Below are 57,819 nucleotides of genomic sequence, written 5' to 3'. Positions count from 1 at the left end.
GGGATATGGAGGCTGCCATTTTTCCCCCTTTAAAATAATGCACATTGCCTGGCTGTGCTGACGATCCTCTGCCTCTAATACTTTTAGCCATAGCCCCTGAACAAGCATGCAGCAGATCAGGTGCAGGTGTTTCTGACATTATTGTCAGAACTGACATTTTACCTACATTCTTTTTTCTGGTATTTTTCAGATACTACTGCAGCCAAATAGATCAGAAGGGCTGCCAGGTAACTGGTATTATTTAAAAGGAAATAAATTTGTCAGCCTCCATATTCTTCTCACTCCAGTTGTCCTTTAACAATAGCCCCCGCAACCCCCGTCATTGTGGTTGAGGGCCCGGGAGCAAGCCCGCCCCGCATGTGCAGTGCCGCTGATTCCGCGGCTCCAGGTTACTCCATACGCACAGGGAGGTTGGATTGGCTGTTACGCGGCCCCGCATCAGGAAGAGGAGGTGCCCGCCCCGTAAGGATTAGCAACAATGCTTTGTCGCCAATCTTCTGGGGAGCCGTGCTCAGCGACTGGGACAACACAGCAGAGAGGGAAGCCTCAATAGGATCCTGAGAATTCCCTCGCTTTAGGTAAGTATCTGATGTTGTGTAACCGAGCTTCAGCTCGGGAAGTCTTGAAGTGCTTGCAGCCAGCCAATACGGCTTCCGTGCCTGTCACATGACATGGAACTGAAGCCGCATGGTGATTGGCTGGCTGCACAGCACTTGCAAACTGAAGAGGCAGTGAAGAGAGACTGCCGTCGGGTCGGGAACAGGTAAAATATAACTCTGCATTATGGTCAGGACCGGGCACCCATAGCTCTCGCCCACCCACGACGATGGTGAGTGCCCTCAATGTAGTTACGCCACTGGCTTGTATCTGTGTTTACAAAACCGTTTTTGGCTTCCGGTTGATGTTTGTGTGTATACGTAACGTGTATCCAATCTGTTATTTGGTTATAAAAAAAAAAATACATTTCACAGATTTTTTTTAACCACTCTGAGACCACCTAACGGAGGATAGTGGCCGCAGAGAGGCTCTCCCGTTCCTCAGTCACGCCAGGTGGTGTGACCTCGCGAGAGCCGAGATTTGCAGGGAACGAGTGCTCGTGCTCCTGCGCGTTCCCTGCAGTAAACAGAGCAGGGTGGCCGGCAATCAGCCTGTCAGCGCAATCGGAGCTGGCAGGCTGAAATAAACATAAAAAACAAATAAATAAGTTTACAGCACTGCGATCTCGCGCAGCGCTCACTGTACAGGGGACAGCCGTGTTCCTCCCAACAGCTCACAATCTAATCACATACATAGGCTGATGCCTATGTATATATTGTGTAGTATCTGTATCGCAGTCTAGGGCTAATTTAGGGGTGAGGATAGAAGACATAGGAATCTTTTTTTTTTTTTTTTTTTTAATAAAAAAAAAATCAAAAAAAAAAAAAAAATCGCAGCAGCAATCAGAGACCACCAAAAGAAAGCAGAAAAAGAGGTAAAATTCATTTGGGTGCCAAGTTGTATGGCTGAATGTATGCTGAATCGTAAAAAATGGCCTGGTCACTAGGGGGGTATAAACCTGTGGTCTTCAAGAGGTTAAGGAGGGGTGGGGGGGACTTTTTGATGCCAAGTAAGACTGAAAGCGGTAAAAAAGGCATACAAACAAATGTAACAGACATCAGTTATGTGAAATGTTTAATTTTTTTTGCAACAAACAAACCACACCCATAAGTAATGGACCTACACATTTCCTACCTGTCCATACAATAATTCATACATTGACGTCCCTCTGCTCCACCAGAGAGACTCTTGTGCAAAAAACTACGAGATGCTGGAAGACTCACTCTTGTTCTTTAGCTCATCGGACTACAGTTCCCACAATGCACCTTTGGGAGTATCGTCAAAGCTGTCAGCTCCTTATAAAGTTTATTTGTATTCCGGACTGTGAGGTTACAGTCCTAGGGTTCCGGCTTGTTGAGGTCTGTAGTGTTTTGGAGCAGGAACCTCTCACAGGCCTGGTAGGTGCTGGCAAAGTCGGAGGACAGTCCAGAGATGTTGGTTGTGATTTGGGAGACGAGTCCCGGTGTAAACTGGTTGTAGTAAGAGACCTGTGGAGGAGGCACACAGACAGTCCTGCTTATTCTGCTGTCTTTGGGGGTTAAGAAAGATTAAAGTAAATTATTGTGTAGTATGGATACAGAGGCGCTCAGAGGTGCATGTCATAGTACCAGACCTGCTTTTGTATATGTTCCATCTTATTGCCTGAGGAAGCGGGTCACTCCCGCGAAACGCGTTGTATTTTACTGGAGTATGTAAATAAATTGTTTTGCTGAAAATTCATGGGCATTTTCTTGCGTCTGCCTGGAGGAGGTAAGTCCACCACTACCTCCTCACTTTTAAAAGTTTTTAGATCTTTTTATCCTTCTGGCGCCTCTGTATCCATACTGCGTTATACATATTCTCCCTTGGGGGAGGGGTGTTACCCCTTTTTTCCTTGATCTACAGAGAACAACTTCTTGATCCTGAGTGAGGACAGGTCTACTCTCCCCACCTGCTTCTACCATGGTTGCCTATGCGGTAACCCTGACTTGTAAGTATATTGCACGTACTCTTTGCACACACCTTTCTTTACCAGTGCATACTATACTATATTGGGCTCTCGGTGTTCCTCTTTTTGCTTCTTCTAAAGTAAATTATTTTTATTACAAGTAAATTCCTTAGCGCTGTCAAGCCATTTCCCACACTCTGTGCAACCTGCAGACAACCAGTGTTCAGAATAGGGACAAGTGACCGTCCCCATAAAAACAGATGTACTGGAGTCAGGCTTGGTTTCAAACACAGGGGGATACAGTTTATTTAAATTGCATTAAATTGCATCAGCAATAATCAACAATCAAATTGCTCAATGCTTAAATTTCACCAATCGTAGTACAGATAGTGCCCGTTCTCCTTCCCAACCAGGTTTCGGTGTTATGGCGTCATCAGGGGATATTTTATGCAAGAGGGTCCAATATACATGGACCCTCAATGTGAGTTGAACTTGTTGCCATTCTTTCTGAGCACTGAGTGCCAGTTCTGAGTGTGGGAAATGGTTTGACTCAAATGCTTGACACACACACACACACACCACACACACACGTTTTTAAAGTCGGCCAAAAGGAACCTGAAAGCGCTCTTTGTTTAAGAAAGCTCTCCAAGTACAATTTTGCTTTCTTAAACAAAGACTTTTCAAATTATTACTTCCACATGTCCAGTAAGCAACACCCATAATGCGCCACTTCAGGACTGTGGGTGGGGTCATGCAAATCATCTTTTTTGGACATTTAACTCGTGTACATCCAGGATGCATAGCTCCTCCCACTGTCCTGAATTGTTGCATTATGGGGCTTGCCTTTCAGACACGCCTTATAATCTTGCAAATGACTTATTGTAAGACGCTACACTGTACTTCCACCTGTCTTCATGCATTCCTGTCAAGAATGATCACAGGCACTAGCAATCATACATAAACATATGACATTAAAGAGGCTCTGTAGTGACATATAGTAGATTGCAGTAAATTATTCCGATACCTACTTTTTACAGCAATTTTCCTGGTTTCAGCCTCAGAAACACTTCCTATATGTATAGATTTGCTGTATGTATGTAGCCCCACCCTCCCAGTGAGGCTTAGACCAGGCTGTTTAGCTATGCAGAATTCTCCTCCTAGAGCACTCTGGGAGACGAGGTATATTTTCTACTGGCTTCAGAACTCTCAGTAAACAAACATTCAGCAGATACACCTGACAGAACTAAAGATGTCCCCACTTGTTGATAAATTTCAGAGTGTAACTCAGAGGAAAGATTTTAAAATGGGCAAATACTGACTAAATAATTTGTAAATTTATATTGTAAAAAAAAAATAAGCAGTTCCCTGTATACACACCTTTGTCATGTCTCCTTCTGACCATATACAGAATCCAGAGCACAGGGTCTCGCCCCGGGTGTACTCTGAGGTGGGGGGGTGCGTCGGCAAGGAAACGGATCGGAAAGCCACAACGTATGGATCCCTAAAAAACAAAACATTCCATTTTATAAGTCTCTACAGAAAGGTGGGAGAAATTGACTTTTTGTAAAATGTATCTGTCATGCGCGTGTTACAGAAAGCAGCTTTAACCTTCCTACAGCAGATATGTCCCAGGCCCCCTAGTGGTCGGCTGTCCCAAAACTAGAGCATGACTCTTCTTTCTGCTGTGGCAGAAACGGTCTTGTTCAGGCAAAACCATTAGTAGATTGGTGGGGGGAAATTTAGGAGTAAACCTAACCATCACATGATTCTGTAGTTCTTACATAACCATCACTTGGTTTGGTAGGTTCTGCAGTTCTTATGTAAGCATCGGTGGTTTAGCACTTTCTTTAGTACTTATGCAACCATTACATGGTTTGGTAGCTTCTGCAGTTCTTATGTAAGCATCGGTGGTTTGGTACTTTCTTTAGTACTTATGCAACCATTACGTGGTTTGGTAAGTTCTGCAGTTCTTATGAAACCATCACATGGTTTGGCAGGTTCTGCAGTTTTTCTTCAGCCAGTAGGTGGTTTTGGCAGATTCTGCAGTTCTTGGTCATAAGAACTGTGGCGGTGGTGGTGGGGATCTCACTACAGGAGTTCCCGCATGTGGTTCAATCCACGACTAAAGATGATCAATGGTCTGAACATTTTTCCAACACAATGAAACTGTTGTTCAAATTTGTATGCTGACTGAAAGTAGCCCAAGCCAAATTGCAGAAACTGCATTTGATTAGTCCAGTTCCATGGAGCGAGTTACTCCGACCTACCGAACAGCCAATACGAATGGTTAGAGTTGGACAACAATCATTGTTTGGCTTCTGACTATCAGTGAAAGCTCTTCCATAATTTTCATGATAATGTCCAAGATAAGTGCTTCAACTTCACAAGTATCTGCAGAAATACACCCTGCATGCTACACATCATCCTATAAATAACTTTAATGTATGGTCAAGTACTCAGTTTCCTCACCCTTTATCACAAGGTGGCCGTCGTGAGGCCAGGATGATGAAGTCTTGAAGCTTTCCATCTGCTCCACGCACCGTGGTGACTACGTGATAAATGGCATCATCTTCATTCACTTGTTGTAGAAGCTCGGACTTCCTGTAGTAAAAACAGGACAGTTATACAGAGGATGTGGGCAATCAAACACCCACCTTTCCTATCCTCCCACATGCACTCACTTGTTGTAGAAGTCTCACAGACACCCATATTTCCCACCTTTACAACCTCAGATCCGTAGGGTCTAATAACATGACCACCTCCAGAGTTGGACTCAAACTCTTTGGAGCCAGTGCACTTTGTCATGCTGCCCCTACTCTTTGGAACGCCTTGCCACATCCAATCAAGACAGCTCCAACCCTAAGGACGTTTAAATCAAAACTAAAAAGCCACCCGTTTAGTCTGGCATTTATGATCGCATACATTTTTCCCCTGTAACTCATCACAAACCGCAACTATGTACTGATCTGAGACAAGCTTATGCACTTTGGGTCCTTCGAGAAGAAAGTGTTATACAAATGTTATGGCGAGGAAAGGAACAGCGCTACTTAAAAACACATTGCATCCTTATGACTACCTGCTTGAGAGTGCAAGCCCCACTAGTGGGATAAAATACACACCCAGCATTCAAATAAAATAGTCGGCCTGGTGATGCGCTGATCCACCTTTGCGCAACTTTGAATTTTTACTTGGTAGCGCACCCAGGCTATGCATATGCATAATTTAGGATTAGTTAGTGTTAGGGCCCCTCCCATTGGGGATGACTTCTTCGCAGTGGGAAGGATGACTACTTAATAAGTTGCATGCAAGCTGTTACGAAAACAAACATCCTCCAATGGTAACTTTGGTCAGCTGCTCCCATGTAATAGCATTGCTTATTGATGTTTATGCAGAGCTTCTGTTTGGTTTCAAGGTGCATTTGTAGTTCCTGGGGGGGCTCAGCGCACCTTTGATTGGTGGCCATTCGGAGGCAGCCTGGTGATGAGCTGATCCACCTTTGCGCAGTTATACAAATGTTATGTTGTTGTTCTAGGGGTACCCTTTACAACCAACCTCCCCCATCTCCCACAATATACTCACATGTAGTAAGGGTCCCACTTTGTTCGGCAGCTCAGGTCAGACAGTAGGTTGAAGGACTGCCTGGTATCAACCTTCACCTTTATCTCGACCCTGAAGGACAGAAACGAGTTGTCTTCCAGTGTGTACAGCCGGACCTGGTGGAAGCGAGACAACGGATTTTTAGTTTTATTAATTCTTAATTTTCATTTCCTACTCTGCAAACCTTTTAAATGAAGTGTTGTAGATCTGAACAGATATGTCTTAGTTACAAAAGAATAGATTTGCTTGCATAGTCACCTACATCGCGCAGAGGTACCACAGTATTCACAGGTGTGGAAGTACTCTCATAATTCACACATTTGATTTAGAAACAAAGTGGTCCAATTAAAAAAATGCATCTACTGATATAGAGGATTGTGAGGTCGGAATTCTGGGCAAAAATGGCGGATGGAAGACACAGACCCTCACATCAAAGCGGTTGGTCTCGGCGCTCAATACTATAGTGTGTGGAGTGTATAAGGGTATATATTGCCGGAGCCCCAAATGACTTCTCCCTATGAGTTGCTACGACTCGGAGGGGGAATAGTATGTAACGCCGCTGGGTATTTACGCATCAGCAGGGCGAGCTGTCATTCGACTCACCCTGTGCCCAGCTCACAGTCGGCGTACTAATCCGCATGCGCTCACGTACCTTGTCGATTTCCGTGGCCAGGACCCAGTCTGATTTGGACATCAGTGTTTTCAGGGCAGACACGTTGTTGTAACTCAGGTAAACCTGATAAAAGAATTGATTATACCGTTTTTACAATTTCTATAAATATGACAATAATATCCCTGGAAAAGGAAACAAGGTAATATACAGACAGGCAACTGGTATGGTTTAAAAGAATAATAAAAACGGCAGCCTTCATTTACTTCTCCTTTAAGGTTCCCTTTAAAGGGAACCAAGCACCACTTTTTTCTCCTGGTTTCTAATAGCTACAAGAGCTGCCATATTCCCCCCTTCACCATCTAGATGCCTATTATCTATCGAGGGGGAAGGTGTGAAGATAGGATCTGTGACTTCTCTTAACTCTATGGAGCACGGTGTCCAATATCTCCACTCTCCCCTGCTGCTGAAAGCTTTTGCTTGCTCTCTGCTAATGTGTGCAATAAAATAATTACAGCAGTCCTTACCTGCCTCAAATTATCTGCAGGCCTGGGAAGTAGGAGAAAGTAGGATAATTAGGGCTCTTTCACATTAGGGCAAATTTTCTGCGTTTCAACGCAAAGGGTAAAGTTTGCGTTACCCAAGGTGAAATGAAAGTCCATAGACTTTCATTTTAGCTTTCACATATAATGCAGCCTTTTTGTGCGTTGCGTTACACTGCACCCAGGCGCAGTTTTTCGGCCGACGCTAGCTTTATGCGTTACTATGTTAGTCAATGTAAAACGCACACTATGCGCGTTTTTAATCCGTTAACGCAGGAAATCAGTCCTAGAATACAACCGAGGAACAATGTAGAAAGTTGAAAGCTAAAATAAAAAAAAATTACCTGCGTTTTACTATGTGCTGTAACGCATTGAAAACGGATTAAAAACGCACACTCACTGCAGTGCAACGCATATCAAAACACATTAAAACGCATACAACAAAACGTATGCTTTGAGCGTTCTCCAACGCAAGCTCTGATGTGAAAGAGCCCTAAAGGCATCTGCTAAACTTTTAAATGTAAAAAGAAGAGGTAAAAATGTAAGGTTTTTTTTAAATAAATGAACCACATTGTTGGCATGCATTTTAAATGTACCATTGAGATGCCCTGGGTGCTAAAAATAGTGCTTGGTTCAAACCCAAGATGAAATTCTGGTCAAAAATCTGATATTTTCCTAAGGAGAAGGAAGCCTCTGGTTTCTTTAGATGATCTCCTCCCCACTGCAGCCGCTTGCCGGGACCATCTGGAAGGTATGACTCTGGCTCACTGCGCAGGTGCGGCTGCACTCATACTCGCAGTATGGCCGTACTCGTGCACGAAGGAGAGCATAGCCTGGATCTGAAATCAGACAAGCTGTTGGATTTCTTGGGGGGTCTGCCAGTGGCAACGGGGGACTGGAGGAAACAGTCGGAAGCCTCTACAGCAGGGGTAGGGAACCTATGGCACGCAAGGCTCTTTTGATGGCTGCATCTGACTCACATACAAATCAGTAGGGGCTGATTCACTAAGCTACACGGCTCAAGCAGCGCAGCTTAGTGTGGCAGCGCAAGTAACATTTTCAAAATAGGCACGCTACTGCTGCAGCATGCACTACTAACTTACTCGCACTCTCCCCAAAACTAACAGCTGCTCCAATTGTCCCACTCTGGACCCTGTCAGGTCCAGTGACTTTGTAGGAGTAGATTCCCACACTTTGATTGGCCCAATAGGCTGTCTGTCACTTGACAGGCAGTTTATTGGGCCAAAGTGCAAGTATTTCATCCTACAAAGTGAATCAACCCCCAAGTCAGCTAGCTAATTGTACAAGCTGTTAGTCGGTGTTTCTCCTCTCGGGAAAAATTGCTGATGTTGCTGAAACTCAAGAGAAGCTGAAGACGTGTGTCACTTACACTGCCCGGCGGATTAACTGTGTACACATCACCATGGCAACAGGGCCAGCCCTCTGCTGCGCATGCGCACTGTCCCAGTTTGAAACATATTTTATGGCTCTCACAGAATTTTAAGATATGTGGCGTTAATGGCTCTCTCAGCCAAAAAGGTTCCTGACCCCTGAACTACAGAATCCAGAAACTTTCTTCTTCTTAGGCAAGTATCCATTTTTTTACCTGAACTCACTTTAACATAGATAGGGAACACATTAGAAACATCAGATCCTCTACAAAATGTATGTATAATATCACACAGTCTGGGAACAGTACTCTATAACATTATATTGAGGCTGTGGGAGTCTAGCAGACCTGTATACCCTCACCTGGTTGCTGGGATCCCAGGGGACGGACAGAGGCACCTCCGACTGGTTACAGGAAATGACGTATTTCCTGGAGGACACAGAAAAAAGCAGATACATTCCATCATGACACAAATATTCTTTCCACAAAGTTGTAGAACATTTGCAACTTGGAAAACAATTGCAACCCATTGATTATCGCTACTGCTCAGTAAAGGCTGCGGGAATCCACTGCAGAGGCGGCTCTACGCAGGGGCAAGAGGGGGCATCACCCCCTCAAATAAATGTTGTGCACCCTCAAGCAGGTGGGGTGGGAGCGGAGAGAGAAGAGGGAGCGATGGGCACAGCGGTGGGAAGGGGGGACGTCTCCCCCCCCCCTTCCCTCACCTGGAGCTCCCCCCCCTTAGATATGAGCGGCTGGGGGCGGCAGAACACTTCCTCTCTTCCCAGCGCGGGAGAAAGATCTGTGCACCACTATTTGTGCGCTTCATGCGCCACACTACTGTATCTGCCAAAAATGTTCTCAGACATGATGCCCCCTTCACATTTCTGACTGCCCCTCATATGTGCCTGTCTAGAACCGGCTCAGACTAGCAGTAGTACTGGTGGTAGTATGTGGTGACGTATTCGAGTCAGTTCACGATTGGATGACTGCCGGAGCATTTCCCAGAGCAGACGGTGGGCGACCAACATGCATAAATGCAGAACAGTCCAACCATGTCTAGGCTTTTCCACAAATCTGACTTGCCAGGTCACTACCACGGACCACCAGAGTGGAGAATCCTGGTATCCATACTACTGTATGTGATTACGCCGCCACGGACCGCAGGAGTGGACAATATATCTATTCCATGTGGTTACACTGCCACAGACCGCATGAGTAGACAACATATCCATACTGTGTGGTTGCACTGACACCAGCCTCTATCCGCTCATAGAGCACCCTTTCTCTAGCTCACTAAGCAGCTCCCATTGGCCAATGGCCACTTATCCTGTATGTAATGTCACGTGACCCCAGAGGACAGCTATCTAATGTCACGTGACTGCAGCTGACAGCTATGTAATGTCACATGACCCCCGAGGATGGCTAAAGTCACATGACCCAAGATGACAGCTATGTAATGTCACATGACACCAGAGGATGGCTAATGTCACATGACCCAAGATGACAGCTATGTAATGTCACGTGACCGCAGATGATGGCTATCTAACGTCACGTGACTGTAGATGATGGTCACAGGTTTACTTTCAGTGATTCTACCAACCTGGGCTGAATGTTCTAGGTACCGTCTGTGGTTAGATGGCTAATGTTTGCAGGCCATAGGGGGATAGGCTGGAATAGTACTGCCTCCCCACCACCCCCCACAGCAGGATCATCAACCAGGCAACCTAGGGAGGTTCCTGGGGCCTAGCAGGTGTCAAGGGGTCCAACTGCCACCTTCTCTGACCTCTCTCCAATTCAGCTTACCAAAAGGACCACAAGGCGGCCCAAATCTATACCTTGTCTAGGACCCCGTTACATCTTAATCCATCTCTGCTCCCTCAACCCATGGATGTATTCTGGGCCCAGTATTGGATGTTGAGCCTTGTCTAGGCACTTTGTATCAATGGTATGAATACAAGTAGTCCCCGACTTACGAACGACCTACCAATACGAACGGCATGTATTCTGTGTTTCCATGGGAACAAGTCAAAAAATATTTTTTTTCAATTGGACTTGTAGTTTTTGATAAAATCATTTAAAAAAATTCAAAGAAAAAATGGCTTTTAAACTTGTCTAAGCAGGTGCAGAGGGCAGAGGTGACACAGAGGGGGACACTGGATGCACAGGGGGGCACGGAGGGCAGAGGTGACACAGAGGGGGACACTGGAGGCACAGAGGAGGTACAGAGGGCAGAGGTGACACAGAGGGGGACACTGGAGGCACAGGGGGGTACAGAGGAGGTACAGAGGGCAGAGGTGACACAGAGGGGCACACTGGAGGCACAGGGGGGCACAGAGGGCAGAGGTGACACAGAGGGGGACACTGGAGTCACAGAGGAGGTACAGAGGGCAGAGGTGACACAGAGGGGGGCACTGGAGGCACAGGGGGGTACAGAGGAGGTACAGAGGGCAGAGGTGACACAGAGGGGGACACTGGAGGCACAGAGGAGGTGCAGAGGGCAGAGGTGACACAGAGGGGGACACTGGAGGCACTGAGGAGGTGCAGAGGGCAGAGGTGACACAGAGGGGGACACTGGAGGCACAGAGGAGGTACAGGGGACAGAGATGCACAATGTTCAGACTTCAGAACGAACCTACAGTCCCTATCTCGTTCGTTAACCAGGGACTACCTGTAATTCCATTTTCTCATTACTAGGCAGAATAAAGCTCACCGGTCCAGCCGTATCTTCCTGCGTGCAAGGGCTTCCCGATACCGCCTCTCCCCGTCCTGCGCAGAAGCATAAAGGTTAGTAAGTAGGCTGTACCCTCAATACAGACTGATGGAAACTGAGGCTCCCCACAGACTGCAGTCACCTCCCAGGAGTCACACAGCATACATTTACGTACTGTTAAAGGGCCACAATCGTGAAAAATTTAAAATGTATACAAATAAAATGTAGATTTCTCCCAGAGTATAATGCACTATAAAATCCTTTTTCCTATGTTGTAGTCACTAACTGTAAGTAGTAAAAAGCTGGCAGATCTGACAGATCTTGGATTAGTCCATCTCCTCATGGGGATTCTCAGCATTACCTTTATTCTTTACAAAAGCAGTTCCTGAAAAAAAAAGTATCTGTACAAAATTGTTGGCCAGTCTCCCTACTGGGTTTGCACACGATTGGACTAAAGGGAATACCTGAAAAAAATCCCCCATGAGGAGATGGACTAGTTCAAAACCTGTCAGATCTATCAGGAGTTTCACTACCAGCTGTAAAGTGACAGTAACATAGGAAAGAGTAATTTATGGTTCATTTGACTTTGGAAAGAAAGAAATTAACCATTCAACCCCCGGAATCAGTACAGAACAGACCCTGGATGGCTGTGCAGCAATCAGAGATGTCTATGAAAGTGGACCTGTCCCCAAGTACTGTGAAGTAACAAACCTATGAAAACATTATACAGGTTCCCATCTAGTGATTACTCCATTGCTGGCTTGCAGTAATTTTTCTTTGCACTAAAATGGACTTTTTTCTTATGTATATTTTGTGAGACTCTGACATCCTGAATAGTGCCCGCCCCTTTTTGTCTCCCTGAGCTGCTCCCATTGGCTAACTGTCATCCTCTCTAGTCATGTGATACTGGTGATGGGATGCGTGGGCAACTGGCCTTCAATCAACCTAGAACACCTTTTCCTACTTAACCTCCTGAGCGATAATCCCGAGCTGAGCTCGGGGTATATCGCGCAGGAGGATTTCTCAGGCCCTGGTGGGCCGATTTGCATAATTTTTTTTTTTGTTACACGCAGCTAGCACTTTGCTAGCTGCGTGTAACTTCCGATCGCCGCCGCTCGCCGCCGACCCGCCGCCGGCCGTGCCGCGCAGCCCCCCCCCCTCCCCCTTGCGCAGCCTGGCCAATCAGGCCAGGCAGCGCTGAGGGGTGGATCGGGACTCCCTCTGACGTCACGACGTCCAAGACGTCGGTGACGTCATCCCGCCCCGTCGCCATGGCGACCGGGGAAGCCCAGCAGGAAATCCCGTTCTGAACGGGATTTCCTGCTTACTCTGATCGCCGAAGGCGATCGGAGTGGGTGGGGGGATGCCGCTGCGCTGCGGCTCGCTACATGATTTAAAAAACAAAAAATTTAAAAAAATAGTGCTGCGCCACCTCCTGGGCGATATAATTGTATCGCCCAGAGGGTTAAGGGGCCGATACACTGGTCAATTTCAGCCATCGATCGATCAGAAATAGATTCTTTCAAATCTATCAAGCGATCGATTTGTGGCCAATTCCGATCGATTTCGATGGATTTGATCTATCTGACAGGATGGAAGATCTAGGTCGATCTGCTGCTCACAGCAGATCGATGGCCCATTGAGTTGCATTGGATCTAATGGTCCAATGATGCATTTAGATAGATTTCATTCTGATTTCCAATAGATTTCATTCTGAAATCTATTGGAAATCTGTTCCTAGTGTGTGGCACACATCAGATTTGACAGGCATCTGGCATAAATCTATCTGATGGTCGAATCTGCTGCAAATCTATCAGTATATGGCCACCTTAAGAATAGTAAAAATCAAGAACAATGCAAGACCAGGATGGGTCTATCCACCTCCAAAGACCGATAAGTGGTGTGGATGTGCAGAAATGTGAATATTTGGCTCTGACCTAGGTGAAGCTATTGTCCAGCAAAAACAATTCTAAGGGGCCCATACACTCAGCCGGTTTTTGCTGATTGGTCAAAATCGATCCATCGATTGGTTGATTGCAAATCAGTTGACCAATCAATCAATTTGCGTCCGATTTCGATCAATTTCGATCGATTTCAATCGATCTGGCAGGCTGGAAAATGTAGGTCGATCTGTTGAGATAGCTTATCATTTTGCATTGGCCCTAATGGAAATCTGAAGGCAAAAAAATGCCATCAGATCGATTTTCAATAGATTTCAAACTGAAATCTATTGGAAATCTGTTCCTAGTAAAAAAAATGTTTCTAACCACAGCAGATAGATCAGAAATCTATCTGATGGTCTATCTGCTGCTAATCTAACGAGTGTATGGCCACCTTTAAGCTTGCCCTGTTTTCCTTTCAACAGTTTTACGGCATAGGATTAATAGTATAAAAAAATTATTAAAAAATCCCCATAATACCTTTTATGTGCAGAAAACCATGGCAGTCACATGACTCCCCCCCCCCCCTCCCCCCCCCCCAATCATCCTTTCTATAAACAGCCAATCAGCATCACTGATGGAAAACACAAAGCATCACTTGTATCCTGACACTTTTTTTGGCAAGTTAGGCCTCGTTCATATTGCGTTCCGATCGCGATAGCGTTCACGTTGGACTTTTTTGAAGCCATTTTTTTCCCTTTCCTGTCGATTTCTGTTTGTTGGACTTTTTGGTAAGCGTTTCTGTAAGCGGTTTTGCAGAGCGATTCCGTTTTTTTCACTTCCCGACGTCAGTCAGGAAGTGAACTCTTTGATCCGGAAAATAATAAATACAATATATTTATTCTTAAAACCGCGAATGCAATCGCTGCACCAAGCGATTTTGTGAGTGTTTTGCATTTTTCCTATACCTTCCATTGTAGCAAAATCGCCCCGAAAATGGTCCATGCAGAGCGGAAAGCGGACGGATCGTCCCAATCTGAACTAGCGCATAGGATAGCATTGTGTAAGCACTTTCAGGGTGATTTTGAAAAATCACAGGCGCTTCAAAAAAAAAATCCAAAAACTCAGCGATTTTGGCAAAACGATCAAGCGCTAGCGCTATAATACCCTTATCTTACTTGGGTGATTTGCGTTAATCACCGGCCATTAACGCAAATCGCCGAACGCAAATGTGTAGCCTGCACCATTTTCAGGTGATTTCCCGGCGATCGCGTTTCAGTGCTATAGAAGCGCTAAACGTGATCGCGTAAAACTCGCTGCAGTGTCCAGTGATCACGGAAAAAAAAATCACTCCCGCACCGATGGCGTTTTGCGCTTTTAAGTGTGAATGGGGCCTTATTGCGATTTCTTTGCTTATTGCTCGAAGACTGTTGGGAGGAAGCTGGACAAAAAAATGTAGACATAATAATAACAACACTAAATCCCAATGGAAATAATTTTGAATGGATGCAGTATTAGGAAAATTTGGTATGCATTTTTTATTCAGCTTGAAACTGGACCAATCAAATTTAACCTCAGCAGGATTTGATTGGTTCATTTTCTAGCTGCTCAAATTTGCATACAAAAGGTGCATAATCCTGCATCAACACAAAATGATTTGCATCTCATTGATCATCCCTAATTGAGAATGCCAGGAATAATGCTGGGAGCTGTTTGGGCATGAGAAATGGGCCGCAGTGGATATGTGACTCACCCCGGGTTCAGGTTTGATGCGAGGCAGAATACAGGGACGATTCTTCTCATCGAGAACCACAAAGGTCATAAAAGCGCTATTGATGTGTCTTCGGGGTACCGTGACGTCATGACAGAACGCCTCCACACAGACCCCCACCTCCATACTGCAACACAAGCACATGTACATGCAATGAGGCCCAGTGCAGCCAAGGGACAGGGAGGGATATGATAGGTGTAGAGTTCAGTACAGACTAGAGAGCTGTGGAGTTCAGCAGGGATTAGAGAGCTGTGGTGACTGGAGAGCTGTGGAGATTGGAGAGGTGTAGAGTTCAGCAGGGATTAGAGAGCTGTGTGGATTGGAGAGGTGTAGAGTTCAGCAGGGATTAGAGAGCTGTGGAGATTGGAGAGGTGCAGAGTTCAGCAGGGATTAGGGAGCTGTGGAGATTGGAGGGGTGTGGCGTTCAGAAGAGATTAGAGAGATGCAGGGATTGGAGAGGTGTAGAGTTCAGCAGGGATTAGAGAGCTGTGGGGATTGGAGAGGTGTAGCGTTCAGTAGGGATTAGAGAGCTGTAGGGATTGGAGAGGTGTAGAGTTCAGCAGGGATTAGAGAGTTGTGGGGATTGGAGAGGTGAAGAGTTCAGCAGGGATTAGAAAGATGTAAGGATTGGAGAGGTGTAGCGTTCAGTAGGGACTGGAGAGCCGTGGGGATTGGAGAGGTGTAGAGTTCAGCAGAAATTAGAGAGCTGTGGGGATCCGAGAGGTGTAGAGTTCAGCAGGGATTAGGGAGCTGTGGGCATCCGAGAGGTGTAGAGGTCAGCAGAGGTTAGAGAGCTGTGGGGATTGGAGAGGTGTAGGGTTCAGCAGGGATTAGGGAGCTGTGTGGATTGGAGAGGTGTAGAGTTCAGCAGGGATTAGGGAGCTGTGGTGATTGGAGAGGTGTAGAGTTCAGTAGGCACTGTAGAGCTGTGGGGATTGGAGAGGTATAGAGTGCAGTAGGGAATGGAGAGCTGTGGGGATTGGAGAGGTGTAGAGTTCAGCAGGGATTAGAGAGCTGTGTGGATTGGAGAGGTGTAGAGTTCAGCAGGGATTAGGGAGCTGTGGGGATTGGAAAGGTGTAGCGTTCAGTAGGCACTGTAGAGCTGTGGGGATTGGAGAGGTATAGAGTGCAGTAGGGAATGGAGAGCTGTGGGGATTGAAGAGGTGTAGAGTTCAGCAGGGATTAGAGAGATGTAAGGATTGGAGAGGTGTAGAGTTCAGCAGGGATTAGAGAGCTGTAGAGGATTGGAGAGGTGTAGAGTTCAGCAGGGATTAGAGAGCTGTGGGGATTGGAGAGATGTAGGGTTCAGCAGGGATTAGAGAGATGTAAGGATTGGAGAGATAGAGTTCAACAGGGAATGGAGAGTTGTGGGGATTGGAGAGGTGTAGAGTTCAGTAGGTACTGGAGAGCTGTGGGGATCAGAGAGGTGTAGAGTTCAGCAGGGATTAGGGAGCTGTGGGGTTTGGGTGGTGTAGAGTTCAGCAGGGATTAGGGAGCTTTTGGGATTAAAGAAGTGTAAAGTTCAGCAGGGATTAGAGAACTGTGGGGATTGGAGAGGTGTAGAGTTCAGCAGAGATTAGAGAGCTGTGGGGATTGGAGAGGAGTAGAGTTCAGCAGGGATTAGAGGGGAGTAGCGTTTAGTAGGGACTAAAGAGCTGTAGGGATTGGAGAGGTGTAGAGTTCAGCAGGGATTAGAGCGCTGTGAGGATTGGAGATGTGTAGAGTTCAGCAGTGATTGAATAGGTGTAGGGTTCAATAGGGATTAGAGAGATGTAGGGATTGGAGAGGTGTAGAGTTCAGCAGGGATTAGAGAGCTGTGAGGATTAGAGAGGAGTAGAGTTCAGTAGGGATTAGAGAGATGTAGGGATTGGAGAGGTGTAGAGTTCAGCAGGGATTAGAGAGCTGTGGGGATTGGAGAGGAGTAGAGTTCAGCAGGGATTGGAGAGGAGTAGAGTTCAGTAGGGATTATAGAGATGTAGGGATTGGAGAGGTGTAGAGTTCAGCAGGGATTAGAGAGCTGTGGGGATTGGAGATGTGTAGAGTTCAGCAGAGATTAGAGAGCTGTGGGGATTGGAGAGGAGTAGAGTTCAGCAGGGATTTTAGAGAGCTGTGGGGATTAGAGAGGAGTAGAGTTCAGCAGGGAATGGAGAGCTGTGGGGATTAGAGAGGAGTAGAGTTCAGCAGGGATTAGAGAGCTGTGGGGATTAGAGAGGAGTAGAGTTCAGCAGGGATTAGAGAGCTGTGGGGATTAGAGAGGAGTAGAGTTCAGCAGGGATTAGAGAGCTGTGGGGATTGGATAGATTTTGATTTCAGTAGGGACCATTGCTAGTCTGAAAAACAGTTAACAGTGCTATATCAAAAGCTGAATTTTTATCATATCTAAAAACAGTCATCCTACAAGGCGAAGTGTCATTGCACAAACGTAGCTGGTCATGGGGGGGGCCACATCACAACTTTACTATGGGGGTCCGTGAATTCTCGCTATGCTGCTGCATGTTACTAAAGCATTTATGGCAGTGAAGCCAAACTCCTTTTGTTTTTATCTGTTCTTGAGTCTCTGAGATATATACGATGGCTTTATTATTTGTACAAGAACTTTCACACTCAAAACATTAACTGAGCTTTTTTCTGTTAATCTAAAGCAATCAAGTCTTTTAAACCGAGGCAATAAAAGTGATAAACGTGAAGTCGTTCCTTTGAGCTTTATCAGCCGATGTCCCTGGTCTTCGCCCTGCAGTCAGGAGTCCAGAGGAGGTAAGGTTCACCAGCACTCTCACACTAATAATTTAACCAAGCCTAAAGGCCTGTAGACCACGCCTACTTTGCAATAACCCCTCCTTTCCCCTTCCACCAGGAAAGAAAAACATAACACTCATAAACAAATATAACTACAAACGTGTCAAAGTTTGCTTGATTACAGAAAGTTGTGGACCTAATATTCCTCTCGGTCCCAGAGTTCATTTCAAACCTTTATAACCAGAGCCGTCATGCTGCTGTGACACTATGGAACTCCTTACCACACTCAGTCAGGATAGCTCCATCCTGAGGATGAAAACCATTAGGTGATAGGAGTTTACTGACTTGCCTTTGTCTGGGTCATAACAGATCATAGGTAGGGTTGCTGATAGGTTTGCTTCAGCCGCCAACAGACACACCGGTAATTGGGTGCCAAATTCAAGCATCCTGATAAGACGATGTTGTCAATATCTTGGTTATTAGACCAAATCCAAGCACCGCATCCCCAAATATTTGTATGGTGCACATATATCAGGGAGGTGCATCAAGGCCACCTGCTGCGCCAAAATAACCATAGGAAATCAGACTGGCTACCATCCATTATCATCCATATTTGGCAAAAATGGCAGTGAAGTCAGTAAGGCGTTTAGACAGCATACAGAAATGTACCAGCTGAATAAAGAACAGATAGGCAGATATAGTATCCACCTGGCTAGGTGCCTAATGCTGGGAATACACGGCTCGATTCTGAGCCATTTAGATGGTTTGATAGATAATTTCCGACATGTCCGATCTCCCGGCCGATCGTTTCACCGCTCAATTCCTTATTGAACACAATTGAAAAAGATAAGAAAAACGAGCGGAAGAGAAGAGAATCACCTACGGAATAGAGCAGGGAATCGCCCCCGAGCAGGAGAATCGAGCGCCAAAATCGAACCGTGTATGCCCAGCATAAGAGTGCACACACACACATCCAATTTAGGTTGCAAAATGATTGGCCACATTTTACCACTTTAGTAGGAGAGCTCATGGACACATCTGTTGATAGTATTCAAAGTGTGTTTGCCCTCAAAGTACATGGAGAAGTTAAAATTGGCCAATCAAAATTGGAGGTAAAAATAAAGACATAAACAATTATATTTATCCTCCTACTCCTAAAAAAATACCTTTTTTTTTAAGTATCCCATGGTTTTCTTGTATATTTAAAAATGTACAAAGTAGGTTGAATGTTTTACGGTGTCTAATCAGTAATAGCCTATTAATTGTCCTAGAGTTACAAAGAGGTCAATAGCTCATGTTAATGTTTATCTATCCCTGCCCTCAGAAGTTGTATTCTGCCAGAAAAACTTTTATGGCTGTAATTTGCTTATCAGTGATGTGTACTATATTCCAGACAAGGCACCGACAAGACAGAAGCTGTCACTTGCATACCTGAAAATTAACTCTTTCAGTCAGCAAAATAAAACAAGTAAAACAGCCTGGCTATTAATATGTTTTGCACTGTACATACGTGCGTTTATTTCATTATGTCACATGTCGTCTCGGGTACATTTTAAGCTTAGCTGCCCAAGAATGATGGCAGCATCTTGCACAGCGTGTATCTGGCAGAGATGAAGGGGACTACCCAACCCCTAGCAGATTAGGCAGCTCAGTCAGAGCAGAAGCCTCCCAGCCTGGTCTGCCTGTATGACAGGTCAGCTGTACAGTCCATGTTCTGCACACTCTCTCCCCCTCGAAGCTCCCCAGCCTGGTCTGCCTCTGTATGACAGGTCAGCTTGTTCCGCCCACACTCTCCCCCTGTCCCACCTGACACCTTCTGTTGTGTAATGATCACATGGCGGAGAGGTTACACAAGCTAGGCTCACACCTGTGAAATCTCAGCTCTCTAATGCAATTCACATTCCTGCAGATCAGGTTCCTTCGCTCTGTTCTCTGGGCAGACAATACAGAAGACCTGCAGAATAGTCCGCATGACGCCATTGTCATAACTGGTCCGACCCGGTCACCCATAATGGCCGTATTGTCCCTACAGGGAGAATGAATAGTACAATAGCCCAATTATTTCATCGTTCCCACAATGCCCCAGTTATTGCTGTACTGAGGATACCAGAGAACAGCTCTGTAGGTAATAGAATATTGCAGACAGTATGAGGTAGCCCATAGCAACGCATGCACCCAGTTTACCTCAGCCACATGCAGGGCATTATTTGCTCACCAGGACGCCATCTGCTGTCTCTTCCAGCACACAGTGCTGCTGGCCCGGGAACAGCCAAAGGCAGACAATTCAGTTCCTTCAAGAGCTAATTCATGTCGACCCAAAGAGACCTTCCTAAAGTCGGATGAAAGATGCAACATGCGGTGCCAACCAGACCTGACGCCCATTCAATGTTGAGCAAAGGCCTTCATAGGACTCCAGATCTTTTTTCCTTAGCGTTGGCATTGGTGTTCCAGTGACAGGACTTGCGGTACAAGGAAACACTTACATTTGTTGCTAATGAGAATACCAGCTTAAACCCATAGATCCTGCTCTGTCACCATCCCACTTCAGATAGATCAAGGGTGTCAAACTCAAATACAAAGTTGGACGGAATTATGCTCTGGGACCAAGTCGCAGGCAGACCTTAAAGTGAACCAGAGACGAAGCACCCTTGTGTATTTTACCATAGAAATCAGTGGGAACATTAGAGAAAACATTTACCATGCTCTCTGTTCCATCCTCACTGCTAAAAGTGTCTGTTATCTAGCTGAGATAAGAATCCCGGACTGAGCATTGATTCTGGCTTTGCTATAATGACTCAGCTATAATGATTCCTGAGCAAAGCCAGCAGGGGGCAGGCTTGGACTTGAAGACAGCAAAGAACACAGTCTCAGCTATAATTATTCTGTAGCAAAGCCAGACCGACTGCTTAGTCGGGATTCTTATCTTAGAGGTGATAACAGGCAAATTAAACAGAGAACAATGTAACAAAGAGCAGATTAGGTGTTTACTGTCATGTTCCCACTGATTTATAAGGTAAAATACATGAGGTTGCTTCATCTCTGGTTCTCTTTAATATCTAGTGGCCACCCCTCTCCCTTATAAAATTTCCTGATGTCTAATAGTCCACCTCCTTCCCCTATACAGTTCCCTGGTGTTTAGCGGTCATCCCTCATCTATACAGTTTCCTGGTGTCTAGTGGCTCCCTCCTTCCCCTATACAGTTCCCTGACATCTAGTGGCCTCCCTCCCTCTCCTATACAGTTCCCTGGTGTCTAGTAACTACCTTCCCTCTCCTATACAGTTCCCCGGTGTCTAGTGCTCACCCCCCTCGCCCCCCCCCCCCCCCATTGGCTTTCCTGGTGATCTAGGGCTTACCCTCCAGTATACCTTCTCTGGTGGTCTAGAGTGGGCCAAACATAATGCAAAGTGGGGAAACCAGCTGAGGGCCAAATCTGATGGCTCTGAGGGCCGGATTTGTACCACAGGCTGGAGTTTGACATGTATGAGATAGATAGTCTTGAATGAACGTCACATTTCAAAAATAGTCCATATTCTTCTGTTTTCATATAACAATGTAGACTCTCTGTGTAGTTCCAAGAGTAGTGCTCAACAGGACGTGTTTCATGACCAGAGGTCGCTTCCTCAGAGGCAAAAAACTAAATACACAATCAGATCGAGTGACCAGTGGTCCAAGGAATCTGCGGATCTGATCATGTGTACATTTTTCGCCTCTGAGGAAGCGACCCCTGGTCGTGAAACACGTCAAGCAGTTTAGTACTGCTCCTGGAACTACACACACAGTCTACATTGTTACCATATAAAAAAAAAAAAAACCCAGAAGAATCTGGACTATTACTGTTGGATATAAATATCATATACTGTACTGTGATCTGCTGCCACCTACAGAAACATAAAAGTACTACATTCTAGTTGTACGCTAATGTGTCTCAAGTACTGCATTCTGGTTGTTTGTTAATTGTGTTTTAATAAAGTTTTGTTGTTGTTCCTCTCACCATGAGGCTGTGTAAACATGGTGCCAGAAGATGGGAAGAGAACTGGTGTACACGTGATGTTCATTTAAAGCTGGTTGTGCTCTACAGCGTTATATAGAAGGGGAGGAGCCTACTGGTCTTTTGGCGCAATATAACTGTCGCCATCCAGTCTGCCGCCATCTTGCCACTGACCTGTCTTTGAAGGCGTTGTTCACGATGGCTCTTAGGATCAGCCGATCTCCAACCTGGGAGGGTCCCCGGAAATGGAACATCTCAATGACTTTCAGCGTCGGATGAGCGTGACAAAGACGGCTGTGCGAGTGCAAAAAATGAATGAAATGAAAGGGGAAAAAAACAAAAAACAAACAAAAAAAAAAAACACAGAATCACACTCAGGAGAATTGTATACATTTTTTTCATTTAATCATTTAAAAAAAAAAAATACATTTTTACACAAATCCACATATAATGGGGCTGATTCACTAACACTACCACGCACAAGCAGCACTGGTTAATACTATGATGCACACGCCACGCGTGGTCCTGGTAGCATGCACTGTTCATTTACTCGTGATCCTTATAAGTTGCGCACGATGAGCTTGTGGCGCGACCGCCAGGGCTGCATTTACCATAAAGCACTGCAGGCGCATGCCTGCAGGCGCCTGGTGATGGAAAGGCGGCTCATTCACCTCCTCAAGTGCCTCCCTCCTTCCCTATGTAGAGTCCTGAGCAGAGCGTAAATGGGAGGTTACTTACCCAGCTCTTGGCATTCCACTGACCAGATCTCCCTTCAGCCTGGGGCACCTCTACCTACTCAGTACTAAGGGTACCTCTGGCTACTTAATACTGATGGGCAAGGGAAGTAAGGGAGAAGTGACAGCTGGGCCAGCCAGCACACTTGCGGTGCGGTTTGGCGGGGTTGTAGGTACATGAAGGGTGAAGTCTAAGGTGTCTGGACATCTGCGCCTATAGGCTCCTGTGATGTAAATCCGGGCCTGCATGCATGGAGGGCGGAGTCTAGGGTGCCAGGACATCTGTGCCTATAGGCTCCTGTGATGTAAATCCGGGCCTGGTGACCCCTGTTATATTAATTAAAGAAAACCTGTAACTAAAAAAAGTTCCCTTGGGGGGTACTCACCTCGGGTGGGGGAAGCCTATGATGGATCCTATTGAGGCTTCCCCCGTCCTCCTGTGTCCCACAGCGGTCTCATTGTGCCCCTCCGAACCGCAGAGATGTAAATATTTACCTTCCTGACTCCAGCACAGGCGCAGTACTGGCTCTCTGCTTGGAGATAGGCGGAAATAGCCGATCGCTGTCGGTCCGCTCCGCTCACTGTTGGGGAATTTTTTTTTATTACAGAGTCTCTTTATTGTAGTAGCAGCCGTGCTAGTAAAGTATCGAGGTTGCACTACAAACTCATTGGCCTCAATTCACTAAGCTTTACCAAACACTTTATCAAACGTTTGATAATTTACCTCATCGGTAATATCTAATTTTGAATTCACTAAGGTGTTGTAGATTTATTGAACATTTTATCGATAAAACATTTGATAAAACTATAACACCTTACTGAATTTAAAATTAGATTTTACTCATGAGGTAAATTATCAAATGTTTGATAAAGTGTTTGATAAAGCTTAGTGAATTGAGGCCATTGTGCAAAACTTACAAGTATTGCAAGTAAGTGAACAGCGCATGCTACCAGGACTGCTCATAGCGTGCGCACCCCCAATGTCAGGTGGCCACTTAACCTCCTTGCGACCGCCTAACGCCTAAACTCCTTAAGACCGCCTAACGCCCCTACTGGGGACAGCCATGTCACTCGGCTGTCCACCGGAGAGGCACAGAGAGCGATCGGCTCTCATAGGCTGAAGCTGGCGGGAGGAGGGAGGGTAGCAATAAAAAAAACAAAATAGCAAAATGTATTTAAAAGTAATCACAAATAAATGAATAAAAATAAATAAACATTGGAGCAGTGATCAGAGTCCACCAACAGAAAGCTCTGTTGGTGGGCAGAAAGGGGGGGGGGGGAGGGGGAATAACTTGTGTGCGCAATAGTATGGCTCTGTAAAAAAAATAGCCTGGTTACTAAATGGGGTGTAAGCCTGTGGTCCTGAATAGAGTTGGGCCGAACAGTTCGCCTGGCGAACCTCTCTGGGCCTCTTACTACTTCCGGGTCGCAATGACCCGGAGTAGTACGCCTGCGCTGCCCGGCGGAGCGCGTCCTAGATCGCGCTCCTGTTGCCGGGCGCTCTCTGCGCATGAGCGTGACGTCACTCATGACGTCACGCACATGCGCAGAGAGTGCCCGGCAACGGGAGCGCGATCTAGGACGCGCTCCGCCGGGCAGCGCAGGCGTACTACTCCGGGTCATTGCGACCCGGAAGTAGTAAGAGGCCCATGAATTTAGAGATGTTCGCCGGCGAACGGTTCGGGAACCGTTCGCCACATCTCTAGTCCTGAAGTGGTTAAAGCACACCTGAAGTGAGTGGTATATGGAGGCTGCCACATTTATTTCCTGTTAAATAATACCAGTTGCCAGCTGCTGGTGACACAATCCCACGCCACTGTATACCCACCTGGCAGCTATGTTGGCGATATTCTCCATCCACGCCATGATCTGACCTCCGAACGTGTTCCCCTGGTGGTTGGCATGAGGTGGCAGCACCAGCTCCACGCTCTCCACCCGAGTCTTCTGGGCCAGGACCTCGCCGTTGGTGCCCCCTTCCCGGCTGCGCTCTGGAAGAGAGGATGTCATGCGGTAACGTCGGTGAGAGGACACCTGGCGGAAGGGCTCTTTCCACTAGAAGCGATTCTGATCATTATCGGATCACAAAACACATGGGGCCTGATTCACAAAGCTTTTCTGTTAAAGTATATCACCTTATTTATTAACTCACAATTTACCTCTCCTTAAATGACATAACTCATGGTTTAGCTCTCCGTATTTGACACAACTCATAGCTTAGCTCTCCTTATTTAACATAACTCATGGTTTAGCTCTCCTTATTTGACACAACTCCTTATTTGACTTAACTCATGGTTTAGCTCTCCTTATCTATTTATCTCATGAATTATCTCTCCTTATTTGTTTATTTCATGCATTAACACTCCTTACAAATAAGTAACCTTTGTGAATCAACCCCTTGGTACTCACTTAAAGGGAGTCTGAAGCCTAATTATAAAAAACAAAAAAACAGATACTCGCCTAAGGAGAGGGAAGGCTCTGGGTCCTATAAAGTCTTCCTGTTTCTCTCCTGGTCCCCTCGTTCCAGTGCTGCCTCCCCCATTCATATCCCCTGGCACGGGAGGTTTCGGAAGTCATCGGGAGCCCTAGTGCTATTGAAGACGGGCGGCTCCGCACTGCGTATGGACGAGTGTGCGAAAGAGTGAGCTTGCGCATGTGCAGTACAGAACAGCCCATCTTAGAGAGCACTCGGGCTGCTAAAGACTTTGAAAGCCTATTGCAGCAGCAGAGAGCAGACTCTGGCCCAATGGTCTGCTAACGGGGGAGCCTGCGGTGGATAGAGGGGACCAGGAAAGAAACAGGAAGGCTCTATAGGACCCAGAGCCTTCCCTCTCCTTAGGTATGTTTTTTTTCTATTTCACTTCAGACTCACTTTAACTAATAGATACTGTGTGGAGATTTGAGGGGATGAGGCGCCCAGCCCCAGAGTATTAAATAATTGTTTCCTATTGGCATAAAATTCATTTAAAAAAGAGGTATTCTCTTACCTCACCTGAAGATAGGACACCAGTTCAACTGGAAACATTTATATTCAAAACACAGATAAACAACGCGTTTCACAGGTACTGGCCGCTTCCTCAGGTGAATACACAGTGCCTTGTAACAGCGTGCGCGAGGATGGGCGTCTCCTAAGGTAACAGTACTGCACTCCTGGCCTCTTTCTGCTTATTACCACCTCGGTGTTCCAAGAATGCGAGCCTACTACGTGACACACCAAAACCTTTCTACTGCATGGGGATGCCTCCATTAGTGCGCTGCATCTGCGACGCAATTTTTGACACTATACAGTTTTTTCAGATTCGGCAATTCTAAATATTTTCCTGTCCATTTTTTTCCCTCTCAAAGAAAATTGCAAACGCACCGCAATGGCAGCATGCGGAACAAACAGAAACCAAAGTGGAATCTCTTTAGTGGAAAATGGGAGAAACACAATCGAGTTGCAAAAGTGTTCCTTAGTGGAAAATAACCCTAACACCTGGCAGATGCTTTACACTTCTGTTGCCCGAAACGATCTGTACAGATTGTTTTGTGTGTCTGTTGTGGAACGATCGCTGTACAGACATGCTGATCAGCTCCCACCCGTGCAGCATGTTCTGCTCTATGGAGAGCGGAGGGAGGACATATGATCTTCCTCTGAGGTTTCAGCAGGAAAGAGAGGCAACGGATGATGGGGAGACAAGCGACATTGGGGGGTGGGAGGGATGTGTAAGATACCTGCAGGGCCAGTACTACAATATTTGCTGCCTGAAGCCAATTTTTTTCTTGCTGCCCCCCCTTGCAGGGCTCGGAAGGGGTGACACCCCCACTCAGCAGAAGTGGGGGGGGGAGGGGCGACAACATCCCTCTTGCCCTCTCCATGGGCCCCTCTCCAGTGTCCCCTTGCAGAGCTGGCGCAGCGGTGCATTTTTGTAAATCTCTCACCCGTCTATGCGAGGCGTCCATGTTTCTCGGTGCCGGCTCTTCTCTACTTCCTGTGTTCTTGGATAAAGTGTAGTGAAACAGGAAGTAGAGAGGATCCGGCTGCCGAGAAGCATGGGTGTGTCGCGCGGACAGGAGAGAGATTCACAAAACCGCACCACTGCGCCGGCTCTGCAAAGGGGGGCTGATGGAGAGGGAGGGAGAAATAATGTCGGCCCCCTCCCCACGTCTGCTGGGGGGATGTCACCCCGTCCAAGCCGCACCCCCGCTCACGATGCCCCCAGGTAAGCTGCCACTTGAAGCAAGAGCTTCAGGCTGCCTCATGGTAGGTCCGCCCCTGGATACCGGGACACGCTGTACATTTCTGGCCAATCAGGAGTAAGCTGTGCTGCTTAGAGAGGATGGAACGTACCATCTTGCAGGGTGCTCTGGGTCAGCAGGTCCTTGATGTTGTCAGTATGTACCAGTCTCATGCGGCGTCTCTCGGCAGCGATGCTGTGCTCCAGCTGCTCCTCCTCCGTGAGCGGAGTCGCCGGCTTCAGCTTCACCTGCACACAATGCACGTTAAAGGGGAACCGCAGTGAAAACAACGTAATCAACAAAATTATTTTTTGCATAATTTATAAATTATTCAGTCAGTGTTTGCTCCCTTGTAAAATCTTTCCTCTCCCTGATTTACATTCTAAAATGTATCACAGGTGGCGACATATTTAGTCCTGTCAGGTGCAGCTCTGCAGAATGTTTGTTTCAGAGAATTCCCAAGCCAGTAGAACATATACCTGGTCTCCCAGAATTCACTGGGAGGAGAATTCCGCATAACTAAACAGCCTAGGTTAAGCATCACTAGGAGGGCGGGGCTACATACAATACAGCAATATATAGACACAGGAGTGTTTCTGATGCGGAAACCAGAAATACAGAATAAGTGGCTTTCCTGAAAAAGTGGAGCCGCTTAGGGCTTGTTCACACAAGAGCGTTTGATTTTTTTTTTTTAAGTGCTAGTGATTTTTAAAATCGCTTTAAAAGCGCTTGAGCAATGTTGCTCTATGAGTGTTCTCACATGAGCGATGAGCTTTCTTTCTGAGCGCAAACACGTGTCCTGCACCATTTCCTGAGCGCTTCAATGCAAAGTATAGGGTAATCGCAAAGCTCTTGAAAAAGTGCTTGAAAAAGCGATTTGGTGAGCACTTTAAAAAAAAAATACTATGTAATTATTTAGTTCCAGGGCAAAGCATCACTTCCTGATTTTTTTTTTTAAAATCAAACGCTAATCACTTATAATTATTATTAATATAGCGCCAACATGTTCCGCAGCATTGTGTAGAGCAGTGGTTCCCAACCTTTTCCGGCCCGGGGAACACTTTCTGACCATATTTTTCTCCGGGGAACGGCGGGGGGGGGGGGGGGGGGGGGGGGCGGGGGTGTTTGCGCTACCTAGTGGACAGTGCCATGCGCAGCAGGCTATGGAGGGGGGGGGGCTGGGGTGCCCCTCCTTCTAGCGCTGCTTCCTCCCACCCTCCTGCGCCCTACAGTAGGAACAGGTCTGGCGAGAGGCCAGACCTGTACGGCACACCAGGCAACATCCCGCGGCACACTAGTGTGCCGCGGCACAGTGGTTGAAAAACGCTGGTGTAGAGTATACTGTTTTGTCCCTTAACTGTCCCTCAGAGGGGCTCACAATCTAATTCCCACCATAGTCATATGTCTATGTATGTATCATGTAGTGTATGAATTGTAGTCTAGGGCCAATTTGGGGTGAAGCCAATTAACTTATCTGTATGTTTTTGGGATGTGGGAGGAAACTGGAATGCCCAGAGTAAACCCTCGCAGACACGGGGAGATCATACAAAATCTGTGCAGATAGTGCCCCGGCTGGGATTCGATCCAGGTACCCAGCGCTGCAAGGCAAGAGAGGTAACCACTGCCCTTATATTGGATGATGTCGTGTGTATTTGACATACATTGTGAAGCCAATGTTTCGTGGTTATTCAGGATCTCTTTATCAAGGCAAAATAAGGAGCACATTCTGGTAGGGGATGTTCCCTCTGGGTGTAAGGACTCCTCTACACACTTGCTGAAGAGCATTGAGCGATGTTTTGAGCGGCCTTCATAAAGAGATCCAGGTTTATCTCAAAGCTTTGGCGTCACGGGGTATGTCTAATAAACACATAACTTCTAATAGACAAAGATTGCTTGCCACTGCTGCATAGAAACATTAGTTTATTAACAAACATCAGACAGCTTCAAAGCATTCAAACATAACAGCATAGCTCCCAACTGTCCCTTTTTGGGAACCCTGTCCCTCTTTCCTCCTCATTTGTCCCTCTTTCAGGACTTTGTCCCTCTTTCTATTTAAATATATATATTTCTATACTAAAAATGTGTTTGATTGCCTCTAAACTTTATTCCCAACCTTTAAATTGATATATTGCTAATTTTAAAATATTACTATGAAGGAAAATGAACCAGGATAGAAAGCACCAGTGTGGTCTGAATTATAAAACAACATGTTTCTTATGAAATCTTTATGGTATGCGTGACTAGAGGCATGGTGAGGGCGTGGCCAGGGGTGTGGCAGGGGCATGGCTTAAGTGTCCCTTTTTCTCATCTCAAAAAGTTGGGAGGTATGTAACAGTGACAGCTGATGTGCAGATAGTGCATACCGGGACAAAGACAGTTGGCGCGGGTACTGTCATTTCGCACTCAGGGACGGAGCTACCATGAAGCCACCTGAATACCGTGATTCAGGCGGGAAATTCTAGGATGATGCATTTGGACAAACAGTTTGGGCACCTGGCGCCTCCCCTCCTCTCTCCCGCCTGCCTTCCTGGTGCATACCTCCCAACTTTTTGAGATGAGAAAGAGGGATACTTAAGCCACGCCCCTTCCACACCCCTAATCACGACTCCATCACACCCCTAGTCACGCATACCATAAAGATTTCATGAGAAAAATATGTTGTTTTTTTATTCAAACCACACTGGTCCTTTCTATACTGGTTCATGTTCCTTCAAATTAACATTTTACAATTAGTAATATATCAATTTAAAGGATGGGAATAAAGTTCAGAGTAAATCAAACACATTTTTCAGTAGAGAAATATATAGATTTACATAGAAAGAGGGACAAAGTGCTGAAAGAGGGACAAATGAGGAGGAAAGAGGGACAGAGGGACAGGGCTCCCAAAGAGGGACTGTCCCTCCGAAAAATGGACAGTTGGGAGCTATGCTGGTGCACACACTGCCCTTCTCATCCACGCATCATCGACTCCCTGTCCTCATTCAACTGGTGGCACCTGATGCCCTTCCCTATGACATCATAAGCAGTTGAGGTCAGGGCCGGTTCTAGACTTTTTTCTGCCTGAGGCAAACTTGTGAGGATGCGCCAGCTAACCGCATACATTTATAAGAACAGTTTCTCTGTGAATCCGACCCTCAGTCTCACCTTCCCGCTGCCTTGTGGTTGTGCTACGAATGTGGCGAAGGCCTGGCAGACTTTCCACTCCTTCCCGCTGCACAGATCCTCTGAGGTAACATGAATCCCAACCTGATGGGCACAGTGGATGGATAAGTGACTGCGGAAAGCCTGAAGTGTCCACAGCAATACACACACATACAGACACCACAACACAATACACCACACATGCGCACACACCTGAACACACCACACAAACAGCACACGACAACATGCCACACAAACACACACAGCAACATCACAACATAATGCACCACAGAAAACACACTCACACCGCCCAAACAACACCACAACACAATACTCCACACTCAACACACGCACACCTCAACATACTACACAAATAGCACACAACATACCACACAAACACACACAGCAACACCACAACATAATGCCCCACACAAAACACACACTCACCGCACCATCCACCACAGTCGATGCACACACACACACCTGAACACACTAAAACACACTACACAAACAGCATGCACACACCACAACAACACATCACACAAACACACACAGCAACACCACAACAACACATCACACAAAACACACACACTCACCGCACAAACACCTGAACACATCACACAAACAACACAATATACCACACTCAACGCACGCACACCTGAACACACCACAACACAATACACAAACAGCACACGCACACCACAACATACCACACAAACACACCTGACCACACACAACAACACAATACACCACACAAATACAAAACACCACCACACGCACACTATAACACTCCACACAAACACACAATAACACCACAACACACACTCACCTGAGCACACCACAACACATTGTACAGACAACACACACACCAACAACAACACACACTACACAAACCTCCATGCTGGAATTAAAGGCGCGGTTCACTTTTGTCTTCAAGTTAACAACTTGTCCCACGCTTTAAAAAAAAAAAATAATACAAATGAAACCAAAATAAAAAACCAAAGAAATAGGATTTTGTACAAATGTGTTTAAATTTTGCTTAATTAGAAAACAACAGAATGCGTTAAACACAAATGGGTTGATTCACTATAACAAATAGCGTGCCTTATCACAGTTAACGTGCCTTATCAGAGTAGCACAGCGAGCGCTAGAAACGTATGACCTGCAGGGGCTCAGGGCAGGAAGAGTGGAGCTCTCGTCATTGCCAATTAGCAGACATAAATTCGTATCGCTCGCTATGCTACTCTGATAAGGCACACAAACTCTGATAAGGCATGTTGTTATAGTGAATCAACCCCAAAGAAACTTGTATGCATAAAATGTATTAAAATAGGGCCATGATTAATAATGCAACATACTTGTATTTCTGATTTTAGCCCCAAACAACAGGGGCATGTTATTTGATGTATGTAGAGTATAAGCTGCAAAGCCAGACCTACATCTGTTAACTAGGTAAATCGGGTAAATAATCGATCAATTGCCTTGGTATCGATTGTATAGATATGACAGCGTCACTCGTGTGCTGCAGCCACCTGCGTCACCTCCACACCCGCCACACTCTGCTGCCATCATTTGTACTAATTGATTAATGCCCAATTATATTTTGATTTATAAATAACGTTTTTCACTAGAATCAATATTTGTACTGAATGCGATGTCTTATCTGTCAAAAGCATTGTGCAGTGTATGTTTACTCTGCGCCTATACTGAGAGTACATTAGATGCAGTGTGTGCCAAGCCCTGCTTTAGTACTCCAAGCCCTTTCTTTCTCGATTTCTCAGTGTGTGTTGTCTGCCTGTACTGCTTATTGTTAGGGATGGTCAATGAGATGCAAATTTCTACACGTTGATGCAAGATTATGCAAATTATTTATGCCAATTTTTTGCAACTTGAAAATGGTCCAATCGAATTTTCCCCTGGCAGGTTTCTATCGATGCATTTTCAAGATGCATAAATTTGCATACTGAATCTGCATAATCCTGCATCAGCTCGGAGCTATTTGCATCCCACACTGACCATCCTTACTTATCATCCCTGTGCAGATCTTATCGGCACTTCAGCAAATGGAAATGTAGAGCAACATGCAGAGAGACAGATGGGAAAAGCAGAGGGGCGTGTTTACATTCAGGGGCAATGTCTGAAGAGGAAACAAGGGGGTCATATGATACTTCTGTATACTGTAATAATGAAAAAATAAAAAAAAATAATAATAATAATATATATATATATATATATATATATATATATATATATATATATATATATATATATATATATATATATATATATATATATATATATATATATATATATATATATATATATATATATATATATATATATATATATATATATATATATATAATGCCACTACCTTATAGTCTGCTCAAAATATATGTCATCCATAGACGCAGTGACACAGGGACAGCCAGCATGCCTCTCCGCTGGAAATATAGAATATAACATTATAACACACATTCACATATACAGACATGCAGCTATACAGAGGGTCTTCTGGATGCGTACGTACAAAAAGGGCGTCAAGAAAAAAGGGCACGGGGTGTAAACTATAATATTGTTTTGTATTTAGTGTACAAATAAGGTTTTACAAATCTATAAATCATTAAATAATGTGTATGAAATCGGCAATAGTGAAAACGTTAATCTTCTCTGTTTCAAAATTGAAACTTAAAGAGAACCTGAGGTGGGATTTAATTATGTTACTGGGGCACAGAGGCTGGTTTTGCACACTAAGACCAGCCTCCGTTGCCCCATGGTGTGCCTCCATGCCCCCCCTGCGCGCCGCTATACCTCCCGCAGTGCTGGCGACACGCAGCGTGTTGCCAGCACAATGTTTACCTATGCGCTGTCAGTCAGCGGGAGGGAAGGGACACGGGCGGGTAGCGCCGATGCGGAGGAGGCGGGGGAGCGGCGCTGACAGACAGCGCTTAGGTTAACATTGTGCAGGCGACACGCTGCGTGTCGCCAGCACTGCGGGGGTATAGCGGAGCGCAGGGGGGACATGGAGGCACACCATGGGGCAACGGAGGCTGGTCTTAGTGTGCACAACCAGCCTCTGTGCCCCAGTAACATAATTAAATGCCACCTTGGGTTCTCTTTAAAAGAACGTTAAAAAAACGATAATATATGTTTAATCGTTATAATTGTATATTATTGTGATTAACCTTCATTTATGGTTTCTTCTTGTAATAAAATCTGAAAATATTGTTTATAACGATGATATAAAATAACTACATTCGTAATAAGTGCTGTAAAACATTAGTAAGTATTACTAAAATGTTACTAAAACTATACCTAACCCTACTCTCACACAGAACCCTCCCTGTACCTATCCCTAACCCCTAGACCCCCCTGGTGGTGCCTAACCCTAAGACTCCCCTGGTGGTGCCTAACCCTAACCACCACCCTTACTGATCGCTTTAGTATGTGGATAATAATGTTTTACAAATAGTGACTGTAAAAAAATATATTGCACTTTACGTTACGTACTGATCGCTTTATTTTGTGAATAATAATTTTTTACAAACAGTAAGGGATAAAACTTTAAAAAATGTTTTAAATAGGATAAATATGTTTAGTATTTTTATAAACGTTATTCGTCACGGGCGCATTTTCTAAACTTAAATCATCACAAGCACAGTTATAAAACATTAAACATCTCCGGGCGCTGTTTGTAAAACGTTATTTATCTCTGGCGCTCTTTTTTCCTGCTCGGCGCACGTTATTTATTATGGGAGTGAATGGTGGCGCCCATTTTGTCCTCTAGCTGCCTGCGCCCTTTTTTCCCGTTTCCCTTCTGGATTAAATGAGACATTTTATAATCTGATAATTTACCTGATAAGCATAAAGCAAACCAGGAAGAGATAAACTATTGCATCTATCCTCCTACTCCTAAAAAATGCTAATCACACAGTTTTATTTTCTGTTTTAAAGGTAAAAAAGTAGGTTTAAAAAGGAAATCCAGTGAAAATATTATAATAAAAAGTGCTTCATTTTTACAATAATTATGTATAAATGATTTAGTCAGTGTTTGCCCATTGTAAAAGCTTTCCTCTCCCTGATTTACATTCTGATCACATGGTAACATGCTGCTTCCTTTTTTGGCAGTTGGAAACAGTTGTAAATAGCCATTTCCCACAATACAACGAGGTTTATAGACTGGAAACTGCCAGAACCATGGTCCTGACATACTGTGGGAGTGGTTTCACCACAATATCAGCCATACAGCGCCCCCGATGATCCATTTGTGAAAAGAAAAAGATTTCTCACGGGAAAGGGGGTATCGGCTACTGATTGGGATGAAGTTCAATGACACTGAATGAATGACAGTCTTTCACACAGTCTGACACAGTTCAGTAAGGAAACCCCATGATGGACTCTGTTGTGTACCATGTATGGAGCCTACAATTCTTTTTATTGTGTTCTGATGGGTGTTCCTGAATGCCCACGTCCCCTCTGAGGGGTGTTCCCGAATGCCAACGTCTCCTAAATGCCCACGTCTCCTCTGATGGGTGTTACCGAATGCTCATGTCCCCTCTGATGGGAGTTCCTGAATGCCCACGTCCCCTCTGATGGGTGTTCCTGAATGCCCACGTCCCCTCTGATGGGTGTTCCTGAATGCCCATGTCTCCTCTGATGCGTGTTCCTGAATGCCCACGTCCCCTCTGATGGGTGTTCCTGAATGCCCACGTCCCCTCTGATGGGTGTTCCTGAATGCCCACGTCCCCTCTGATGGGTGTTCCTGAATGCCCACGTCCCCTCTGATGGGTGTTCCTGAATGCCCATGTCTCCTCTGATGCGTGTTCCTGAATGCCCACGTCCCCTCTGATGGGTGTTCCTGAATGCCCACATCTCCTCTGATGGGTGTTCCTGAATGCCCACATCTCCTCTGATGGGTGTTCCTGAATGCCCACGTCCCCTCTGATGGGTGTTCCTGAATGCCCACATCCTCTCTGATGGGTGTTCCTGAATGCCCACATCTCCTCTGATGTGTGTTCCTGAATGCCCACGTCTCCTCTGATGCGTGTTCCTGAATGCCCAAGTCCCCTCTGACTTATGGGGAGTACACATCACTCACCTGATAGGCAGGCAGCAGTGTCGATCCATTTCAGCAGCTGCCCCGTGCTCAGCTGCCCTCGGTGGTTGGCATGACATGGCAGCACCATCTGGCTCATGCGCACCTCCGTGGGGTTCCGCACCTCCTCATGGTTGGCCGCCATGGTAGAGCGGGAAAGAGGCTTCTACCACCTGCGAGAAAAGTAAAGGTCAGCTTATCTACGAAGACTCATATAGGGGCATAAAGAGGTCAGAGGTGACCAACATTCAATAAGGACGACGAGATATAGATTAAACATGAGATTATAATGTTATAAAGTATTCAGGAAATCATATAAATTAGCCAAAACATCACCTCCTGCCTTATATTGTGTAGATCTCCCACCTTTTGCGGCACCAAAACACCTCCAACTCCTAAAGACCAGGACTTCTCAAGACGTCTGAAGGTGTCCTGCGATATTTGGCAGCAGCAAGACATTAGAAGCAGACCCTTCAATTTCTTCCATTGGGGAATATCGTTGCCATGAAGGGGTCTGCAACAATGTTTAACTTGGTGGTATGTCTCTAAGGGTGCCCATACAGTGCGGAAGTATACCTCATGGGCCTCCCAGCAATACTTTGGTGGGCCCCTTAATGTTCACACCCCTCCCCTTGGTAACCCTCACGGCCATGGGGCTTATCTCACAAGGGTCATGAAAACACGTGTGGCCATCATCATCATCTTCACACCCATAACAGATGTAGCCATAAAACACCTGATCTGAAGGATGGATTCCTTTTTCAGAGGGAGTAAAGTAGTAGTCGGGGACCTGTTACATCTCTGGGCCCCCCTGCAGTTACAACCCTGTGCCCATACATTACTCAATTTTGCGGGCCGATTGACCTTTCCATTCAATCATTTTATCGGATTCAAGGAGAATCAGAACTTTCGATTGATTCCTGGTTAAAATGATCAATGCTGGGAAAACAGTCGCAAGGAATGGATTGGGTGTGTGGTGGTGGCAGCGTTTGATTTCCAGATGACTGACGGAATCCCCCGGCCAGTGTCCCCCCCCCCCACGTGTATGCGTACCCCCCTTGTGCCCGCGTTGAGGGCTCAGCAGTCACACCGATGCAAATCCTCATCTCCTACCATGCCCGGCATCTGTTTCAGTTGTCACTGTGAGTGCCTGTACCAGGCGACATTGGTACAGGCGCGGTAATGCCGGACACAGGAGGAGGCTTGGTGTCGCCAGGGAACGGGGGGCACACGTACACTTGGGGGAGGGTAGAGACGGAGGCTACTAACAGTCCAATTTCGAGCAAAAAATCATTTGAGCGATCAGATTTTTGTAATCAGATGTGATCGGATGGTTTGCAAATAATCTCCATTGATGGACACAATCCATTACAAACGAGTACAAAAACAGTTGTCTAATTGGATTTTCGTCAAACCAAAATTTGGATTTACGTGTCGGTTTTGATAGATAAAAGGTAAAGATTGGTTCGTTGATGGTGTAGTGAACGATGTATAACGATATTTCACTTCCGATCAGAATTATCTGATCGCTCAAATGATTTTTCGATAGAAACTGGATCGTTAGTGGACACCTTAATACCAGGCAGGCAACTGGTATTGCTTAAATGGAAATAAATATAATAATAATAATAATAATAATAATAATAATCTGAACATATGTATAGCGCTTTTCTCCTGTCGGACTCAAAGCGCTCAAGAGCTGCAGCCACTGGGACGCGCTCAAGAGGCCACCCTGCAGTGTTAGGGAGTCTTGCCTTGAACTCCTTACTGAATAGGTACTTGACCTAGCCAGGATTCGAACCCTGGTCTCCCATGTCAAAGGCAGAGCCCTTAACCAGTACACTATCCAGCAATATGGCAGCTTCCATATCCCTCTTGGTTCATCTGTCCTTTAAAGGGAACACGAGGTGAGAAGGAACTGGAGGCTATGTTTCTTTTCCCTTTTAAACAATGCACATTGCCTGGCTGTCGTGCTGATCCTCTGCATCTAATACTTTCATCCATAGACCCTGAACAAGCTTGCAGGTCAGATGTCTATGACAAATCTGACAAGATTAGCTGCTTGTTTCAGGTGTGATGTAAACCCTACTGGCCAGAAAGATCAGCAGGACAGCCAGGCAACTGCTATTGATTAAAATGAAATAAATATGGCAGCTTCCATAGGTCTCACACCTCTGGTTCCTTTTAACTATGTTCACCAAGTATACCTCTCTAGTACAAAGATTTGGCAAGATTGTATCACTGATGGGCACATTTACCCAGGCATCTAGCAATCACAATCTGACCCTTGCCACAGATGCCCATTTTTTCCTGCTTTCAACACCACCTTTAAAGGACATCTGAAGTGAGAAGAGTATGGAGGTGTTCATATTTATTTCCTGTTAAACAGTACCAGTTGCCTGGCAGCCCTGCTGATCTATTAGGTGACAGTAGTGTCTGAATCGCACACCTGAAACAAGCATGCAGCTAATCTTGTCAGATCTGACAATGTCAGAAACATCTAATATGCTGCATGCTAGTTCAGGGTCTATGACTAAGTGTATTAGGAGGCAGAGGATCAGCAGGATAGCCAGGCAACTGGTATTACTTAAAGGACAACTGCAGGTAAGTGGAGGCTGCCATATTTATTTCCTTTTAGCAACACCAGTTGCCTGGCTGTCCTGCTGATCCTCTGCCTCTAATACTTATAGCCATAGACCCTGAACAAGCAGCAGATCAGGTGTTTCTGACATTATTGTCAGATCTGATAAGATTAGCTGCATGCTTGTTTTAGGTGTAATTCAGACACTACTGCAGCAAACAGATCCACAGGGCTGCCAGGCAACTGATATTGTTTAAAAGGAAATAAATATGGCAGCCTCCATATCCCTCTCACTCCAGTTCCCCTTTAAAAGCTGACTGTTCTCTTGCTGCCTGATATATCTCACAAGGTGACAGGAGAAAATGTAATACCATCATGTCTCACCAAAAGCTGCAGGAAGAGGCGGCCGTCATCCAACTGACACTAACTGATCTCTCCATGGTCCCACATCCCAGGACCGATACACAGAAGCTTGACAGGGGAGAGGCAGGGGCTCCTCCCCAAAAGGTGTTCCTCTGAGCAACCAATCAGGCTTAATACATAGCAGGAACCAGTATCAGGGCTGGAACCCACAGGAGCGCTTTTGGCAGCGTTTTGGCAGCACTGCGATACGCTAGCAGTTTGCCAAAACGCTGGGCTAATGTTAATGGATGTGGCAACTTCCACAGGAGCGTTTGCGTTTCCCAGAAACGCAAACGCAGGACCTGCAGCATTTTAGGAGCGTTAGCGCTTCAATGTAAAGTATTGAAACGCTAGCAGAAACGCTCAGCAAAACCTAAACTGAGCGGTTTTGCTAGCGTTTTGCGGTGCAGCACACTGTAACAAAATTAAAAATAATTCACAGGACCAATCAGGATAAAAACGCAAAACGCTACGCACCCGCTGGGCAAAAAAATACAATGTTGCAAAACACGACTAAAAACGCGCATGAATCCGCTTGCAAACCGCTCAGACAAAACGCTAGCGGTTGCGTTTTGCGTTTGCTGACTTCAGTGGGTTCCAGGCCTTAGGCTGTATTCAGGGATGGCCAATGAGACGCTAATACTTCCTGTATGTCGCTCGGAATAAAGGTGGGTACACACATCAGATAAAAGTCTTTGGAAAATGAGAGATCACAGACCAATTTTACCCCCTTCCATGTAGTATGAGAGCCACACCTACACAGTCTATTCTATGGAGCTGAACTCCCCATCAGATAAAATCTTTGCAGGATGCTGCACACACAGATGCTGTACACATGCAACAGATCAGTATCTGCAAAAGATCCGTTCATACAAAATGCATTCATAGTCTAGAGGTGCGTACACACATGCGACTATAGTCGTTTGTAACGATCGTTCCCCGATCTTTACCAATGACGATCGTTACAAAAAACTAACCACCGACTATTAAGGCAAACGACGAACGAGCCAAATCGCTACAAAAGAAAGTTCTGTCTCGGCGGATTTTAACCAACGACGATCGTTTGCAAAAGTAGTACATCGTTGGAAACGGTCGTTCATACTAGGCTTGACATGCGCATTTCACTATTTCTCTGTGAAACTTCTCATTTTTATGCGCAGGCGCAATAGTTGCTTTACGTGATGTAACGTTCGTTCTAACGATCAGATCGTTACACACCTTTTAAAACTATCTTTACATAGGTCGTTCTTTCATCAATTAAAAGTTCGTTTGTCGTTCTCAACGAACGATCGTTGTCGCATGTGTGTACGTAGCATTAGATATCTGCAGATCCTCATACACACCTTGTTTAACAGACATTCATCTGCATATCAGACAATCATCTGCAGATCTGAAGATCCATCCTGGTGGATCTAATATGCAGATGAATGTCTGTTAAACAAGGTGTGTATGATGATCTGCAGATATCTAATGCTACGTACACACATGCGACAACGATCGTTCGTTGAGAACGACGAATGAACTTTTAATTGATGAAAGAACGACCTATGTAAAGATAGTTTTAAAAGGTGTGTAACGATCTGATTGTTAGAACGAACGTTACATCACGTAAAGCAACTATTGCGCTTGCGCATAAAAATGAGAAGTTTCACAGAGAAATAGTGAAATGCGCATGTCAAGCCTAGTACGAACAACCGTTTCCAACGATGTACTACTTTTGCAAACGATCGTCGTTGGTTAAAATCCGCCGAGACAGAACTTTCTTTTGTAGCGATTTGGCTCGTTCGTCGTTTGCCTTAATAGTCGGTGGTTCGTTTTTTGTAACGATCGTCGTTGGTAAAGATCGGGGAACGATCGTTACAAACGACTATAGTCGCATGTGTGTACGCACCTCTAGACTATGAATGCATTTTGTATGAACGGATCTTTTGCAGATACTGATCTTTTGTGTCTGTACAACATCTGTGTGTGCAGCCAGCATCTTGCAAATATTTCTGTCTGATGGGGAGTTCAGCTCCATAGAATAGACTGTGAAGGTATGGCTCTCATACTACATGGAAGGGGGTAAAGCTGGCCACTAACTGACCAATTTCTAGCGAAAAATCGTTCGATCGATCCGAAATTCTAGGTCGGCAGTGATCGAATTGCCAGTAAATAATCTCCGTTAATGGTTATGATCGATTATGAACGATTGAAAAAAAAGTCGTCCGACTGAATTTTCGTGGAACGAAATTTTGAATTTTCGAGATGATCGTGATAGATAGAAAGCAAAGATTGGTTCATTGATGGTGTAGTGAACGATTTCACTTCCAATCAGAATTTCTGATCGCTCGAACGATTTTTCGCTAGAAATTGGACCGTTGGTGGCCACCTTAAGATTGGTCTGTGGTCTTTCATTTTCCAAAGACTTTTATCTGATGTGTGTACTTACCTTTAGGCAGGTCACATCCACTTCCTGCTGAAGGCTTGATTGGCCTATTCCCAAGCTGAGTACAGTTTGTATTACATTTGCATTCATGCCAGTATTATTTGCATTGCATTGACCATCTCTAGCTGTGTTGAGAGAAACATGGAGGCTGCCATTGCTGTCCTGCTTGTGATGTCCAGTTAGTAGAGGGAAGATTACGATACAGAGAAGCTTATTGGTGGCTTTAGGAAAGACACACCCTATTCCGGATCTGAGATATCCCTGCACTGTGATTACTACACCTGCCTGGCAGCACTGGGGGTACAGGAATACAGAGAACTCACAGAGAATCATGTGATCTGTCTGCCTAGCTGATAGCTTTGTAATCATGTGATCTGTCTGCTCAGCTGATAGCTTTTTGATCATGTGATCTGTCTGCTCAGCTGATAGCTTTGTGATCATGTGATCTGTCTGCTCAGCTGATAGCTTTGTGATCATGTGATGTCTGCTCAGCTGATAGCTTTGTGATCATGTGATCATGTGATCTGTCTGCTCAGCTGATAGCTTTGTGATCATGTGATCTGTCTGCTCAGCTGATAGCTTTGTGATCATGTGATCTGTCTGCTCAGCTGATAGCTTTGTGATCATGTGATCTGTCTGCTCAGCTGATAGCTTTGTGATCATGTGATCTGTCTGCTCAGCTGATAGCTTTGTGATCATGTGATCTGTCTGCTCATCTGATAGCTTTGTGATCATGTGATGAACAAGCATGCAGCAGATCATGTGTTTCTGACATTATTGTCAGATCTGACAGGATTACCTGCATGCTTGTTCTGGTGTAATTTCTGGTGTAATTCAGCTACTACTGCAGCCAAATAGGTGAGCAGGGCTGAAAGTATCTCATCTGAAGCAAGAGCAGGCCCGTTTCTTTGGGCGTGTGAACCGTGCGAGGACCCAGAACGGCGGGGGAGAGCGGGCGTAGCTTAACAACTCACCTTCCGCAATCTCCGCATGCAGCCTCTTTCTTCTTCCTGTCCAAGGCGTCCATCCCATTGGTAACAGCTCCCCCTGTGATGACGTAACCTCGTGTCATCACAGAACGGATAGGAAGAAGATAGAGGCTGCATGTGGGGATCGCGGAAGGTAAGTTGTAACTCCGCTATGCCCGCTCTCCCCTGCTGCACATATGCCTGGCTACCTATACTGGAGGCACTGAGCGCAGTAAAAACAGCACAGGAGATTTGGGCGAGTGCCACTATAGGCCGTAATAGGAATTACGGCTATAGGTATGCTCATTGAATCATCAGAAGACAGAAGAACCCAAATTACTAAAAAAAAAAAAACTGTAAACCGGCCACCAGCAATAGCTGGATGCCAAATTACGTGTTACCCCCACTATCCATGGCAACCTGGAAGGGGAATAGTAATTAACGCCGCTGGAAGTTGTAAAAGAGCAGGGTAAGCCATTTACCGGCTTTACCCCATGCCCAAATCTCCCGACGGGTGGCACCTACCTATCTAACCGATACTGGGGGCACCTACCTAGCTAACCTATACTGGGGGCACCTACCTGTAACGATTGTGGGATTCTCTCCGCGATCAGCGCACAAGACGTGCGCTGACACTGCGGAAATCCTCCACAAGCGTATAATTTGAGGGAACCCAGCAAAAGGTGCAATGCACCTGTAGAGGGAAATTCCTGTCGGCAGGTGGAGCTGTGGAGTGCAGAGGAACAGCTCCTCTGCCCTGCCACAGACGCCAGACAGGAATTGCACGAAGGGAAGAAACGCAGGGCAAGATAGCCCTGAAGGAGAGAAAGCAAAGCGACAGAGGGTATGTGTATGCACCAATCTAGTCGCCAACCCGCGACAGTGCATACACAACCATGAAGAACAGGAGAGAAGGCAATCGCCAGAGATGGCGATTGCTAACAGCGACACAAGACCGAATAAGCACAGATGAGGAATGTATGTATGTCCACCAATCTAGCCGCCAACCTGCGACGGCGGACACACAACAAAGGAAGCCAAGTGAGAACGCAATCACAAGAGAAGCGATTGCGAAAGAGAATGAGCACAGGGACAGATTGTATGTGTGTGCACCAAACTAGTTGCCAACCCGCGACGGTGCATACACAACAGCAGATATGAAGTAGGAAAGCAATCGCGAGAGAGGCGATTGCCAGAGGTGACACAAGGCTACAGCAAGGCAGAGCACGAGAGTAGCAAAGGCACAGCAAATCATACAATGAGAAGATAAGGAAAATAACAAACGCTAGCTAAACGTGAACACCGCACTCATTCGCAACAGTGCACGCGTTTATGCGCGGTCCCCGCGTGTTAAGCTCAACAGAGACAAGCACGCCTAACTAACCACCGACAGACAAACATGAAACAGAGGACGCGAGCGCTTGCTTAACGGTTACCTCACCGAGCCTCAGCAAGCGTTCGTAGCAGACAAGACAGATACACGAAAACAGGAATAAGCGAGAGATAGGATCCACAGCACTAGCGCAAGAGGCTAGTGCGATCCAGGAAGACAGAACAGAAGGATCCACAGCACTAGCGCAAGGCGAGTGCGATCCAAGAACAGCAAGAGAGTAGCAGACCAGAAGGATCCACAGCACTAGCGCAAGGCGAGTGCGATCCAGGCAAGACAGATCAGAACAGGCTACCAGTAACAACCGCTGTTCCGGTTAGCACCCAGACACACAGAACGATTTCCTGTCGACCACCGCTGGGACAGGACAATCGCAACAGACAAACAAAACAGATATCCAATCCTAACTGCACTAGGGAAACTGCCTAGTGCAGTTCCAGGAATTACTCTAAGCTAATCTTCAAACAAAGAGCAAGGCAATAGATGTAAAACACACGTGCCCCACGTGCTATATGCCAAAAGTCACATGGGAAATTCAGTAAGGACACATGAGGGACAGCGTGACAGGTACAGTATAATGCACCGGCAATGGGGGGGGCACATAAAACATTTAGAGTTCCGTCGCGTTCATTGTTCGTGATTATCGCACTGGATCGACCACATCAGCCCGAGATTTCCCCGCATCTCAGATCGATACTCTTAACCAATTTCCACCCAAAATCAGACAGATATTTTCCCACGGACCTGCAGGCAAGCCTCTGCTCTGCATCATGCTATTTATATTTACCAACTTGCCCTCCCTCTAATTACTCTGTAATTAGGCATTGATTTCCCTCAGCCAGCCCAGTGGTTCACATTGCCTTATACAAAAACATGTACCAGGCACTGTACCAGCCCTAAATCATTAAATGAGAGGCAGCCTGGGGGGAAATTGCCCCCCTTCCCCCCTGGCCAGTCCTCCCCTGCAGCAGATCAGATGTTTCTGCCATTATTGTCATATCGGACAAGATTAGCTACATGCTTGTTTCTGGTGTGATTCAGACCCTACTGCAGCCATAGATCAACAGGGCTGCCAAGCAACTGGTATTGTATAAAAGGAAATAAATATGGCAGCCCCCATATTCTTCTCACTTCAGTTGTACTTTAAGTAATGATGCAAACCGATGACAAGAGAGCTGTGGTACCAGGAGATGCTAAAGAAGATCAGCCCCGAAAGCTCAGGAAAAATGAACTACTAGTTACATAGTTACATAGTTATTTTGGTTGAAAAAAGACATACGTCCATCGAGTTCAACCAGTACAAAGTACAACACCAGCCCGCTCCCTCACATATCCCTGTTGATCCAGAGGAAGGCGAAAAAACCCCACAAGGCATGGTCCAATTAGCCCCAAAAGGGAAAAATTCCTTCCCGACTCCAGATGGCAATCAGATAAAATCCCTGGATCAACATCATTAGGCATAACCTAGTAATTGTAGCCATGGATGTCTTTAAACGCAAGGAAAGCATCTAAGCCCCCTTTACATGCAGGTATAGAGTTTGCCATAACGACTTCCTGTGGCAATGCATTCCACATCTTAATCACTCTTACTGTAAAGAACCCTTTCCTAAATAAATGGCTGAAACGTTTTTTCCTCCATGCGCAGCTCATGTCCTCTAGTCCTTTGAGAAGGCCTAGGGACAAAAAGCTCATCCGCCAAGCTATTATATTGCCCTCTGATGTATTTATACATGTTAATTAGATCCCCTCTAAGGCGTCTTTTAAACAGTGAGAACTTGGGATAGATTTACCATATCCAGGACAGAAAGAAATATTAAAGCAAAAGTGGAAGTTTCCCAGAGCGATCCGAAGCCTTGATCTGTACACCTGCTCTAGTTTTACTCAAATTCTGCAGCCATTTTCCTTGCACTCATTTTTTTTATAAATTTACCCTAGAATCTTCCCATTGTGTCCATGTAAGGTAGACAATGTTATTTACTTAGTACTAGTAATTTACTAGTAAAGTTATTTACTAACAGCAAGTTCCATTGGTTAACCAGCACCTCCCAAAATACAACCACACAACCAATCATTAGAAGCTTTGGATATTGGATTTATCTAAGCTGGAGATTTTCACTCACTATCATGACCAAAAGTTCTACTGGCACTTGTATTGATCTGAGGAAGCTAGGCAAGAAACGTGAAACGCGTTGTCTACCGTGCATGAATAAACATTAGTTATTCCATTAAGTAATAGCTTGTCCTTCTGGGAAGGCAGGTCTGGCAGATGGAGGAGAAGGGCAGGGGGGTCTGGCAGAGGGAGGAGAAGGGCAGATGGGTCTGGCAAAGGGTAGGGAAGGGCAGGAGGGTCTGGCAGAGGGAGGGGAAGGGCAGGCAGGTCTGGCAGAGGGAGGAGAAGGGCAGGAGGGTCTGGCAGAGGGAGGAGAAGGGCAGATGGGTCTGGCAAAGGGTAGGGAAGGGCAGGAGGGTCTGGCAGAGGGAGGGGAAGGGCAGGAGGGTCTGGCAGAGGGAGGGGAAGGGCAGGGGGTCTGGCAGAGGGAGAAGGGCAGGGGGTCTGGCAGATGGAGGAGAAGGGCAGGTGGGTCTGGCAGAGGGAAGAGAAGGGTAGGCCTGTCTGGCAGATGGAGGAGAAGGGCAGGCGGGTCTGGCAGATGGAGGAGAAGGGCAGGCCGGTCTGGCAGAGGGAGGAGAGAGGTGCAGGGGGGGTCTGGCAGAGGGAAGAGAAGGGCAGGCGTGTCTGGCAGAGAGAGGAGAAGGGCAGGCGGGTCTGGCAGAGGGATGAGAAGGGCAGGCGGGTGTGGCAGAGGGATGAGAAGGGCAGGCGGGTCTGGCAGAGGGATGAGAAGGGCAGGCGGGTCTGATAGAGGGAGAAGGGCGGGTCTGGTAGAGGGAGGAGAAGGGCAGGTCTGGCAGAGGGAGGGGGAAGGGCAGATGGGTCTGGCAGAGGGAGGAGAAGGGCAGGTCTGGCAGAGGGAGGGGAAGAGCAGACGGGTCTGGCAGAGGGAGGAGAAGGGCAGGCGGGTCTGGCAGAAGGAGGAGAAGGGCAGGTAGGTCTGGCAGAGGGAGGAGAAGGGCAGGCAGGTCTGGTAGAGAGAGAAGGGCAGGTCATCTGACAAGAGGGAGGAGAAGGGCAAGTGGGTCTGGCAGAGGGAGGAGAAGGGCAGAGAGGTCTGGCAGAGGGGCAGAGGGAGAAGAAGGGCAGGCGGGTCTGACAGAGGGAGGAGAAGGGCAGGAAGGCAGAGGGAGGAGAAGGGCAGGCAGGTCTGACAGAGAAAGTAGAAGAGCAGGAAGGCAGAGGGAGGAGAAGGGCAAAGAGGACTGGCAGAGGGAGGAGGAGAGCAGGTGGGTCTGGCAGAGGGAGGAGAAGGGCAGGCGGGTCTTTTAGAGGGAGCAGAAGGGCAGAGAGGTCTGGCAGAGGGAAGGGCAGAAAATCCTATCATGGACGGATGAAACTGATGTCACGGAAGGGCTGATTAGTGGGTGGAAGAGCAGACACAGCACAGTCTGCCACTGACACACGTTACTGGTTACATCAGCCAGTGAGGTACATAAACAGGATTATACAGAGAAGTGCAGAATGATATTTGTAGCGTATGTAAAGAAAGAGGACATTACGGTCACATCAGGCACTGTCCCTCCACCTGCTGCCTGTCCCTGGAGTCCAGCATAGTCCAATGTCCCTCCTCTCCGCCAACACTTCCTCATGCAACAGAGGAGCAGGGCGGAACAATCCTTAAAGGGGCAGCAGCTGCAGCCAGAAGGGGATACAGAGCCAGGCATGATCTGCCCCTCCGGTTGGCCCAGAGACCCCCTCACAGCCAGCCCCCCTCGGCTGCCCCAGAGACCCCCTCAACTCACAGCCAGACCCCCTACCCCAGAGCCCCCTTCTGTACAGGACTCAGCTCTGTGCTCTTTATATAAACGGAGGGCAGGATTGTACAGAGTGACTGAGCAGCCGCACTGCACTCCACTTATAGAAGCTGCTAAGGGCTTGATCACATCCACTAGCAGTCGCTAGCGTTCACGCTGAACGCTAGCGATTGCTGAATCGAAAAAGCTAAAAATTTACCGGCGATTTCCCGCCGTTTGCGGCCGCGATTTTGCTATGCTATGCACTGCATAGCAAAATCTCGGCAAAAATCGCTCCGCGGCGCGATCGCGATCAAGTAAAAAACAAATCGCGGTAGTGGAAATTACCTACCGCGATTCCTATGTTAAAAAGCAAACCGTAGCGATTTTAAAATCACTAGCGGTTGGCGGTTTTGCGATTAAGCAGTCGCAAACGCCCTAGTGGAAAAGGGCCCTTAGAGCGATTTCTCTTTTTTTTCTCACACGAGCGATGAGCTTTCTATCCAATCGCAAAAACGCGGCTCCTGCACCATTTTCTGAGCGTTTGCGATTCAATAGAAAGTTTAGAGAAATCGCAAGGCGTTTGAAAACACGCTTTGAATTACAATTTCCAGAGCACTTTCATAAATAAATACATTGTATTTATTAAATTCCGGGTCAAAGAGTTCACTTTCTGACTGATGTCAGTCATGGCTGCACAAAAGTGCTTAAAAAAGTGCTTCAAAAATAGCCCTATAAATTGCTCAGTGCTTGCGATAGCGCTGGCGATTTATAATGTGAACAAATCCTTGAAGTATACCAGAGCTGGTATAAATAAAATGTTTTATACATACCTGGGACTTCCTCCAGCCCCATCCGCTCTGATCGCTTCCATGCCTCCGTCCTCTGTCTTCCCGCAGCTCCGGTACCTGGTCCCGTAACTTCCGTCAGTCGGAGCCAGTCTGACGTAAGTGAAGTGCGCTCTTTGAGTATCTCGTAGAGGGCGCACTTCTCATGCGCAGATTGGCCCGACTGACGGAAGTGCGGGGACCCGGTACTGGAGCTGCGGGCAGCGGAGGACAGCGGCGTGGGAGCCATATGGGGCTGGATGAACGTTTTATTATAAACTGTTTATTTATACAAGCTCTAGTTTACTTTAACGCTATGAATCAAAACAGACAGAAAAACATGTCTTCTGGTTGTACAACTAATGAACCTTTTAACAAAATATATAATATCGGGTCTCTCTTCGCTCAGCAAAATATTTGTTATAACTTTGAGGCTGTATTCACAGTGGGACGCTGTGTTTTAATGTGTCGGTAAAGTCGCAATGTGTCTGCATTAAGAGGTAACGCACTGCAAGCAGTGAGTAACCACAACGCAACATTTTTTTAACGCGACTTTAACGTCGCACAGTGAATGGCCCGTAGGATTAGCATTGCAGTGCGGTAAGCTGCGTTATAAGTCTTTCTAACGTTCGACCATAACGTCCCACTGTGAATGCCACCTGATGGTTATGCCTTACAGCTCATGAGAACCCCAAAATCAAAATCTCAGGCCATTAGAATATTGTGAAAATGTTCAATATTCTAGGCTCAGGGCCCGTTCACACTAAGGACGATTTTGGCCTTTTTTTTTTAAACGCAGGCGATTTTCAAAATCGCCCTAAAAATGCTTGTGCAATTACTCGCTATGAGAAAGTTCACACCTGAGCGGTTAGTTTCCGTTCCGCTCAGCAAAGCGCTGCCTGTACCATTTTTGAGGCGATTGTGCCTCAATGGAAGGTATAGGAAAACCACAAACGCTCACAAAATCGCTTTGTGGAGCGATTGCATTTGCGTTTTTAAGAATAAATACATTGTATTTATTCTTTTCCGGGTCAAAGAGTTCACTTCATGACTTGCGTACTGGAAAAGCGATTGGAAAAGCGTTTTTACCAAAATCGCAGGGCGCAGTGGAGCGCCTGGAGGGGAAAAAAATCTTCACACAAAATTGCAAAACGCTTGCGATTACGATTTTAGATGTGAACGAAGCCTCAAAGTGTCAGACTCTAATCAGCTAAATCATCCAAGACACCTGCAAAGGGTTCCTATTTCATATATTAGTTTCACATTTTAAGTTGAGTTACTGAAATAGACTATGGCACAATATTCACATTTTTCATTTTCACCTGTGTGTATCTTGGACATGCCAGTAAAGCCCCTGTGAGGCCTGGAACCCACTGAAATCCGCAAACGCAAAACGCAACCGCTAGCGTTTTGTCTGAGCGGTTTGCAAGCGGATTCATGCGCGTTTTTGGTCGTGTTTTGCAACATTGTATTTTTTTGCCCAGCAGGTGCGTAGCGTTTTGCGTTTTTATCCTAATTGGTCCTGTGAATTATTTTTCATTTTGTTACAGTGTGCTGAACCGCAAAACGCTAGCAAAACCGCTCAGTTTAGGTTTTGCTGAGCGTTTCTGCTAGCGGTTCAATACTTTACATTGAAACGCTAACGCTCCCAAAATGCTGCAGGTCCTGCGTTTGCGTTTCTGAGAAACGCAAACGCTCCTGTGGAAGTTGCCCCATCCATTAATATTAGCCCAGCGTTTTGGCAAACTGCTAGCGTATCACAGTGCTGCCAAAACGCTGCCAAAAGCGCTCCTGTGGGTTCCAGCCCTTAGAGTAGCCTAAAGGTGGACACTAATTATCCAATTTCTAGCGAAACAAATCGATCGAGCAATCATAATTCTGATTAGAAGTGAAATCGTTCACTACACCATCAACTAACCAATCTTTGCTTCCTATCTATCACAACCAACAAGAAAATCCAAATTTTGGTTAGACGAAAATTAAATCGGACGATTGTTTTTGTAATTGTTCATAATCGATTGTGCCCATCAACAAAGATTATTTACAACCAATCCGTATCAGAATTTCTGATCGCTCGAAAGATTTTTCACTAGAAGTTGGACCATTAGTGGCCATCTTAAGGGCTGGTGCACACCAAGAGCGTTTCTGAGCGCTTTGAAAAGCGCTTGGCTAATGTTACCCTATGAGGGTGTTCCCACAGCAGTGTTGTGATTTTTTTTAAATTTGCAATGTGCTGCATGTAGCATTTTGTGGAGCGATTCATCTGGAATGAAAGTGCAAAAACGATCATTCATTCAAAAATCTATCTCTCTGAAAACTTCTTTACAAAATTGCAACAGCAAATCTCAAAGCGCTAGCGATTCTTATTGCGATTTTGATGTGCACTAGCCCAGAGAGATAGAGAGAGTTCAGCAGTTTGTTCTGACTGCATTGCCCCTTTAAATAAAGTTTGGCTCTGTGCTGGGAGTGGCTGAGGATTCTGGGTAATACTCTGAGCTGTTTTTCCATGTGTGGAGAGTGGCTGTCAGCTGGAGGTGAAAGCAGACTGGATTGCAGCCTTCCAGATATATGATAGGCAGGGTGCAGGGCTCCCATTTACTGTATATAGTATGGAGTCTGCAGGGCTCCTAGCTATATTATATTCAGTGAGCAAAGCTCCTACCTATATAATATCCAGGGCTCCCATCTTTGTAGGGTGCAGGGATTCTGTGTATATGATATGCAGCATGCAGGGCTCTTGTCTATATGGCATGCAGGGTGCAGAATTATTGTGTATATATAATATGCAGGGTGCAGGGCTTCTGTAGAAAAGATATGCTAGGTGCAGGGCTCCTGTCTATGACCTGCATGGTTTCTGTCTATATGATATGCAGTGTGCAGGGCTCCTGCATATATGATATGCATGGTTCAGGGCTGCTGCCTATATGATATTCAGGGTGCAGGGCTCCTGCCTATATGATATGCAGGGGGCAGGGCTCCTGCCTATATGACGAGCAGGGTGCTGGGCTCTTGCCTATATGATGTGCAGGGTGCAGGGCTCCTATCTATATGATGTGCAGGACTCCTGCCTATATAATGTGCAGGGTGCAGGGCTCTTACCTTTATGATATGCAGGTTGTAGGGCTTCTGTCTATATCATATGGAATGTGCAGGGCTCCTGATTATGATATGCAGGGTGCAGGGCTCCTGTTTATATATTTTTTTTAGTGTCCAGGGCTCCTAGCTATATTATATTCAGTGTGCAAGACTCCTATCTATATAATATCTAGGGCTCCCATCTTTGCAGGGTGCAGGATAATGTCTATATGATATGCAGGGTGCAGGGCTCCCGTCTATATGGTATGCATGGCTCCCGTCTATATGGTATGCAGGGTACAGAGCTCCTGTCTTTAGGATATGGAGAGTGCAGCCCACTTTTCTATGTGAAAAGCAGGGTGAAGGGCTCTATATAGTGTGCAGAGCTCCTGTCTATATAATACGCAGGGTGCAGGGCTCTCGTCTATATGATACGTAGAGTGCAGGACTCCTGTCTATATGATACGCAGAGTGCAGGGCTCCTGTCTATATGGTATGCAGAGTTCCTCTCTATATGATATGGAGGGCACTCGTCTACACAATATTCAGAATGCAGGGCTCCTGTCTATATCCCATGCAGGTTGTAGGTCTAATGTCTATATGACATGCAGAGTGCAGGGCTCCTGTCTGTATGATATGCAGAGTGTAGGGCTTCTGTCTATATAATATGCAGAGTCCAGGGCTCCTGTGCCTGACTGTGTTTGGTTATACATCATACAGAGTACAGGGCTTGAATGAAGTTCCTCTTTCTGAGAAGTCTGCAGAGGTCACTTGAGGTCATTGTCTGATAGTCTGATAGTTCCTTGTAGACATTCTGTGCCGACTCAGCGACTGGTGGTCACCCGGCTGCATATTGGTTATACCATCACAGCAAGTCACTGCCAGTCACGGGGCGAGAAGTAGGGAGGAGGAGACACAGAGTGACGTTTACAGAGACACAGCAGAAGAAACTCACCAGCACCACAGCTTTCAAGGAACTCTCTCTTCTTTCTGCCAAGCTGTTTTTTTATTTTGGAATTAGGAGACGGGTATTTGATTTCACACCTCCCAACTTTTTGAGATGAGAAAGAGGGATGCTTAAGCCACGCCCCTGCCACACCCCTGATCACGTCCCGACCACACCCCTAGTCACGCATACCATAAAGATTTCATAGGAAAAATATGTTTTATCATTCAAATCACACTGGTCCTTTCTATCCTGGTTCATTTTTCTTCATATCAACATATGAAAATAAGAAGTACATCAGTTAAACACATTTTTCAGTAGAAAAATACATATATTTACACAGATCTGCACATCAGTCCTGAAAAAGGGACAAATGAGGAAGAAAGAGGGACAGGGTGCCCAAAGAGGGACTGTCCCTAAGAAAGTTGGGACAGTTGGGAGCTGTGTGATTTATTTATGTTTGTGTGTTAAAGGTTCAGTTTGGGAATAAAAATTTCATAGAAGATGCTGCCATGATACTCACATTGCAAAGCAATGCTGGGTTTCTGATTAGAAAGCCCAGTACTGTCTGCCCACCAGGAGGCACTCCCTTTAGCACAGAAGTAAACAGGAAGGAAGTGGTCCCTCTTAGTTGTCTGGGGCAGAGGAGGGAGCGGTCTGTCAGGCCTGTGTGAGTCACTGAGCAGTCTGTGACATCAGTAACTGAGACCACATGTTGTCTGTGTCTCTGGGACAGTTTCCAATGAGTGCAAATTTACATTGCGAAAACTCCCATTAGTACTGACACCAATGCAATATCAATGGAGTAGTTTCCACTGAATGCATTTTTCGTAGTCCGTTCTGATGCTGCAGATTTTTGCACCACGCATTGTTCTGCATGCTGAACAAGCATGCAACACATCAGGTGTTTCTGACATTATTGTCAGATCTGACAAGGGTAGCTGCATGCTTGTTTCTGGTGTGATTCAGACACTACTGCAGCCAAATAGATCAGCAGGGCTGCCAGGCAACTGGTATTGTTCAAAATGAAATAAGCAGCTTACATGTCAGTGTTGCCAACTCATCCCTTTAATTACTGACACATATGAATTATACAGGTTTTGTGGCTAGGTAGCTGCAGTTAAGGCACTAATTATGTGCAAATAGCCCCAGAACCTGTATAACTTAGATGTGTCAGTAATTAAAGGGATGAGTTGGCAACACTGTTACATATCCCTCTCACTTCAGTTGTTCTTTAAATTTCAAGTCACACAGTTGTATACAAGGCTGATGTCCAGAGCGTGTGACATTTATCTGTGCCTTTACCTTGTTTTGCAGTTGGATTTCCCTAACAAATTAGTTACTACCTAGCTAGTGGCAGGGAGGGGGGGGGGGGGGTTGGACTTGCAATATTCACCATTAAAGAGACTCAGAAGTCTCCAAACAATGAGGTTTTTCTTTTAAAAACCTCATTAACATTATTGCCCCTCAACTGTAGAGAGGTGTGTGGAGGCTGCCATATTTATTTCCATTTAAGCAATACCAGTTACCTGGCTGCCCTGCTGATCCTCTGCCTCTAATACTTTCAGCCATAGCCCCTGAACAAGCATGCAGCAGATCAGGTTTTTCTGACAATTTTGACAGATCTGACAAGATTAGCTGCATGCTTGTTTCTGGTGTGATTCAGCCACTACTTCAGCCAAAAAGCTCAGCAGGACAGCCAGGCAACTAGTATTGCTTAAAAGGAAATAAATATGGCAGCCTCCATATCCCACTCACTACAGTTCTCCTTTAAAACGCTGCATCCCCGCGGCTGAAAACACCCTAAATCACCTCAAACTCTCTGGGGTACATCGCGGGCTCCTTCCGCTTAGAGGCAGAGCATTTGGCTGCAGCTCCGCCTCTATGCACGTCAATCAGCGCAGATCGCCGCCTCTCCCCGTCCCTTTCAGTCTTCCTTCACTGAGAGGGGCGGGGGAGAGGCGGAGATCAGCGCCGATTGACGCATTAGGAGGCAGCAGCAAAATCCACGACCAAGAAAATTGTGGATTTTGCCGGGCGAGTTAGGGGTGATTTAAGGTGTTTTCAGCCGCGGGGATGCAGCGATTTAAGAGGGGCAATAATGTTAATGAGGTTTTTAAAGTAAAAATCTCATTTTTTGGAGACATCCGAGTCTCTTTAAAGCACATGAACTAAGAAAAAAAATTGATTTAGGGTAGGAACCCACTAGAGCCTTTTTGGGATCGCCAACGATGACGAGCGTTTCCAAAAACGAAGAACGCTTTGGCAATGTAAGTGGGGGGGAGACCCATTAGTGCGATTGCGATTAGAGGTAATCGCAAGTGCAGGACATGCGGCATGTTTGCGCTCAATGCTAAGTATATATGCGCTCCATAAATTACTTATCAAAGCGATTATGCATCGCTTAGGAGGGCCGAGCGATCGTGTTTTAAATAAAACTTTAAAATAGTTACCTGGTGTCTTGATTTCCGTCTTCCGTCCATAGCTCCGCCCCCTAAAGGAAGAGGTCACAGGCGTTTCTCTGATTGGTCCTAGAGAAGCACCCATGACCTCTTCCTTCAGGGGAGGAGCTACGGACGGAAGTAGGATGCCTGGTAAGTATAATAAAGTTTTAATTTCTTTTTTTTTTTAAATGAATTGCAAATCGGAAACGCAGTACAGTTTACTGCATATCGCTACTGAGGGTCAGGAAATCGCGAACTAAAACGCCCCAGGAATTGCTGAACACAGTGCTGCCGCGATTTAAAATGTGCCGCAATAGGTCGGGACGCGAAGGATACGCGTGGCCAGGGCTGCACAGTGGCCCGCCGGCTCCCAGTCGGCAAAAACGAAACTAACCCAAGGCGGGGAAACGGAGAATCACCGAGGACTAGGGATGATCACTAAGATGCAAATACTTCTGAAATTATGCAAATTTTTATGCAAATGTATGCAGCTTGAAAAAGGACCAATCAATTTGAACCTGGGTTTAAATTGATTAGTCCATTTTAAAACCGCATATTTGCATAAAAGTTGCATACATTTGCATCAACTCGGAAGAATTTTCATATCTTTGGCCATCCCTACTGAGGACCAGCGAGGGCACAGGACGGCTGCAGGGGGCTGGTAGAAGCCCAGGTAAGTGAAACGAATTTTCCCGTCGGTTTAGTTTCAGTTATCAGGCCTACGTAACCACTGTACACAACATAATATGCAACATGCTGTGCGTTTACTGGACAACATAAGCGTTTACAATGGCCGTTTCAATGCACGGCATGCTTCGTACCCCACTCCTAACACACAATGCGACTTTTCGCCACTGTCTTGATCCTACAATATCCAGAGGCCTCCCTCTACTAAAGAAAGTAAGTATCTAACGTTTGCACTTTTTTTTTTTTTTAAATCTCACAGTTAAAAAGGAAATGACAGTTCCATGTCTAGAATTCACTTCTGGAAGATAGTGAGAAACCAAACAGACAAGGGATACAGTCACTATGGTAAGTTCTATAACATCTCAGCCTGTTACCTACCTTCACTGCTCAGTCCCAGAAACCTAGAGCTTTATAACAAGTCACTTTACTGGACGTCTTTCTTGCAGTGAGGCAATTCAGGCAGCAGCAGGAGTGTCTGGGAATATTTGCATTGGTAACACATGGTCTGTGTACAGTGGAGAAGGTCCAAGAACAAACTTTGCTCAAGCAGCGCACTCTGCTGGTGAAATGTGGGTATTGCAGCTGAAAAATCTTCCTCCAGCCAAAGTCGGGGCCGTTTCTTGGACAGTCCTGGGCGCAGACTGGCAAGGGTGCAGGCAGAAAGACATAACCGCTAGGGAGCTGGTGACACGCGGTGCAGCCAAATGAAAGAAGATTACTAGCGCTATCACCTTCCTTGACTCCTCCTGGGCTGCCTGCGTCTGACGTCAAGTTATCATCCCGTCACCACCGCGTGATGACACCTGATGTCCTGTAGCGGTACTGCAGGCTGTCAGTGCGCGGCGCCCATGGAGGAGTTTGCTTTCCGGGCTCTATTTACCTGTGTGATTTCCTGGTCCTGCTTCCTCCTGGATGAGCGGCTGGTCACTAGTAAGTAGGCAGCTCGGTACTTATCCGTTAGCCGGGCGCATCCGGCAGGTGGCGCTAATTACTATTCCCCCTCCAGGCCGACATGGATAGTAGGGAAAGATGCAACTCTGGTGGAGTTTTGTCGCCACCTAGAGGATGCGCCCGGCTAACGGATAAGTACCGGCAGCTCTACTTGTGACCTGTGGCTGTGTGACTGTCCCTAAAGAGTAAGGGTTCAGTAATCCACGGGTGGTGGGGGGAAAAGGGGCACAATTTTTACAGCCTCCCCCTGGGTACAATGTAGATACTGCCCTGGCCACAGTAAACCATTCGGTTAATCAACAAAAAAATGTATATACCGTAGCAGAAAATAAAACCCAAACATTAATATGAAGAACTTGAGTCCTCTTTTTCCATTTTGAACATTTAATTCTATTCAAGAAACAAGGTAACAATGACCCAGCCCTAAATTGTTGTGAGGCCCCATAAGGTCCAAACTCCCAATTTAAAGTGTACCTGAGATGGGGCCAAACAAAAAAATGTATACATACCAGGGGCTTCCTCCAGTGCTCTCTGGCTTGATTGCTCCCTCTACGTCCTTCTGTGCTGCCTGGTTCGCACGCAACTGGCCCCGGTAAGTCGTCCAGTCGGCGCAGTCCAGTTGAGCACGCTCCCTCCCACCTCGGATCAGTGACTAATGGCGCACAGTGCCTATGCATACAAATGGCGCCGCATTTAATACGCTTATCGCTATTTATCGTTAGTACTGCATAATAATGGCGCACAGGGAAAAAAGAAGGAAACCGGCACACACTAACGTTATTTATCAATTGCGCCATTCATTTGCCAAACAGTAGACGTTATTGTGCACAGTAACGTTATTTATCAATAGCGCCCTACATAAGCCAAACAGCAGACGTTATTTAACTGCAAAACGGTGAATGTATTTAATGTAACACTGTCAAGGTTAGGCACCACTTGGGGGGGAGGGAGTCTTAGGGTTAGGCACCATCAGGGGGGTCTTAGGGTTAGGCACCACCAGGGGGTCTTAGGGTTAGGCACCACCAGGGGGGTCTTAGGGTTAGGCACCATTAGGGGGGGTCTTAGGGTTAGGCACCACCAGGGGGGTCTTAGGGTTAGGCACCACCAGGGGGTCTTAGGGTTAGGCACCATTAGGGGGGGGTCTTAGGGTTAGGCACCACCAGGGGGGTGGTTAGGGTTAGGCACCACCAGGGGGGGTTTAGGGGTTAGGGATAGGTACAGAGAGGGTTCTGTGTGTTAACGCTAAATAACAATAAGGCTTTAACGCTAAATAACAATAAGGCTTTAACTCTAAATAACAATGGCTTTATCGTTAAATAACAATAAGGCTTTAACGTTAAATAGCGATAAGCGGCAAACGGATTAGCGGCAACACCGTGCGCCATTATTCGCAGGAGCCATTTTCAGATGGATCGTGACCAGGAGCGAGATGGGAGTGTGTAGCGTGCCCTGGTCCTGAGGACTTTCTGGGGCATGTTGGGGAGGATCAAGGCGGCACGGGAGGACGACGAGGGAGCAATCAGCCTGGAGGGGGCATACCCATGTCTATCTCATCATGTCACATGTCACCTCGGGTATCCTTTAATGACCTCACATGTGAAATGCAAAAACTTGGCCCATTTTACTATCACCAGCCGCCCCCTGACAAACAGCAACCTTCTACCACATACACACACTTTTATTGATCCCAGTAATTAATGTATTTAAAGATGCTTATTGACTATGCATTTTTACTGAACAATCAACCATGTGATTGATTGGATAGTGTTGATGGTACCAATCGACTACAAATGACCAATTTGTCAATCGTTTTATCAGGGCTGGTGCACACCGAGCGGCTTTTTCAGCGTTTCTGCAGCCGCGGATACGCTTGGTCAATGTATCTCAATGGGGTGGTTCACACCAGAGCGGGAGGCGTTTTGCTGAAACGCATACTCCCGGGGTGAGGCATTTTTTGGATTATGGATGCATTTCTGCCTCAATGTTAAGTATAGGAAAAACGCAAACCGCTCTGAAAAACGGCCCTTCAGAGCGGTTTTGCCGGCGTTTTTGTTACAGAAGCTGTTCAGTAACAGCTTTACTGTAACAATATATGAAATCTACTACACCAAAAACGCTTTACAAAACCGCAAAATGCTAGCTGAAACGCTACAGAAAAATAAGAAAAAGCGTTTCAAAATCTGCTAGCATTTTGTGGATCTGCTAGCGGGTTTTGGTGTGCACCAGGCCTTAATCTGTTTTGTGGATCAATTACATCTGAAATGATGGGAATGGTTATCATTTTTATTACATTTATGTGCCAAATCAATGCTTTCTGCTCTGATAGGTTGGAGC

The 57,819-nt window shown here is 46.1% G+C and overlaps 1 protein-coding gene across 3 annotated transcripts; it reads right to left on the bottom strand.

Annotated features, from left to right (window-relative positions):
* Nucleotides 1–1,654: 1,654 nt before the first annotated feature.
* ACOT11 (acyl-CoA thioesterase 11) lies at nucleotides 1,655–54,970 on the bottom strand. 3 transcript variants are annotated; one of them, XM_068239013.1, is made up of 16 exons: nucleotides 54,913–54,970; nucleotides 34,941–35,110; nucleotides 32,217–32,286; nucleotides 30,737–30,797; nucleotides 29,846–29,947; nucleotides 26,814–26,949; nucleotides 24,315–24,474; nucleotides 21,927–22,046; nucleotides 15,010–15,154; nucleotides 11,377–11,432; nucleotides 9,026–9,092; nucleotides 6,774–6,857; nucleotides 6,104–6,237; nucleotides 4,994–5,125; nucleotides 3,902–4,025; nucleotides 1,655–2,084 (listed from the first exon to the last, which is right to left on the bottom strand). In XM_068239013.1, the coding sequence occupies exons 2-16, from the start codon at nucleotides 35,080–35,082 to the stop codon at nucleotides 1,935–1,937; spliced, it is 1,683 nt and encodes a 560-aa protein (XP_068095114.1). In that variant the 5' UTR covers nucleotides 35,083–35,110; nucleotides 54,913–54,970; the 3' UTR covers nucleotides 1,655–1,934. The 3 variants fall into 3 exon arrangements, with proteins under 3 accessions (XP_068095114.1, XP_068095113.1, XP_068095115.1); XM_068239012.1 differs by lacking the exon at nucleotides 54,913–54,970 and adding an exon at nucleotides 46,322–46,409; XM_068239014.1 differs by lacking the exon at nucleotides 54,913–54,970 and adding an exon at nucleotides 40,672–40,689.
* Between the last annotated feature and the right edge of the window lie 2,849 nt (nucleotides 54,971–57,819).

Source organism: Hyperolius riggenbachi, chromosome 6 (assembly GCF_040937935.1).
Source record: "Hyperolius riggenbachi isolate aHypRig1 chromosome 6, aHypRig1.pri, whole genome shotgun sequence".
Classification (NCBI taxonomy): domain Eukaryota; kingdom Metazoa; phylum Chordata; class Amphibia; order Anura; family Hyperoliidae; genus Hyperolius; species Hyperolius riggenbachi.
This window is presented reverse-complemented; position numbering and strand designations above follow the sequence as displayed.

Excerpts from the sequence above, each read along its gene's own strand:
- ACOT11 (XM_068239013.1), bottom strand. The coding sequence starts at position 35,082 with ATGGCGGCCAACCATGAGGAGGTGCGGAACCCCACGGAGGTGCGCATG. Across the intron at positions 30,798-32,216 it reads TATTTTGAGCAGACTATAAG|CGTGGGACAAGTTGTTAACT; the intron begins GTAGTGGCATTA and ends TTTTTTTTAAAG. Across the intron at positions 26,950-29,845 it reads AACCACAAGGCAGCGGGAAG|GTGAAGCTGAAGCCGGCGAC; the intron begins GTGAGACTGAGG and ends CATTGTGTGCAG.